This window comes from Nomascus leucogenys, chromosome 16 (genome assembly GCF_006542625.1).
Source record: "Nomascus leucogenys isolate Asia chromosome 16, Asia_NLE_v1, whole genome shotgun sequence".
Taxonomy (NCBI): Eukaryota; Metazoa; Chordata; class Mammalia; order Primates; family Hylobatidae; genus Nomascus; species Nomascus leucogenys.
This window is the reverse complement of record NC_044396.1, coordinates 51,011,385-51,083,473: the sequence shown is the minus strand read 5'-3', so window position 1 is coordinate 51,083,473 and position 72,089 is coordinate 51,011,385. Positions and strand designations below refer to the sequence as shown.

At 43.0% G+C, this 72,089-nt stretch overlaps 1 protein-coding gene and 1 pseudogene across 2 annotated transcripts; one reads left to right on the top strand and one right to left on the bottom strand.

Annotated features, from left to right (window-relative positions):
- Window positions 1-24,117: 24,117 nt before the first annotated feature.
- On the bottom strand, window positions 24,118-31,822 carry OSR2 (odd-skipped related transciption factor 2). 2 transcript variants are annotated; one of them, XM_003256043.2, is made up of 4 exons: window positions 31,402-31,822; window positions 26,618-27,386; window positions 25,458-25,557; window positions 24,118-24,611 (listed from the first exon to the last, which is right to left on the bottom strand). In XM_003256043.2, the coding sequence occupies exons 2-4, from the start codon at window positions 27,271-27,273 to the stop codon at window positions 24,537-24,539; spliced, it is 831 nt and encodes a 276-aa protein (XP_003256091.1). In that variant the 5' UTR covers window positions 27,274-27,386; window positions 31,402-31,822; the 3' UTR covers window positions 24,118-24,536. The 2 variants fall into 2 exon arrangements, with proteins under 2 accessions (XP_003256091.1, XP_003256090.1); XM_003256042.3 differs by having other exon boundaries at window positions 24,118-24,693; window positions 31,402-31,799.
- A 4,374-nt stretch (window positions 31,823-36,196) lies between these two features.
- On the top strand, window positions 36,197-71,611 carry LOC105739710 (annotated as a pseudogene).
- The last annotated feature ends 478 nt before the right edge of the window (window positions 71,612-72,089 follow it).

The window sequence follows — 72,089 nt, the reverse complement described above, 5'->3', positions numbered from 1 at the left end:
GTAAGCTGTCTATTTCAGACTGGTGTTTCACTAACCAGTAAGTCATCTTTATCTGTTTTCTATTTCAAGTCACCTGGCCAAAATATATTGCATTTCAAAGTTTAAGGAAATAAACTTTTAAAAGTTGCTTTGATTTAGTTGAACAAACCAAAAAAGACATTCTAGGATTATGACTTTAAATTTCAAGTTGCATAGGATTTTTCCAAAGAAAGCAGAGCTATTTTAGCTATAAATCTATCACAGTATTGGTTTTTAAAGACACACATTTTGTACTTTTATATATTAAATCTTAGACTAGAAACATCATCTCTCCCCACACAACTCTCACTTCAAAACTATATCACAATTTGTTTCTGCATTCTCTAGCTCCAAATCCATTCATTTGGTTCAGGGACACCAAGTCTCCTATGCAATTTGAAATCAAGGTATTACTTGTTGCTGGTTACTCCAGTTGCACAGCAAAGTCACAATTCAATTATGGTTAATTGAATTAAATGTAAGAATGAAAGCCGGACACCGTGGCTCACCCCTGTAATCCCAGCACTTTGGGAGGCTGAAGTGGGAGGATCACTGGAACCCAGGAATTCTAGACCAGCCTGGCAACATAGTGAGATCCTGTCTCTACAAAAAAAATTTTTTAATTAGCCAGGCATGGCAACACGCGCCTGTGGTGCTAGCTACTCAGGAGGCTGAGGTGGGAAGACCACCTAATCCCAGGAGATCAAGGTCACAGTGAGCAGTGATTATGCCACTGCACTCCAGCCTGGGTAACAGAGCAAGACCCTGTATCAAAAAAAAAAAAAAGATACGAATCAAATGTCCCAACAAACTTACTACTGAATATTATTCCAAAGAGCCCATATGTAGTGCCCATTCTGCAGGGGTACAGAATAAATTTCAGTCAACAAATATATATATATATATCCCTGGTACACTTCTGTGAGTAGGATATACATAAAATGACTGGTGTGAAAAGTAAGAATTTTCCACTAAGACCAAATCATTACCAACTTTGGAAGCAGAATAAATGAAGCTGGAAAAAAAAAAAAAAACCCTTTTGCCTCAAATGATTTTCTAGTGGTTAAATAAAACTGATGACTTAATTTTTTAAAATCTTGCCATTAAACTGCTAATTTCTTTATAGAGTTAAAAAATAAATGTAATAATCAAATGTTAATCAGTCCTTGAAAAACATATGCAACAGTCTTGTTATAGCATACATTTCTGCTCTTTATAGTCTGGAGAAGTACTTGTAATTTGGTGAATGAATTGTTAGTCATAAAAGGTTATGCCGAAAATCCCTATAACTTTTGCTGTATATAAGGTTAATGTTAACAGTTGCAGTAAATATAATGCCAAATGCTGAATTTTATATCATGAAGCAAAAAATTGGTTTTCTCCTACTGAAAATGATTATGAACAATATTTAGTGTATAAGTTATTTTTCTAGGGCAAATTTATGTTTACTTATACATTATAAAATATATAAGCAAGTTATATGAATTCACATTGGATAGTAAATGGAGACAGTTTCGGTTTTATTCACTCAATGCCTTGTACCGTGTTAGACAAAGCATCTCTGCCCCCAAGAAGCTTACAGTCTAGAAGACAAGATAAAACATGTACACAAATAACTGTTACACAATTAGAATATAATAAATGCTCTAAGTATACTATATTATAGTAAATACACTGAAATTCCAATTACATATTGGAAGTACAGGTACTTTACCTTGTTCCTGTTACTGATATGTGATCTTCTCTCAGAAATAAGCAGAAATAGTCCTCTTATATAAATCTTTATTTCAACAAAAGAATTAGAAGCAAACTTTACGAATGTGTCTGTCTTATAAGACAGTGTTTATAAAACCTTAGGATCTTTAAAAAATGGCAATCATAGGCGAGCCCTTCACAGATAGTCAAGGATTAGAATGTCTGCCTTACACCCTTCCTTTAAGTGCCTATGTCAGCATATCTAAAATTTTAAATTTTACACACACACACACACACACACACACACACAGACACACACACACTTTTAACAGGGGAGGCAGGCGGTGGAGGAGACCCTAACGCCCCTAAGGTCTGAATCGGGTCACTCAACTAAGAGTAGCGTCCAAAGGAAGGATGCGGAAACACCTCCCCTACGAGCTTTTCCTTTTCTTTTAATTCGTCCGCGCAGCGCCTCTTGCCGGTCCCGAAGGCGCAGGGAAGGGCGGACTCCCGGGACCCTCTCCTCCTCCCGCAGGGCCCCTGGGTTGCTCGCGGAAGGCGGGAAAATGCGAGTGGCCTTCGCGACCGACCTCGGACTCGGCGACCTGGCCCCCACCCGGAGAGGGAGCGGGGGCCCGAAACTCCCCTTCGCCCCCTCAGTTATCCCGTGTGGCACCGGCTCCGTCTCGGGTGCGGATCCGGGATCCAGCGGCCTTGCAGTGGCCTCAACTGCGCCCACCGACGTCAGGCCCATCGCCCAGGGCCGCTCCTACCCAATCCACACCGAACGCCTCACCGAGGACGCTCCGCGGTCCAAGCACTTGTGCCGGCCGAACCCAGCCCCGCGCCCCTGGCCTTGCCGCGCGCGCCGCGCCTTCCCTCGATGTCCCAACCGTGGGCCTGTGGGGAGGGCCGAGCTGGATGCTCCCCAGCTGCTTCCGTGCGGACTGCCGCGAGAAGTCCCTATTTCTGCTCGGGTCTCATTGCCTCTACTTTTCCGCAACCTCCCTGGGGACACTGGCGGTCACACTGCAGTATAGTCTCCCAGTGCGCTTATCCATGAGCAAACACACAGACGTGGCTCAACGGAGCGTTCACCGACTGGAGAAGCAGCTCCCGGGCCCTTTCTCCCAGGGCCAGTCCGCAGAGTTGGAGAGGGCTTCTCTGCGACCTGGTGCCTGCGCCATCTGTAGCCGCAGAAGCTTCCTTTCCCCGCGGCGTCGGCGGCCGGGGTTACGGGCCCCGGCACCGGCGGTCCTGGGGACGCGCGTGCCTCGCTGAGAGAGGGGGAGGCCGCGGGCGCCAGGCTCCGGCCGTGCGTCCGCTGGGCCTTCGGCCCTCGGGGAGCGGGAAGCACACGCCCAGGGTCTCGGGGCTGCCAGGGTAGGGGTGGGCACGGCGTCGCGGGCGAAGCTGTGAGGGCTGAGGGCTTGTGGGACTTATCTAAGGGAAGTCGGCCACGTGGAGAGGCTTCATGGGCACGAACTAGGCCTAGGCCTCTCACCCCTTCTCCATCACCTCCTACTTCAGCCCTTCCCCCACCCGCGTCTTCCCAGCTTAGTCCTACTCCCGCCGAACAGCACCGGGCCCAGTTCTCCGCCTTCCAGCCCTCCCTCTTTCCCTCCCTTCCCCGCCCCACATCTCCTCGCCCTCCGCTTCCTTCTCTCTTAACCGCTCCCCTCTCACGTCTCTAACCCTCCCCTTTCGCGCTTTCTCCACTTAATCTCACTCCCCCTCGCTTGCTTGCCCCCAGGCGCCCTGCTCAGGTTTGAGCGCTCACTTTTGTTTGTTTGTTTGTTTGTTTTTGAGACAAGGTCTGTTGTTCGCCCAGGCTGGAGTGCAGTGGCGAGATCTCGGCTCACTACAACCTTCGCCTCCCAGGCTCAGGCGATCCTACCACCTCAGCCTCCCGAGTAGCTGGGACACCAGGCGCGCGCCACCACGCCCAGCTAATTTTTGTATTTTTAGTAGAGACAGCGTTTCACCATGTTGGCCAGGCTAGTCTCAAACTCTGGACCTCAAGTGATCCGCCCGCCTCGGCCTCCCAAAGTGCTGGGATTACAGGCGTGAACCACCGCGCCCGGCTCCTCACTCTTTTAACCTAATTGTTTCTTAGTTTATGTGGAAATGAGTTGCCTCCGCCCCGCCCCCCCACATAAGGCTAACTTCATCTTTTTTACTCACAGTGCAAAACAGTTTCTACTACACAAAAGATGCTGCACAGGTATAGAATAAACTCTCGAAAGGAAATCGATCTCCACACGAAGATGTTTTCCTCCGCTGGTCAAGCCGAAGGTCCTCGTTGGCCGTCGGTGAAACAGGAGAGATTTCTACATTGGTTCTCAGACAAGCCTGTTCTTTCACCCGGAGATTCAGAGACTGGGCCGCGGTGCCTCTTACAGGCTGCACGGGGGTTTGTGAGCACCTGGGGGCAGCGGTCGAGGCTCGCAAAATGCCCCGGCGCGAGCAGGGCGCGCAAGCAGCGGGCACGGCCTGTCTGGCTGCCCGCCCAGGCCGCGGCTGCGGGACGCAGGCAAACACCCAGGCCGCCGGCCACGTGCCCAGAGCCCCAAATCTGTGGCCCCTAAGCTATGAGCCGGCGCCGGAAAGTGAGGCCAGCGCGGCTCTCCGCAGGCTACTCCTAACCAGTTCCTGGAAGGCACTGAAGGGCGCGCCTCCAGGTTGCTCAGGCCATCTGCTGTCTACCGCAGGCGCGGCCTTGGCTTTCCCTCCAAACCCTAGAGGAGCAGTGGTTCCTTGCAGCCCGAGGCTCCTGGTGTCCGAGAGCCTGAGGTCCTTTAGCAACCTTTCTTACCCTTCCAGGGGCAAAATATAGAGAGCTCAATCTGAGCCCTGAGAATCGACAATGTGGCCTCTTCTCTTCTTAGTGTGATAATCTCATATGTTTTTTTTTTAAATTATATATAATATATATTAGATATAATAAATACACGTTTGCCAATTACCTGGGCTTGCATAGACAGAATGTATTAGCTGTGGGCACAAGTATAGAGAGTCTCCCAAGGAAAAGATTGCGAAGACGAACTTGGAGGATTTCGGGCCAAAATACTCTTGCTTTCAGCTGCTTAAGTGGTTTTGGGGAAGTCAGTAACTTCTTTCCCTTCATCTCATTATTTACTAACTAAAGTTATTGGGTAAAGTCTATGATTCCTAAGGTATTTTCCAACTCAGAGTCTCTCCCCAACAAAAAAGCTTTTTAAAAAATTCGATTAACGTTTGAATTGGTTGGTTTTGCTTTTCCTTCTTTTTAACCCATTTTCTCTCTATTACTTTCGGAAAGAGGTAGGAAACAGCTTCAAAAGGTGAAAACATCCAGAAAGGTCTGAAAAAATGGAAAAACAGAAAGTGAAGAGATCGACTGAAGTCATAAAAATGTATCCAGTTTCTCCAGTGAAAATAAAACCAAACAGAGCCCTTTAGAGCTCAGCCTCTGATTCAGGTTTTCACAGGAATATTGAATCTCAAGATTGTAGAGGGCAGGATGTGTATTCCATTGATAGGTCCCAATCAGACTGTCTTATTATCTCCCTAGCCTAGCAAATGAAATACTCAGGGTCTTAATTGTTGCATAGAGTGTGTCTAAAACCTGTTGTGTCTTCATGTTCCTAGGGTGCGTGGTGGAACCTGGCCATAAGTAAAGTGGAAAAGAAAGGACTGTAGGAGGAATGAGGCTTAAGGAATCTCCAGTAATGTGCCACCTTAACTCAAAGTACTACCTTACCTTAGTTTTTTTTTTTTTTTTTTTTTTTTTGAGACAGTCTCTCTCTGTCGCCCAGGCTGGAGTGCAATAGTGCGATCTCAGCTCACTGCAACCTCTGCTTCCCGGATTCAAACGATTCTTCTGCCTCAGCCTCCCAAGGAGCTGGGATTACAGGTGTCCACCACCATGCCCAGCTAATTTTTTTGTATTTTTAGTAGAGACAGGGTTTTACCATGTTGGCCAGGCTGGTCTTGAACTTTTGACCTCAAGTGATCTGCTTGCCTCGGCCTCCCAAAGTGCTGGGGTTACAGGCATGAGCCACCATGCCCAGCCAGCTTCTTAGGTTCACACACAACATAGCCAAGGGTTAAATACTCTCTTCCTGAATTCACTCCTTCATTAACCAGCAGTCTGCACTGGTTATGAGCTAGGCACTAGGGATTAGGTGCTGGGGATACAATGTGGAATAAACTTTGGGGTCCAGTTTACAAACTAGTGACAGAGATGTGCAGTATGAAAAGTGCTGTTATATAGCAATGCACAGGTGTCATGGGAGCATTAAACAGAAACACCAGGGTCAACATTAAGGAAAACTGTCCAGAGGAATGCCCTTGAGCTGAGCTTTAAGGAAAGAGTTGAGGGGGATTTTGGAGTTAAGGGGATGGGTAGGCACCCAAGGACATGCCTGAAGGCCCAAGGCTAGAAATAGCTTCCTTTAGAGAAGTTCAAGTAATCCTTCAAAGCAGAAACAAATGGTGCAAATGAAAAAATACAGAATTAGTGGGAAATACAGCTAAAGAGGCAGGAAGCAGCTATATCCTGAAGGGCTTAGTGTGCTGAATTTGAACTTTATCCTGAAAGCTATGGGAAGCTCTTGAAAGAATTTTAAGTGAAAAATGCGTAATATGGATTTGCTTTTTAGAAAGATCATTTTGACAGTAATATTGAGGACAGATAGGAGGGTTGGGTAAATTGTAGGTAAATGAGTTAGGAGACTGTTGCAGTAATGCCTGATAGACATGATGAGTTTGAATTTAGGCAGTGATAGTGGCTGTGGAAATGAAATTGAGGGAGGATACGGAGAGAGGGAGAGATTGATACAAATGATAAGAAGGGAGACTTAAGATAACCTGATGACTAATTGAGTGTAAGGGATGACTGAGAATGAGTAGATGAAGATTCCCAGGCCTTGGCTTAGGTATCTAGAGATTCAGTGATGCCACTTGCTGAGAGACAGGCCAAGAGTGAAACAGAAAGATGTGTCGTTTGGGACTTACTGAGTTCATATGTCTGTGAGACATCCAATAGAGATGTCAGCAGTGATCTGGCCTGGAGGTTCAGATTTAGAAGTCACTAGCATAAAAACAGTAGTTGAAGCCCTGGGTTTGGATGAAGTCATTCAAGGAGAGTGTTCATTTGAAGAACAAACTTAGGGAACACCAGTTTAACAGGTTATCAGAGGAAAAGGAACCCTTGAAGGATATTAAGAAGGAATGGCCAGAAAGGCAGAAGGAAAACATAAGGATAAGCACTATTTGGGGGATACCTATTATCTTCTAGTTAATGGCCCAGAATCTTTATATACATTGTGTCATGGAATCCTTATAGCAACCCTAGAAGGCAGATGTTTTCAAATAAAAAACTTAAGGTATGAGAAGTTATGTAACTTGACTAGAGTATGTTTAGCCTCTGGAGTCAGAGGAAACCTCAGTTCAAATTCCACCTCCCAATAGCTATAGGATGTATCCAAATACTTAATTTCTCTGAGTCTCAGTTTCCTCATCTGCAAAATGGGACTAATAAAACCTATGTTTGAGAATTCTTGTGAAGATTAGATGAGATAGCATAGTGAAATGCTGGGCACAGAGTACATAACTGATGGTTATTTTCCTTAGTAATAGCCATAACCACATATCTCTATGTTAACTCGAGTTCTACCATCTATTCTTTAGCCCTTTGGTGCAAACATGGACTCCAAATTCTCATGGTGCTTAATGCACAACTAAGACCTAAGCGAGACCAAAGTATAATAATCAGACTTTATTAAAGGTTTGGGCATAGCCAGATGAGAATGAACATAGAGAAACATAAAGCTAGATAATCTGAAAGTTTATCCCTTCATTTTTAGGATCCCCTGCAAGGGTACTGCCTTCTTAACTAGCCCTAGCCCCTGGGAGAAGCCATCTTTCCCATATCACCAGAGAGCATCCTCAGATAATCCATTTACCTGAAAGTCCAGCAAGAACATGATTCCAGAGGAAGTCAGGAGTTTTTGCTGAAGACCAAAACCCATCTTTCAAGATACTATTACCTGTCAGAGGACCTGCCCCTCCCAGACAAGTGATACAGAGAATGTGCACTTTCTTTAGAAAGGTCATACCTCTAAGGGTATGACCTTTTTATATGGCCTCAACAGTAGAGCCTTAGAACACAAAGTAAGTCTAACATTCAAATAAAGGTTATACACTTTTCATTATTCCTAGAAAAGATAAGACTTCTCATCTGAATTTTTCTTAATCCTTCACGACCCTTAGGTCTTCTTTTACTGAAAAAGACACACGCAAAGACTATAGTCCAAGTACAACAACAAGATATTATAGCAAAAGGAACCTCTCAGACTGAAGGTAGGAGAAAGATTTTGTCGGTATAATTGAGAAAAAACCACAGTATTTATGTTATCAAAATTAAAAGGTATAAGTAGATATGGAAATGAATAAATAATTGGTTAGCGTTCACTCATGTGTTTTTAATCCTCTAATATGATTAGGTATTTCAAAGTATAGAGACTTTTGATCATGGCTTTAGTACAATTCATGATGGCAGTTCTTTAATTTTTTTTCTTCACACTTGTTTCAAGGAATGTAGAGACATATTCTGCCCTAGGGCTTTAGTCTGTTCACCTCTAAGGTGAGGATCCTGTGCAGATTTTTTGAGAGTTAGGCACACAGCTTCAGCAAGCTAGAGACTCCAAGTCATGGCCTATTTTGCCCATTATAAAAGCTGTCCTCATTAACCATTATTTTAGTCACCTGTAAAACATGGACAAGATAAAATGTGTTGTTCGATTTTATTTAATTGACCCATAGCATCCATTTTTCATGGGAATTATCCTCTTTAGGTTAAGAATTTTAATGGCGGGCTGGATGCGGTGGCTCATGCCTGTAATCCCAGCACTTTGGGAGGCCGAGGCGGGTGAATCACAAGGTCAAAAGATCAAGACCACCCTGGCCAACATGGTGAAACCCCGTCTCTACTAAAAATACAAAAATTAGCTGGGCGTGGTGGTGCACGCCTGTAGTCCCAGCTACTCGGGAGGCTGAGGCAGGATAATCGTTTGAACCTAGGAGGCGGAGGTTGCAGTGAGCTGAGGTCACACCAGTGTACTCCAGCCTGGTGACAGAGCGAGACTCTGTCTCAAAAAAAAAAAAAAAAATTTTAAGGCATCCTTCAGGATGGCAATAGGTCTTCCCCCAGGTATCCTCCGAACAACAAGAAAGGATGGTTATAGTCAGGGTAGTATGGGAAATGCTGGGTTATACTGTGTTAATCAGGTTTCTTTATTGCCAGACTTCTCAGAGACATTAGTTGTTAGCATACATTGTTAAGTTTCAGATGTATTTGACTACGAAATTCCTTTTTCTCAGAGTGTCTAAAAATAATTTTGTGTCATGGATTATGCTTTAAAAAAAACCTGCTATTTGCCATTACTATGATCATTACCAGGAGAGCATACTTCATTTGGAGAAACTCACCTGAATGTTCTCTCACCATTGAAACCACATTTACCTTCTCCAGTGAGTCTTCTTTATCCCCTCTCTTCCACTCTCACTGACAGGGGAACCTTCTACATACATCCATAGAATCCTATGGACTTGATGTTTTTCTTTATTTGCCTCTTATAATAAATCAGTACAATGCCTAACACACTGAGATACTCAAATATTTGTTGAATGGCTATCAAATGAATGATAAGTATTGGAAATATATATATATATATATTTAATCAAAGAATTTCCTAGTTACAGATATGTCCTAGGGTTCTTCATAGGACACCAGGTTGTAGAAAAATTTAAAAAAAAAAAGGACACCCTCTCTGTTGACACACCCACTAGGCAAACACCTATTCCACGTCCTTCTGTCCAGGCAAACTTAATCATTACCAAGAGCTCCTGTGAGTCAAACCATAGCTATATAATTCCACTGGATTGTTTCCATAAGGTTTTACCTCAAGAGAGAAAACATGACTAGAGGAAAGGAATCCTTAATTACAACTTTAAAATATGATCAAAAGCAACATTGAAGAAAAGTGTTTCCAGGGAAGAGCCGAGGATGACACCCAGTTTATAATAATTCATTTTCCCAAACCTCAGAGCATGTGATCAAAGTTGATATACATTATCTCAGTCTTGCTACCAGGGTGACTCTTTTTTTTAACTTTTTTTGAAGTTATTATTTGGATGAATAAATAGATGAGGATGTGCCAAGCCAGAGACAGTCACTACGAGTCCTGCGGCATGATCTGTAATCATTCTTTTTTTTTTTTTTTTTTTTAATAAAGAAGCTGTGGCCTTTGGCAGCTTGAGATATTATCATGCAACTCAGGCCCTTTCGAATCAAGATGGAAACATAACATGTTAGAACTTGCAAGAGAAGGACAATGGAACCTCCTAATTACAGTTGGAGGAAGTTGCAGTCAGATTAGGGTTATTAGGCAAATCAATGTAATACAAGTACCCTTAACAACCTGTATGCTCAATACTGGGATCATTCAGTTAATCTGGGCCAGGGATCTAAGAGATTTATACCCAATAAGGCTTCAGATCAAACCAGTTAATCTTCCTTCCTACCACACCATCAGAGAAGGAAATAAAACCATGAAACTTCTAGTTCCTTCTCTCTCCTCCCATAAGGTGTGCTAATGTTGATTTACTGGTAATTGTTGGCAGATGTCCCAGAAAGACTGAAAATTTGCTAAATTCCTTGGCATATTTAGATGAGAGAGACGAAAACTTCCTACTCTAGAATCTGCATAAAGAAGGAATATGCAATGTATTTTTCCTGGTGGTGTGGTGACATCACTCCCTAAAAATTCTAAACATTTTAGAAAGTCCAGCTCAAACATCTTTTCATCTCTTTATAAAAGAGGAATTCTCTCCTTCCCCCAAGTTTAGAGCTTAGAGAAAGTACAGGTCAGGATTGGGACCAATCATTGGAAGGTGCAATGAGGTGGATTTTTGATTGAACATAAGACTTTTCTAGCGTTCAGAGTTATCTAATAATGGTACCTACGACTTCACAAAATAGTAAGTGTTCCTACCTTTAATAATACTGTATAAGGGATGAACAAAGACATTTCTAAATTTCCTTCCAATTCAAAGACATTGCTATTCTTAATAAAGATTACAAATTTAAAAATATGCTAGCTGTTCTGACTAGCAAACCTGTGACCCATCAGCTCTGTACCTCACCTTCTTTGATAAGTAATGGTTTCTTCTTCATTGGTTCTGAAGACCTGAGAGGAAGGAGGAGATGAAAGGTAGAAAAAAACAAAACAAAACACCTTTTCAGCAATGTAAACATCTTGAACTAGATATTCACCATTTTATATTTTTAACAGAACATGTAAAAGTTGTTCTCTGTTTACAAAAGGAAGAATTATATTGGAATGAATATTCCTTGGTCACCCAAATTGTGAGATTCCTATAATAAGTAGAAAGCTGACGGGAATCATAATTTTACTCCACAAAAGCAATTTTCTTTCTTTTTTTGGACGAAGTTTTGCTCTGTTGCCCAGGCTGGAGTGCAATGGCGCCATCTTGGCTCACTGCAAGCTCCGCCTCCTGGGTTCACGCCATTCTCCTGCCTGAGCCTCCCGAGTAGCTGGGACTACAGGCAGGTACCACCACACCTAGCTAATTTTTTGTGTTTTTAGTAGAGACAGCGTTTCACCGTGTTAGCCAGGGTGGTCTCGATCTCCTGACCTCGTGATCCACCGGCCTCGGCCTCCCAAAGTGATGGGATTACAGGCGTGAGCCACCGTGCCTGGCCACAAAACCAATTTTCAACTGTTCTTTAATAATTGTACTCTAAGAAGGGCCTAAAAATGAATTTTTAATCTGATGTTTTTCCAATCATGTTACTTGTGTAACAACATATATTATTTATAATATCAAAGAATAAGAATTTTTTAAAACTTTAAATTGACTCCTGACTATTTTAGGCATAGGCTAAATTCTTTTAGCCTTTAAACCCTATACTAATATATACAACTTGACTCTATCAATTGTACTTTAACTTTTTTTGTTTTTTTAACATTTATTTGACACCTATTCTATTATATGCCACCATCGTGCTAGAAGCTTTTACATAATTTGTATTTGGATAGATAGCTTTTACATAATTTTTATCTGGATCAGTGAGTTAGCAGAGGAGATTAAATTATTAGTTTATAGGAAGACTTCAGAGAATTTATAAAGTTAAGCAGTGCATGTAATAGTATCTATAATGATTATAACTATCTAGATTTCATGTTGCAGTTTATATCTTTCTAACACTTATGTAAATTCCTGTAGTTTATTCTTTTTTTCTGTTTCATTGCTTTCTGTTCTTTTGTAATAGCTTACTAGCTTTATTAAGATATAATGCATATACCATAACCTTTACTAATTTCTAACCTTTTTTTTTTTTGTTTATTTGAGATGGAGTGCCCAGGCTGGAGTGCAGTGGTGCCATCTTGGCTCACTGCAACCTCCATCTCCCAGGTTTATGCAGTTCTCCTGCCTCAGCCTCCAGAGTAGCTGGGATTACAGGCACCCAACACCACACCGGCTAATTTTTGTATTTTTTTAGTAGACACGGGGTTTCACCATGTTGGCCAGGCTGGTCTCAAACTCCTGACCTCAAATGATTCGCCTGCATTGGCCTCCCAAAGTGTTGGGATTACAGGCGTGAGCTGCGGCACCCGGCTCTAACCTTATTTAAATCATAAGAGATAAACTTGATGCTAAAGAACAAAAAGAGGCCTTAACTGTAAAACAAAAATTGACAACTCCAACAGTCCGTTTTCCCCTAATATTTACATTTAAGTATGTTTTTAAGAACAGATGAAAATATTTTGAGGCAAAAAGAGAAAGACAACGTTTGAGGAGAAAATAAAGGCATCTGAAAAATAGTATAGGAAAAGTTGATGACATGCAGTATGTATATGAAGAAGGTGGAGAGTGTGGAGCCTGGATACTGAGTTTGGTTTGCTAAATATCAAAAGGGTACATCAGGGCTTTTGAGAGAGGAGGGGAAAAATTAAGAGACCAGCAAAGTTAATTTGGAAACAAGCCAGGTTCACATATAATAAGCTAAAGAACTGTCTGAGAGAATCAGTAATTCAAGAAGGTGGCTAAGGAAAGTTTGCTGGAAAAGGAGCAAAGATAAAGTAGACATGCCTGAAGTTTAGCTAAAGGGAAAGAAATAACCTGTATATACTCCTATGATACAAAACAAAAACAAGCGGCAGATAGCCTATTAGTCAAAGATTCATGTTGTATTTCTGCATTCTGTCTTTTGATTCCAGGCTAAGTGTGTGATTCACAAGGAAAACCACATTGAAAAAATGTTAGTTCAATGTATACTAAATAATCTACTTTTAAAACCAAATGTAATTATAGGAGGATCCAGTTAAAACAACACTTTTAAAAAATCATATGCAGAGAAGAAATAACATGTTATATTTTAATTTAAAATATGACATCTTAAATTTTACCAAGTATCCCAAGTCTAAATGGAACTAGAGTTAGTGTAATGATGATCAGATTATTTGGTATTCATTTAAAATATTACAAAACTTAAAAATATCCAGTGGCTTTTTCACAGCAGAATTTATTTCACTTATTGTTCTTTATAAAATGAAACTGCTATTTTTACTCAGTGGATTTGAGTCATAATATAAATTAATTCATGCCACTTTACTATAATTAGAGTATAATTAATTAACCAAATAGAAAACTTCTATTATTGCATGTAATAAAAAAATTTTCAAGCTGCTTTGTTTTTTTACTACTTTGTACTACCAACACAAGATACCTTCACTTCTCACTACTCTTTTTATGTTGTTTATTTTAGATAGCTAGTCAGGTTATTTTTATTACACCTGGTTAGATCAGATTTTGTGTTTAGGTAAATTAGTGATAATTGAGATTTCACAGATTACCAAAAATTCTGGTCATTTGTTAATGTTTAAAAATTAGTGTATCTTATTTGCATTTCAAAAGTCATATACATTTATATATATTGTGTGTTTTTAATAAAAAGAGAAATATAAAACTCTGCTTATTCAGATACTTTGAAAATTTTAAGATTCTTAAATAAGTAAGAAAATAAACCATTTCTTAACCTTTTTCGAATCATAGATGTCTATGAAAATCTGACGAAAGCTAGTTTCCTCTCCCTAGGGGAAAAAAAACACACATTTGTATACACAAGTGAAATTTTGCTTACAATTTCACAAAGTTTATGGACTCTCTGAAGTCTGCCTATGGACCCACTAAAGGTCCATGAACTCTAGGTTAAGAACTTCTGCAATAAACCCACACTTTGTTTTGGCAAAATGAAAAACTAAACTATTACGAAGTATGACTGTTTAAGCTTTCATTCTTTAGGGGCATGTATCTGAAAGGAATAATTTCTTTTTTAATCTCCCATTCCCTAAAAAAATTTGGCTCTGTTATCCCTCCTGTTTAGCCTTAAAATGAGGACCAATTTCCTTTGGGTCAAACCCCAAACTCTTAGTGTCTTGACTTTCTAAATGCTTGACAACTATAGACACTTTAATGAAATCCAAATGGGTGAAATTCAACACTTCATTCTGATGCTCTTTACAGATGTTCTTAATAAGAACACTGAAGAAGTCCTTAGAAACCTAGCTTCACACATCAGCCAAAGGAAGAAAGAATTCATTGGAAAATGAAGATAATAAGTAATTCTGGATAATAAGTATCTGTATCCTGTACCAGTCAATATTGTGCACTTACAACATAAACCTGTAATCAGCTTTGTAGGGAAGTATGTGACACACAGGGTACAGTCTGCTGATGGACTCCTGGGTAGCAATAGTATTACATCATAGTACCTTCTGATGTTGGATATTTAAATTCTGCTCAGAATAATTTTTCCCCATAAGAGCTTCATTTCTACAAGCGACCATTTCTTTTTTAATAAACTCAGGAAGAAGAAGAAGCTGAAACAATCACCTTCAGCTATCATAATATTAAAATAATTATTTAAATAGAAATGAAGATAATTACTTTAAAATAAACTTTATGAATGCTAGAGTTTTGTCAGTAGAATGAATGTCATAACACCATCTAGGTAGGCTAGGTTACCATAATCATTTTGTTCTTCTACTCCCTTTATTTTCCAACAGTCGATAAAAGCTCACCTGGTATCTGTCTTCAAAGCTCTGAATAGAACAGTTATGGTTTGGAAAATGATTTCCCTGAATGTTCTTTGAGGCCATCTGGAGAGAAGAGTTTGCACACTTAGATGGACATAAAAGTTTACATTAAACATGTTTACCAATGAATTCACAACTTTGAAGGTGAAAAATACTTGATTCATCTGACAAGGTATTAGTGGTAACGGCCCTTTTCTTACAATTTTCAAGAGTGTTAGCTTTACAGGAATGTGTGGAAGTGAGGGACATTAACCTAAAAGGGAAGATCAGAAAGAAAGGTACTCCAGATTTTGCATTAGATTAAGTCAGAGTTCTGAATTCTGATCCAGAACCTGTCACTCTTGTTTCCTACAGAGCCTTAGGCAATTTACTTCACCCCACTGCTACCCCCCCATTCATCTCTTTCTTCACCCATGAAACAAAGATAATGCTGACCTACCTAATATGAGAAGGTTGTGTTAATTTAATGTCATGTTCAAAATATTCAACAATTTTAAAGTTATTTAGTTAAGTTTTAGTATTTGACAAATTTGTACCTATGCCAAACAGATGGCTACAAACAAGTGAGACACTATCAATGTGCTTGTGCCTAACACCATCAATAATTAGAATACCATTAGGTTAGAGGGAGACCAGAGGAAAATAGAAGTATATAGAAAGACAGAGAGGAAGGCAAAGTTCCGGAACTGGCTTGTAACTTGGGAAAATCACTTGACTTTTTTGCACCTCAATTTCTTCATCCTCAAATGAAATAAAATCCTCTGTATGGTCCATGTTAATATTCTGTTTATTTTTAAATTTGGTCTCTTTCTGGTAGAATGTAAGCTCTAAGAGTGTAGAGACCTTGTGTCTCTGATGCACCAGAGTAATCCTAACATGATCAGAGTAATCCTAACATCACAGAATAGTTACTCATTAAAAATCCAATTATTAGACATTTCCTAAAGTCCCTTTCAGCTCTAATATCTGATCCTTTTTTGAAAACAGTTTATTATGAAAATTTCCAAGTATATAGGAAAGTAGAGAGACTAATATGACAAACACCCCTCTATTTATTGCTCGGCTTTTCCAAGTCTTAATTTCTATATTTGCTTCGGATATAATGAAGAAATAAAATATCATAAATACAACTGAAATCTCCCCTCAATATGTCCTGGTCTCTAATTTCTTTCCTCTTTCTCTCCAAAGGTACCCACTGTGCAGACTCTGGTGCCTATTATTTCCAAGAACATCTTATACTTTCACTATAGTTTTATGAACTACATGTCTCCAAACTTTACATGAATGATAGGTACTTATCATTCTGCAAATTATTTTTTTCCCATACAACATTATGTGCTTGAGATTAATCCATGCTGATATGTTTACTGCTAAACGGGTCATTTTAACTACTATATGGTGTTCTATTATGTGAATATTGATGATTTATTTACCCATTCTCGTGCTAGGGGACATAGATTTTTTTGAGTTTTTCTCTATTACGAACAATATTTCAGAGAATATTCCTGCCCATGTATCTTTCTGCAGATGTCTCTGAGTTTCTCTAGTGGAATCACTGAGTTAAAGGGATATGTATCTTTAATTTCACTGGTCTAGGCCAAATATCTGATTCACTTGCCCATATTCTTACTGAGATGGTTGGTCAAGTTATGTATTTATTTTTTCATTTTATTTTTTTATTTTGCCCTGGGCAGGAAATGAAGTGTTTATCAAGTTGATGAGAGCATCATCTTTCTATTTCTAACCTTTTCTAGATTTAAACAGAAATAGGGCAGAATTCTTTTAGAAGTCAAGAAGACTAACATAAAATAAGGAGCTTTCAGATGGATCTTGATCAGAACCACATAAAAATATGGCCATGTCCTGTCATCGCATTATGAAATTTACAACACAGCACTGTCAATATGTGATGTTGCAAAAACACAGTGCCACGTGGTAAACATTGCCGAGGTCTGTGAATAAATCCCTCTGAGAGCTTATGACTCTTTATGACCCAGTTCACAAATGAAATAACTTTTAGAGTAGAGAAACACTGACTTTTTAGATCAAGATAATGGGAAATGTTAAATTCTGACCCATAACACCAACTGAACTACTGTTTTAATGCTGTCCTTAAATAGGCAACATGTCTATTAGTTTAATTTGGTGTTCCAAATGCTGGATCTTATGCAATTCCTTTAGCCTTGTATTTAAGATGATCTATTTGGAAAGATAGGTTATGGGAAAACTTTCTTAGTCTCAGTCCCTGCAATTAAACAGTTTATGTTTCCTCATTCAATAAATATTAAAATATAATAAAGAATATGAAAGTATTTATATTATCTACTTAACATAGTTTTTTTTCCCTATATTCATTTTCTTATTTAGATAAAAGATGTAGGGCATGAACAATGCAGTTTCACTGGGAGGTTTACCTTGGTAAAAAGACAGGAGCTGTTACATTCTATCTTGTCAATGATCCATGGATAATGGGTCAGCAGGGGATTTAAGAACTGTATCTTTCAGTTCTTGCCAGAGAGATACATCAATGTGCACTGATGTGAGCTATAATATGACACACCTTGCAGAACCCTCAAAACCCTTCAGGCACTCTAAGCTGCCTTTATGAAGATAGAGGACTAAAGGTTGTCAGTTAAGGATGGTATTTTGTAAATAATTTCGGTAACAGAATGATTTCCCTATTTCTCCATATTAAATTCTAATGCATAAGAATTAATCCTCAGGTTTAAAAGTCCTTAGTTTTGTTTTGATTATTTCCATTACATTAGCAGCAGATCTGTTTTTACTGATAGGGTAAAACAGACCCAATATATGCGTTGGTTTATACATACATTACTTTATATGTACATTGTTTATTGTTAAGTGGGGGTGGAGGGAAGCAAGTTGAAAAATAGTGTTACAGTAGATCCTATTTGTGTGTGATTGTCCAGATTAGTCGGGGTGGGAACAGATAATAAGAAACTTACCTTATACACTTACATACTGTTTGAATATTTTAAAATAAGTATGATTGTTTTTATCATCTAAAAAATAAGTAAATTTACTTTTCAATGTAAAAATATTACTTTCAATTAACAGTCTTCTCTGTGGTCTTTAAAATTTTAAGAAAATTTTAAGAAATTAACAGTCTTCTGTAGGGTCTTTAAAATTTTGAGAAGTTTTAAGAAAACAAATGATATGTGTTTCAAGTAGAAATCACATTTATTTTTATTGAGTTAATAAAAATTTTTATGGGACAGAAGTGATCTGATTTCTTGATATTTTCTAACTTTTGTGAAATCATCAATACTTTTCTAGGAATGCTCTTTTCTCAAAACCATATATCTTACGAGCTAGAGAGGACCTTATAAATTGTGTAGTGCAAATTATCATTGGACAGATGAGAAACTGGGTCTCAGAGAAGTTAACTGTCTTGTCCATAAACAGTTTCAGAGCTTAAAAAAATTAAATCTATCTCTGACCTTCACGTTTATGATTCTTTCTGTCAAAAAATGGCCTTCTCCAGCTCTAATTTTAGTGCGATGATAACATAAATAATCTAAAAGCAATGTAGTTTAGCTCTGATCCTAAAACCCGCACACATCCACACCTCAATACATAAAGCATTACTGCAGCAAATGAATGCTCTTTATACAAAAGCTGAAGAAAGAAGTCATTTGGTGACAATATTTTCATTAGTAAATTGAAAGAAAATTATTTTTACTCTATGATTTTCCCATTTCAACCAATTATTATAGTCTCTTTCATCTGCTGCTTCTTTAAATTAGGGAGCAGATCAAGAGAACAAAGAAGAATCAATAAATAAAATATCAAAGCCAAACATGTCTATTAATGAAAAAATTGAAATTTGGGACAGCAACAATAGAAAATAAAAGTACATGGGAAAGACCATGGAAGGGCAGTAAGCATCAAAGCAGAGGAAAATTTGACAACTTCAAGGACAATGAGTAAATAAGTAAAGAAAAGGGGGTTGAGATTTGTTTTATGTTTATTATGGTAGGCACATAGTAAATGGCTGATGGATAAGATAAAGGGAATGATGGTGTCAAAGGCTAACGCAGAAGTTCTCTCTCTAATACACATAAGAACTACCTGAAGTGTTTGTTTAAAATAGAGTACTTATTCTTAATCACCAGAAATTCCAATTCACCCACTGGATTAGGGAAGACACAGAAATAAGTACCTTGGGTAATTCTAATGCTCACACATGAGGAACCCTGGGCTAGAATTGTCGAAGCTCTAAAAAGAGTGAAAATATGTCACCAGGATAAAGAAACCTAGAGAAGAGAAAAGATAGGAAAAGGAGCTCTGAATGGAAATCACTAAAGAAAGATAAACTAGAACGTAAAGATACAACTAAATTAGAAGAATGGTTTAGAAGTGGCATGGAGGGTTATATGAGTGTGTGTGAAAGGAGACAAGCAAAGATTGGTCAGAGGTAGTAAATCAAGATGAAAAATTACAAAGATGAGCAAATTAAGGCTTTATTTTAGATTTTAAAAATAAAGATTATTACCCTTTTCCTTCATAAAAGTAACATGTGCTCATTGTGGAAGAGTTTAAAAATTTAAAAAGGAGAAGAAAAATGTACCCTTAGTTTGCCACTCATGAAGCTGCTGTTAACATTTTGGTATATTTTCTGCTAGTCTTTGTTTCTACTTAGTTTTTGAAAGGTTTTGTTTGTTTTATATAGTTGAGATAATAGTGTCTCTGTCTTTTTATATAGTTGAGATAATACTGTCTAATACCAACATCTCCTAACACAAGGTATTTAATGGAAACTTCATTTTAAACGTCTGCCTAATATTAACAATAGCCAGTTCTCCTTTCTTGCCTGCTAACAGAACTCAGGTTTGTTCAGGTGGTCAGGGGCTTCAGGCTTAAAGGCTAACTCCATTTCCACTCATAAAAGGTGATTTTTTTATTTAGCTTAAGCCAATCATGGTACAATTCTATTCCCCTTATCAGTGATTGGCTGAGGAAGGGGCAAGTGACATACTTCTGACCAATAAGATATAAGGGCAAATCTACAGGTTACATTTGTGAAAGAGATTCTTAGTTCCTTAAAAGTGATACAAGGAAGAGATAATCCCTTTTTCTGCCTATGGAATGTGTGTAAGGAGGGAGCAGTGGAGCTAGTGCTTGGTGCTGTTGCAGCCATTTTGTGGCCATAAAGGAAGTCCAGTATACACACTAAAGATGGAAGAACAGAAAAGTAGGAAGAATTGATCCTAGTTGATCGTGACACTCCAATTAATTACACATCCCTGGACCCTACTTTGAGACTTCTTGTTATGTGAGAAAATATTTCCTATTATTTAAGCCCCTTTGAGGTGGGTTTTCTGTTCTGTGTGGTAGAAAACATCCTAACGGATATAGCATGATAATTTATTTACCAATTTTCCTCTTGTGGGCTATAAGGTTACTTACAATTTTTCGCTATCAGTTTTTGCCTGGGATAGTTTCAAGAAAAAAAAGTTACATAGCATAGATAATAAGGTGGCTTGTGTTGGGTGAAAAAAACCAACAAGCAATAAAAAAAAAGAAACAGGAATGAACTTGAAATATCTCAGGTCATCAAAGCTGAATCATTCTGAATCTCCACACCCTTTATTGCTCATTGCTGTCAGCAGAAGTGGCTATCAGTGACAAGTCACATTATAGAAGAAAAAATTGAGAAATATAGTCTCCACATAACACACTAATAAAGGCAAACACAAATAAACCCCTAAAATACAAAAGTCATTCCTGTTTGCAAAGTGTTATATGGTTTCATCAATTGTTTACATCTTTCCTTATTATAAGAATATTAAAATTACTTTGGTAATAAGAAAGACAACCCATTATGCTAATACTTTTCTTGTATTAAAATTTGCTGTTGATTCTACACAGTGTTTAGCGCAAATGCATCTATTTTGTCATGTTGACGATCTTCAAGAACTAATGTTTCCCAAGTGCCTTCCAAGGGTAGGCTGCCCCTCCAGAATCAAAGTTTGGGTAAAAGTATCTGACTGAACATTATTTAAGTGAAGAGGACCAATTGCCTGGGCTAACATCAGCAGATGAACAGAAGAAATTCCCAGTAACCACCTCTGGTTTTATCACTAGTGGTAGTTGGGCCTATTTATAATTTGAGATTTTAGATTTGTTGACTTTTTAAATATTTTGTTGTTCTACAGACAGATTTTAAAAATGCTTCCTCATATAAAAAAGGATGTGCCTGTGCAAAATAGCGATTGTCATTGCTACAATTATAAAGCACTAGTACCACAATGACCTACATTTCAAGGTTAGCATCGGTAAGAGGACCTAACACACATTCATAATTTTATATTCACAGTTGATTACAATATAATTCGTTTTTAGAAATTATTTTTAAAACCTTACTGCATAGACTACAAAATGAGATTACAGTCACAGCTCAAGAGTAAATAGCTAACTTGTGCATGAAGTTCTTCAGCACTGTGATTATGACTCGTGATATTTCCAACTCCTGGCTGGTCTCTTGCCAGGAGCATTGATTCATGAGTTGACTGTGGTAGAGGGTGTAAGGAAAACACAGACTAATCTAAAACTCTAATAATGACTCTTCTCTGAACCAAAAAAACCAGCAGATCAATTTCCTAAGATATAAGATATTTTCCCTATGATGTCTCATAAATTTGTTCATTTCCTTTACACTTGGACAGTCTAAAGAAGAAAACAAAACCCAGAATTTGGAGAGGAACTCACTGTTTAAAAGTTCACCTGGCTGGGCGTGGTGGCTCACCCCTGTAATCTCAGCACTTTGGGAGGCCAAGGCAGGCAGATCACTTGAGGTCAGGCATTTGAGACCAGCCTGGCCAACATGGTGAAACCACGTCTCTACGAAAAATATAAAAATTAGCCAGGCATGGTGGCAGGTGCCTGTAATCCCAGCTACTTGGGAGGCTGAGGCAAGAGAATCATTTAGAACCCGGGGGTGGAGTTTGCAGTGAGCCAAGATTGTGCCACTGCACTCCAGCCTGGGCAATGAGTGAGACTTTATCTTAAAAATAAAAATAAAAATAAAAGTTCACCCAAGATCACGAAGAGTATGTAGAAAAAGTCTACCCTGACAGAAGCTAGATCCTTTCTGAGCCTAGATGAATGCTGGATTTAAGTGTCTAGATTGAGGGGAGCTGTTAAATTAGCCCTATCATAGGCTTTTAAATTATCTAAGTAGCCAAGATTCCAATTATGTGTCACTAGATACAGAAAGGCAGAAACTGGTCATGAAAATCAGTGGAACTTAGCACATGGCTTGGCACATGAAAGCATAAAATAAGCATTTATTAAATTAATGAGTAAATAATTATAAATAACCTTAACTTTTAAATAGTATGTGTATCAGATGGGGAACTGCTTTCTCCACTTTCTCCTCTCTTCTTCCTCTTTCCCTTCTGATTCCCATTTCTTCAACTAAAATAAATGGAGAGGAACAGTTTTCTGGTTATACCTATCTATGTATTCCTGTAATAGGGACTTCAAGGATATGCCTGTAGCTTGATAGCGAACAAGGGTCATTCTTTGATAATTGGACTGAACCCTGTGCGATGGAAATGTAACACTTGTAGTCAGTAGGGGTGGGTGGGGCTGTGAGATTGACTATGTAGAAAAAGCCTGCAGGATTAGGGGGGCTCTAGGGACAGTCAATGTTAACTCTGCCCTAAAGTATTCAAATATTCCATACCAACACAGGCAGGATCTTGAGAGAGGAGGGGCAGGGAGGTCACTGAGTTAATTCTGTACAAACAAAAGAAAGCAAAGAGCTGTTTCATTCCTCTAAATAACACAAGCACATGCACTCCATACTCCATCCCTACCCCTACTCCTCAGGAAGACTTTGGGCTCATCTCATGCTGGGGAATGCATTTGTGTGAGCATTAGGCACACAGGCTGGTGAGTGGACACTTTGTTGGAGAGAATTAATCTCTGGTGAGAGATAAACATGACTTCTAGCCAGCTCCCCTGAAAACAGAGGAAGCAATTAGTCAGGAACACTTTTTGAAACCTCTTAGTAAGTTGAATTGAACAAGGTACTGTTGAGAAATTTTGAGTCTAGTCCTCAAGTCTCTATCTACTTTTCTGGAAGATTTTAAGGTACAAACATAGGACATGTTGCTTGGAATCAACCTGAAAGTGAAACATGCCATCCCCACACAAATATACAAATTTTTAAAAAATCTGATAATGCCTTGTTTAACCTGTTGTTCCATATTAAACAGTTTGTGACAGCCTACTGGGCCACAGGTTCCTCTGTCGTTCCCTCTTTAAGTTAAATCACTTTCCTTCCAGTCTCTGCATAGTACTACTCTTTATTTCCTTCCAAAGCCCTCCACTCAAATCCTACACTATACTTCAGGGTTGTCACTATACTAGAGTCATGTTCCCCAGGAACCATTTAGGAAAGGTTGAAATGTCTCAGAAGATGATTACATGTTTGCCATGAGCTCTATACATGGAGTAACCTGCACTTCTGGCATTTTCCCAGGGACAAAGACCAACCAGTGGTGGAAACCTCACTGGTAACCTAACTCAGTTTGCAGAGAAATCCTAACCTTCTAGAAGAAAGGATCCCCATCCTTGGAAAAAAATATTTTGTGAACATAGCTAAGTGGTTGCTCCTTTCTCCTCTTCTCTCCCGTCTTCTTGAAGGTTGTATCTTCCTGTACTCTTCTGTAGGATTTTAGACTTCTCTCCTGAAGGCAGGATAAAGTCTCTGTCTACAGTGATAAATCATAGTGTTCAAAGTCTAATGGTAAGAGAAGTTGCCCATCATAAATTGTGACAATAGGCCAAGGACTTTTCAAAAATGAAGTGGCAAGAAGCTCCCACCTCTTCTATGCTTCCTGCTTCTTCCCATCCTGTGCTTTCAAGTGGGACAGCCATGGAAGTTGCATGTTGTATTAAGATATTGCATTTATCTGAAGGAATAATACACAAGTCATTGAAATAAACAAAAGGGGATAAAACCTCAGGGGCATCAATGTTTTAATATATTTGAAAAACAAAGCAGCAGCCCAGCTGTCTAATTCCAAAAAGCCACCGTATAGAAAGGGAAGGGCTGAAGTTGCAGAATGAGAATTCTGAGAAATCTTATTTTTTAAACCTAGGGATAAAGAATGCCCTTCAGTATTGAATTTTATAGAGGCAGCCCACTCTTCCAGAATCTAGAGGAAAAACAGCATTTAAATAGCAAGACACCTTTGCAGGAGTGTTGAAACAAACAAGAAAAAGTTTTATTTTGAAAATACAGTCTTTAAAGATAAAATTTGGCTTCCATTTTCCATATCTAGGTGCATCCAACAAGATCCAAAAACAAACAAAACAACAAAACAAAGACCCACAACATTATGTACAGAGCTCTAAAATGAGCTGTGAATATCTACAAGAAACTAGCATATACTCTTTGTGAAGGGATGTAGTGTGTGGCTTTCTACAGTTCTCAGTCCCCCAGAAGAAGAGTTAACTCCCTGGAGCTGCAGTGCGGCTGCAGCAAGGGAAGAGCTGGGGTCAGTGAAGGGCTAGGGATGCGACCCCCCGGGTAGGAGACGTGGAGAGGTGTCTGGGGAGGGAAGCAGCGGCGGCAGGGGACAGATCCTGGGCTTCTCTAGAAGTCCTGCCGCGGGGTGTGAGTCAGGCTGTGCCGCCGCAGATCACAGTTTCGCCTGAACACTTTGCCGCACTGCTCGCAGCTGTAGGGCTTGATGTCTGTATGGGTGAGAAGGTGAGTTTTCAGATTACTTCTCTGATTAAAGGTTCTTCCACATGTGGGACATTTGTGTGGAGATTCCTGTTCAGATGTGAAGCAAGCAAAGGATTAATCCTTCACACCACCACTGCACCCTTTTCAATAGTTTCTGTCTTATCGTTATCACAAGCGTTAACATAACACTCTCATGACAACAAAAGAGGAGACTTGCAGGAACAAATCTGTGCTCCTAATCCTCCAATCATGAAAATACACGTGCAGGCATACACAGAGGCCCGATTACACTGATAACTTCGGAGGCAGACCCGCGGCCACCTCGGTGGGCTTTGTGATTTCCAGCTCTTCACATTTCATCACCATGTCATAGGCAGGAAAAGGGGGAAGGAAAAACTCTAATCCTCTCTTAAGGAACAACATTCTCCTGGGTAATAAGGCTCCTCTTTGCTGGAAAACTAAACTATTCCTCGATGTCCTGAAAGCTACAAATTATGAGGCCCCTGGGAAAGAGAACGTATGGGATTTCACTATGCCTCCATTATCAAAATTACCTTTATTTCCTCCTAAACACGAAAGCTTTAAATGCAGGACAGATTGGATGAAAAAAATTCTAAAATTAGGATTTATGATAATCAAAGTGGCCTGTTTTTTGAGAAAAATATAAAAAAGCTTTATGTTAAATAAGATTAATTTTACGTATTAAAGAAATCAAGTGTTGCTTTTCCCCACCTAGAGAACTAATCTAAATAGAGCCTTTTAAGAGAAAGAGTCTGCCATTGAACACCTTTTTCAAAGCAGTAATGATAACACGAACCAGCCACTGTTTTTAAACAAGAAAACAAACTTACCTGCATGTGTAAAGTTTTGTGAACTGCCAGAGTTCTAGACTGACAAAATCCTTTCCCACACTCCTGACATTTGAAGGGTTTTTCTTTGGAATGGATATATCTGAAAATCAATATAAGGTTTCATTGAAATAACTTTGCTCCATGGTGAAGAGTTACTTTTAGCAATTACTTAAAAGGAAGTCGTGGAAGAACAAAAGAAACAAGATTTTCATTTACGTTTTTAGATTTTTTTTTCCTGTGTAATTCTGTTTATGGTTAATCTCAACTGATTCTCTTCAAAATATTCACCAGCCCGCAGGCTTTATCTACACTTGATCGCCCTCTCTGGCGTATTCTGGAGCTCGAAACCCTGCTGAACGGGCCTTTCTTGGCCTCCATGGTTTTCTCTGGGATTTAAATTGGCCAAATCAGGATGTAAGGCAAGGCCGTTTAGAGGTGCTAATTTTAGTGAATCCCTTAACAGCCTTGGAGGTGTTACAGAAGTCGGTTGGGTACAGAAGTCTCATCTCTGGGGAACAGCAGGTAGAGTCCAGAAAAGATACCCCTAAAAAGGTCTCCCCAACTCCTGAGAAGTTTTTACCCAATGATAACACTTACATTATTGCATGTCCTCAATTGCCTTGTATTAATGCAGAGTTTAAGATCGCGGAAGGGAGGTGGGAGCTGTTTGTAAATTCGGTGACCTCAAGACCTCCTCCCCTTCTCAACCGACAAATACAGCTTAAAAGAAAGGTCCCCATGGCAGGCTCTGGGGCGCACCTGGGTGGAGGGTGGGGGGTGAGGGGAGGGACGAAACCCAACAGAAGTAGCCCGACTGCAGCCAGGACCGGCACCCTAGGGTCCCTGGGTTCTTCCTGCACCACTTCCTGCACAGCACTAGGAGGAGATAGGATAACCATCCCAGGACTAAGGCCAACGGATTGTTCCTGTGCAAGACTGAGGAAAGGCCCTCCCTCATTCCAAACAAGAACATAGCAAGAGCCGCTGGGGGAAAGAAAGGGTAGATGTTGGGAATTCGCTGAACCGGGCTGGGGAGCGTGACTGAGGGTGTATTTTAGATCACAGGGCATTATAATGACACTTGGAATGTCTATCAGGACTCGGTGTGTCCAGGACAAATTCGCTTTCCCTCTCCCAGCTATCCTCTTTGCCCGCCTCACCTGTGATCCCGCAGGTGATCTTGCCTCCGGAAGGCCTTGTGGCAGATGTCACACGTGTACGGCCTCTCGTCCGTGTGGGTCCTCTCATGGATGAGCAAATTGTAGGATTTGGTAAAGTGTCTGCCGCAAAACTTGCAGATAAACTCTTTTTTCGTTTTGGACGGCAACCTTCCTCGAGAGGGCTTTCTGTCCGGAGTCAATTTACTGAGGCCCGAGATGGGGCTACCCAGCCCTGGGCTCAGTTTGGTCAGGTCTCCCATCTTAGGCGGATCCTCTTGCGTGGCAGCCACCGCCAAATTGGCAAAGTCAAAACGGGGCCGGTCCTTGTGCAGGGCTGGGAGGACGTGGGCAATGGCCCCCTGCTTGGGGTGGAATAGGTGGGTGGTAAAAGGCAGGGCCGGGAACGGGAAGCGCGCGTCCACGAGGCCCTGCGCCGCCGCCATCTCCGTGATGGTGGAGCGGGTGATCTCGTGCACATTGGGATACCCCAGCGTCCAGTGGTTCATGTGCATGGTCTGTACTGCGCTGAGACCGTACAGGCCCTGCAGGTGGTCCACCGTGGCCGGGAAGGTGTTCACGGCCTGCAGGAAGGAGTAATTGGTGAGCTGCAGCGACGGATGGAGCGGGATGGGTGCTGGCAGAGCCTTGCTCCCCATTTTCCGGGATGCTGGGGGGCTGAGGGGACCACCCCTTTCTTCCAGGAATCAGAGGCGGGAGGGCGTGGGGCTCCGGCAAAAATCCAGTGAGAAAACAGCACGTAGAGAAAGCCCTAAAAATGGCAGCGAAGAAAGGGAGAGACCGTGACTATAATCCAAGGCTGCTCCTTCTGCCCTTTGGCACCCACGCAGGTTACCACACCTAAGTCTCCCTCCCCACCCGACTCCAAGACTCCCCGAAAGAAGCCGTGAGGGGCCGCGTGGCACCTGTTCAAGTCCGCGTGCAGATCAGCCCTGGGCCAGAACAAGAAGTGCTCCGCTGGCGAGCGGGCGCCCAAAGGAAGGAAGGTCGGATTCAGACTCTAGGCAGATACGGAGCAGAAGACTCCTCGGTCCCGGGAAAACGAAAGGCGGACAGCGGGGCAGCACCTAGCCCAGCTCAGCCCAGCCCACCCTCCCCAAGCCTGTCAGGCGAAGCTCAGTCAACCGCAACGCCAATGCTGGCAGGCCGGGGCGAGCCTCTGTCGCCGCTGCGCCTCGGAGCTCCCAGGAACGGTGGGTTAACGGATGGGTCCTGAGATCCCATGCGCTGCGCTGCCGCCGCGCCCTGAGGCCGCCTTTCCCGCGCTTACCCGGACTGCAAGCCGGCGTGCCAGAGCGAAGCCGGCGCGCTTCATCCTCCTGGGCCAGAGGGCCCTGGGAGGGGCTCACCTCGCTCCGCACTGACCTCGGAGGTTTTCTTTTTCCTTCCTCTGCCCTCAGCCCCCATTTATCAGCGGTGACGGGCCGCAGGAAAGAAAAGTGACACCTCAGGGGCTGGATTCGGCCTAGAATCGCCCCCTCCTCCTATCCAGGGCCTCTCCTCCCAACCCCCGACTAAGATCCCTTCCAGATGGTTCAGGCTCCCAGGGGGTGGGGTGGGGGCGGAGAACGTCCCTGAGGCCGGAGGAACCCCTTTTCCCAGACTGAGCGCCAAGCTCTTGGGAGGCCTGAGCTGCTTCCCGGCCTGGCACCGAGGAGCGACCCCTACATCCCTCCACCCGGGATGCCCCAGGAGACTAGAGAGGAGAGAGAAGAGAGGGGAGAGGAGAGAGGAGAGTGCTCCGGGGAGGGAAAGGAAAGGAGCTGCAGGGGAGCTGCAGTAGGCCAAGCACAGGGTGGCCCTGTTGGCTTGCAGGAACCTTGTCCGTTGGCCTGGAGGTGAGTGCGGCTGCGGTCCCGCCACCAGGACGCCCGGCCTGGGCCTAAGCAGGGCGCTTCCCCTCTCTCCGTGCTCCCAATGGCAACACGGGTCTGATTTCAGACCCAGGTTCCCGGGATTACCTCACCTACATTCAGGGCGGGCCCACCTTCTCCCACTACCAGCCCCTTTTTAGAAAGGAGTTCTGCCAGTTCGGGGGACCAGGGCCTTCCCTCTGAGGGCAGACCCCCAGGTGTAGGAGTCGGAGCTAAGCACGTTTCCCAGTCTGCGCCACCAACCGCCGCGCCTGGCATTTGAACCCAGCGGGAAGGCAGGAGAGACTCCAGCCTTCCCTTCCCACCCAACCCCTTCCTGCGCCTGAGTTGTCCTCTCCAGCGCGTTATGAAGTATTGCCTGTGGTTCCATCTGTGAGCAGACTTAGGGGGCTACGCTAATGACAGAGCGCTCTGGCAAGGCAGGATCTGGCTGTCTCTGCAGGGCCCACACCTTCCTCTGTTTGTAAGGGCTCGGGACAGAGATTTATTAACGAATCGCTTCTGCTTGGTGGTATGCGGTCTGGGAGTTCAGGCTAGGAGTTAACGAGAGGTGGGTAACAGTCAGAGGGTCTCAGTCAGACCATTCAACCGCAACTGCAAACTCCCATTAGTAATCAACTTTCCCACCACAAATCACGATTCATTTTTGCTCGGTGGCAAGTCTCTTAGGGAGGCAGGAAAAAAGGATTCTACTAACATTCCTGGTAATCTATCTGCTTTTTCCCTTTCAATTAAAAATAATAAATTATACCTTTATTTCCTTCTCTTTGCGTAATGAGGATTTTCCAGAGATTCAAAATATTATTTTTCCCTTCGTGTTGAAAAGCAACCTCTTTCCCATAGAGAGGAAACCGAAATTATTATTTGGGTGTATTCCCAGGCTAGATTTCTTAGAAATAAGTACAGGAGGCAAAGCACAACTCCCACCACAGAGTGTATGTGTCAGGGAGCGGGGAGCGGGCTTGGGGGGGAGTGGTGTCAGCTAAAGTACTGTTGTGACTTGTGATTTCTATGCCACAGGCACAGCGAACTCTGCCATAAAGGTTACACTGCCGCAAAGTTGAGTGCCATCTTTTTTCCCTTTTCTCTGAATGGTTTATAACACAGAAATTAACGACTAGTATAATTCAGGTTCATGTTAGCAAAAAAAAAAAAAAGTGCTATTTCATAGTACCTGTTTGTTTTAATTTGTAGGGCAGATAGTTTCTTCATAGCGGAAGAGCAAACCATTGGTCCTTTTGAAACCCTTTTACAAACAGAACAACCTTAAATATCCACCAATGGCTCTTGCCACAAATAATTAGGATGGTTAAATTTTCACACTTCCATTGAGTTGCTGGAAATGTATGTCAAAAGAAGTATTTTAAGTGAATGCAGAGATCCTAAAGTACTTTCGTTTTGTCTAGAGCTGAGCCTTGTAGTTCCCACACTCCCTTTCAGGAAATAACAGCGATCATCATCTGCTGTCATTTCTCCACCCTCCCATTTCAGACCACTGGTTACTTTTAATTTTGCAAGGAAAGAAACTTAAACCAATGAAAAGTCATAAATGTTGGTGGAGCTGAGGCTACTTTTCTTTCATCAGTCTTCTTCACAGGAATTTCCAGGCATGTGGAGAAATTTTGTAAAATTTAGTTGACTGGCTGTCACCAAGGGAGATGTGTACACACTTAGTTCGGTGAAGCTTTCAAAACATTGGAGAAAAAAGTTAAGAAGTAACTTGATAAGGAGTTTCACTCTTTGGTAGTAATGGTAATATTACATTGAATTATCTGAAAATAATATACAGTCAGGGTTCATCTGCTAAAACCTGTGCACTTGCATATGAGATAAATGACTGATGGTTGGATAGATAGGCTCACTGAATTTCAGCCCAAACCACAGAAGAATTTTATATAAATTAGAGAGCTATAGACTAAGTAGATCAAAGAAGATCATTAAAAAGAAAAAAAATTGTTAAAGGACAGATTGTTAGGGCCAGACTGTATCAGGTGAATAGAGAAACGGCTGCGAAGTTCCTGCCCCTTCAGAGCGCCTCTGCCTTCCCAAGGAGTTAATTAAATTAAGATGCCTTCCGCATAATCTAGGTTCTGTTTCTCTGTGCTCCCCTTGCTCCCCCTGCGTGAGTAATTTTCTTGTTCTGCCCAGGGCTGCAGTTTGTTTAGCAGAGAAAGTGGCTGTCTGCGCCCTTTCGCTTCGGGAAACGCCAGCCCCCTTTTGTTCTCGGCTAACAGGTAGGAAGACAGATCTGGGGCTCCCTCCACAAACACCTTTTTCTCGCTCCTTCTTCGTACAATTGCAACTCCTTACTTGCCATTTCTCAGGAATCCGAGCGTTTAAGCCCCCGGGGAGTTTGCTTTTGGCCCCCGCCTCAGTCAGGACTAGAAGGTGGGAGGAAAATTTTAAAGCCAGCACAAGGTTGACAAATTACCGAGGACTGAACTATTTCCCTCTTGAAATGTGCCTTCAGCGTCGCTGGCTGGGCAGGCACCGGCTGTCCGGGCCCGTCCACGCTGCGCTGCCGCGGCTGCCCCGGGAAAAGTCGACCCAGGCTTGCTAGGGCAGGGGCAGAAACACCATGGGATTGTGGGGTTTGATCTCAGTGTACGTAGACCAGCTTTTATAAGAAGTCTTGCTGACCGCTTAGATTAAATATCCCAAAACAAAACTAAGAAACAGTATGTAGAAATGTGTGTGGCTGGGTGTTAGCTGAGAGTCGTGTGCCAGGGACCCAAGGAAGTGAGAAATACAGTGCCCTGGGATTGCATCCCCATGATCTATTTTCACGTCTGAACTTGGGGCACACCAGACCGAGAATCTGAAAGCCTCTTGCACCCCCAAACCCTTCCTTCCAAAGGGCAGCTACAGCCCCTTCCCAGAGCGAACACTCACCTCCCGCAGAAAGGTCAGCCTGGGCAGCCGCGCTCAGACCCGGTCCAGGCAGCGAGGCGCACAGCTTGGAAAGGTCATGGAGTCCACGCCTGGCAAACTTTTTTTTCCGCGCGGGGTCGCAGGAGTCGTGGACATGATCTGGAGGACCGCGAGCAGCTAAAGCGAGAGCAGATCCACGTCTTCGTCAGAGTCTGTGGACGCGGACCGTGTAAAGACCCGGCGTGCTTGGGGCCGGCGTTCAGCGCTCGCCCAGAACCTCGCTCTTCTGCGAACCTCTCGCTGCCGACTCCGGGTGAGGTCGGAGCCCACAGCCTTGCAGGGCCATCACCCTCCAGCAGCAAGCACGCCGAGCTCCGTCCCCGCCCGCGTCCCTCCCCAGGCTGCCCCAGGCCGGGAGTCGTGGGCTTTAGTAGCGGCCCCGCCTCCCCTTCGGGCGGGCGTCCCGCCGCCGCGCGGGGCCCTCAGCGCCCTGGCTCCGCCTCCGCGCCCGGCGTCTGCTAATGGTCCACTCTGTTTACTTGTGTTTGGATAGCAACTGAGTCTTAAAGGCACAGGTTTGCTCGAGGTTTCCCTGTTATAGAGACGCAGCCGTAGGTGACTCAGTTCAAAACTCACACACAAACACAATGCCCACCCCCTTTCTTCTCGTTGCCACTTTTCCTTATACCATTAGAAACTCAACAACTGCTTCTCTGCTTCTCAAAGACTCCACAGAGAATCCCAAAGGGCATTTAATAGTTTTATTTGGTGCGCTCGCCGGCTTAATTTGCACATCTTAACACGTTCAATACAACTACCTTCGCCGTAGAGTAAAATAATTCAGTTCTAGACTGCATTCTCCAGCATAAATCACTCTTTCCCCAATTTTAAACAGCTTTGTACATACTTTTGGTCAATTATGACTACATGTGTAGTCTGCTTTCGCCTGTTTTCTAAACGAAGTTTGTTTAGAGAGGTGGCAATTGACTAATTTAGTAATTATTGCAAAGACGCGCGGAATGCCCCAGGAGAAATTTCTTCCAATATTTAAGCTTTAATTGGCAAATGTTCATTTCATATGCAGTAAACCAACTTGGTTAAAAGAGTGGGCATCTGCAACCCATTGGCAAACAATAAAGAATCCATCTGGAATTGGTGAAGAACAATCATTTGTAAAATTTAGGAAAATGCGATTCTAGTTTTTCAAAACATTTACATCTTCATTCCCAGCAAAAATTGAGTTCATTGTTCAGTCTCCAGGAAAGTTAATAGAATTCAAAGTGCAGTGATGCATTTTTCAGGTCCTTCTAAAAGTTTGGTCTTGTGTGAGTGTAACTGCAAAAAGCACTTCAACCTCTCTGGAATAGGGGTGACCGAGTGACAGGAAGGGAATGATACACACCCATTTTAAGCAACTTCTTTTCAGATGTGATTTGCGTGATCAACACTAAGCAAAAACGCCCTTCGTCCCAGACGAGTTGCCAGAGGGGATCTGCGTTACCCCACGGCAAGCCCGCACTTTGAGGACGTAGATCTTCAACCAAGAGGCTGTACAATTCAAAGGTGTTCCGTCGAAAGATGGTTTTGGATGAGACTCCCCAAAGGACAATTCAAAAAATAATCGTGCGGGGAAGTAGACAAATATAAGCAGAGGATAAAAACTGTCAAAAGGTTAAGCAGTAATTGGGGAGTCAGGCAGAAGCTCCCAGATATTATTTTATTAAGATAAAATTCTATTTTATTTATGCCGAGGTGAAGAGAATTTTTCATTCCTTTGGTAAAACATAACAGGGGTCGCAGATTTTTTTTCTGTCTTTCCAATTTTAAGTTCGCAAAGATTAAAAAGTGAGCTTGAAACGGAGATTCGAGTGTTTAATATCCTGCTGTATTTAACTGCTTCAAAGTAGATTTGACACACAGAATGGAGGCAGCAGAATGCCTAAGCATTCAGATTTTTTTTTTTTTTTAACGTTTTCCCTGGTGGGTCCCATAGGGGTGCTTTCATTTTAGAGATCAGTCCTGAGCCTCAGCTGCGGGATGCCTGTGGTCCTCTCTCTCCAACTGCCTCATTCCTACTGCAGCTTTTCCCAATTTGGCAGATTTGGAGGGAGCTTTCTCTTCTTTCAGACTCCCCAAGTCTCCCACTCACGGGGTGGTGACCTGAAGAGCGTTCCTACGCTTCACATTTCCTTTTCATCAAAGGGGAGGCAACTCCCCAGCAGCGGGCTTCACACCTTTCCCGCCCTTAAGTATGTGTACGTTGGGTGCAGAACCGTTTGGTTTTCCCGAGGGGTAGGCAGAATTTCCAACCACCCACGAGCTGCTCCCTCTTTCCGCAAACCTCCTAACCCCGGGGTTTTCCCATAAATGTGTTTACTTCGTCCACGCCAGCCTGCGAAGTTCCAAAATGGAGTGTGGGCCACGCCGGCGTTCTGGGCACGACTACGATCGCTTGAAAAGGTAGGGAAGAGTCAGCGAGCTCCAGCTTTGGGGGATGCCGCGTGGCCCGGCCTCGCCTAGGCCTCCTGCTGGCCCTGCCGCCTCGATGGGCAGGTGCGCGCCGGACGCGGGGAGCGGCCAGGAGGCTGAGCGCAGCGCAGCACCGTCCGCGGGCCCTCCTGGGCCACCTCTGCGCCCACCGGGGGCTGACCCTTGTGTTTCTCCAGGCTCAGACCCAGCCAGCCCCTCGTCCCGGCCGGCGTCTAGGGCGCAGGCATTGCGGGGCCCACCCAAGAGGAGGTCACCGGCCAGGCTCCCCGCCTGCCCCCAGCAGCCCTCGGCGCAGAAAGGCCACGCGGCCCACGGGCGAGTTGTGGGTTTCGGGTGTGCGGAGAGGGAAGTCCCGGAGTCTGCAGTGGCCCGGCTGTGCCCCGGGAGCTGTCTCCGCGGAGCCGTTCCATTCCCGCCGCGGCCCCGGGGACCTGAGCTGCTGGCTCGCTCTGAAATTTCCGCTGACCCGGTCATCTGCTGTCCTCGCGGCTCTGAGCTTTCGACACCAAGGACGCTCTCAGGGAAATGGCTAACTGACGAGGGGCGCGCGAGCAGCGGCTGCCTGAACCCCAACCGCTGCAAGTTTACGCCCCGGGAGGCCGGGATGAAGGCCAGGGAGAGGAAACGCGGAGGAGGAGGTGGAGGAGGGGGCGCGCAGCGCAGGCCCCTGCCCCCCGGCCCACCCAGGAGGCTCTGCCAGCTAAGCAGCGAGCAGGTGTCAGACACAGACTTCCCTGGAGTTGACTCTCAGCCTCTCCCACTCGGACCGCGCGCCTCTCCCACTCGGACTCGGATCCTAGAAACTTTTAATCTTTAAAGAATACAATATGGAAACCTTATCTTTTTCCAGGGATCCCAGCCACTGCCTCCGGGGACTCGCCTCCCTTCTCCTCAGCCTTCCACTGCCTCTGCGGGGCGGGGACCTTTTGCATTTGAACTTCCCGCACTGTTAGCCGTTTTTCGCCAGAGCCTGGAGGAGTAGGGAGCTTGGCTCTGCTCAGGGTGTGTGCACCCTGGCCCTGGAGTAGCAAGGACGCCTGGGGAACCCAGAGGAGGATTGCGTGTACTAGGCCGAGTCGAGGGTGCGGAGAAAGGGCAAAAGGCTAAGAATTTTATCTTTTAAAACAGCGAGTCAGCGCCCGCGCTCTCAGCAGGGCTGAGTTGGCAAAGCGCAGCCGCGGGCTGCAGTCCGCAGCCGGCGGGAAGGGCCGCAGCGCCCCCTGGAGGCACCGGCCGCGCACTGCGTGGCGCGGGCTGAGGGGGCGGCCACACTGGCGGCAGGCTCCGCGGCTTGAGGGCTTGGCCACCAGCTGCCCTGCCGGCCCAGCGGCTCCCTGTACCTGGGCCCGAGCCCCTTTGCTGCAGAGAAAGAGTCGCGTGTGCGCTAGGGCTCCTGTGGAGAGGGCCTGGGCCTATTATCAGGGCCAATAAGCTTCTCCACACCCACCGTCGGGTCCTTTGTGGGAGCCCCACATGGTGCCCCCCACCCCAGAGCCTTTTCTCCTGGTGGGTTTCTGAGACGGATTTTTCGGACCCACGACGCCACTCTGGGCTGCCTTGACTTCCCCAGAGGAGGAGAAAGACACCGGTTCTGACCCCAGCGCAGGGAGTTCGCAGGCGGTCCCGTGCCGGGCGGCGCAGATTCCAAGGCCGGGGACCTTGTCCGGGCGGGAGATGCAGCGGGGTTTCCCAGGGGACCGCGTGCAGACAGGTTGCCCCACTCCCACGGATGGCGCGGGGGCCTTCCCGCGTCTGCGGGAGCTGAGGGTCGCTCCTCACTCCAGGAACCCCGCCACCCGGAATCGGGCCGGGCCAGCCAGCCGCAGGCACCCTTCCGGCCACCAGCCTGCGAGGCACTGAGTCACAGGGAAGGGGAGCTCAGTAGGAAGGCCGAGCACGGGGTCGCAGGGCAAGTTGCATGGCCGTCGCCGGGGTGGTCTAGCCTGGGGACAGAAACTTCCTTGAGCCCAGGTCCAGCCCGGGTTTGGATTTCCCAGGTGAGGCCCTCGGCTGCCGCAGCGGCGGAGCCCAGAGCCAGGGCAAGGCCACCCAGGCCACCGTCAGCCCCTCGCTAGTCGCAAGATGCCTCCGCGACCCTGGAGCGTGAGGATGGTCCCGGGGCAGGAGCGGGCGGAGGAGCGGACCGGCTCCTACACAAGCTGGGTACGGCTCGGGTTCCGGGGTCTCCAGGCCCGCGCCGCACGCCGAGGGGGTAGGAGCGGGCTCCCAGGGCGCGCGGGCACAGAGCGTGCTTTCGTCTTCCGGTGACTCCAGGGAAGGGGATCTCCTACAGTTTGCCTCGTCGGAGAGAGCCAGGCCAACGCCCATGATCCGGCGTCCAAGGCTGCTTCGAATTCATGGTGCTTTTCGAACCAAGCGCGTCAGTGTCCGTGACAAGGAAGACCAGGTTTACTGACTACATCGCAGTGAAGGACAGGCCCCAGACACATCCGGGGAGAGGGGGGTTCTCCGCACGGGGCCCCTCTGGGAAGGCCCCAACCGCCCAGGGCGGGACTGGCCCGGCTGTCGTGCTCAACCTGTGTGGACGATGGATGACAGAAAAGAACATCCTCGGAAAAGACTAGGGCACGGTCTGCAAACCTATATTTTCGTTAGGCTTTCATGTTGTGTGTGTTTTTCAACGCACTTGCCAACGCTTAAACATTGGGAAAATTCAAACGGAAATCTTGATTTCCGATGACCTCCGTTCCTACGCGGCAGTGAGTTGGCTGGAGCTGAGCAGCGCTACCCTCCCGTCTCCGGACTTGTTTTTAAAACGCCGGCTGAAGATTGCCTTGGACATTCCATTTCCCATTGCAGATTTCGCTTCCCTGGGACGCTGGGATAGGTCCGAGTTACGCTCTAGAGCAGCGGTTCTTAAAGTGTGGTCCAACAGCATTCGCATCATCTGGAACTTGTTAGAAATGCAAACTCTCTGGCCTCACCTACTAAGTCAGAAACTGGGAGTGGGGCCTGGCAATCTGTGTTTGAGCAAGCCCTCCAGGTGATTCTGATGCGTGGTAAAGTTTGAGAACCACTAACCTAGATCAGATTGACATTGGGGTCCATCGCGGGTGGGCGCGATTTATCTTTCCCGCGCGTGCTCTCTCTCCTGCTCCGTCCCTACCTCTTCCTTCTTCCTTCACTCGAGAGAATGCACGCATAAACGCATCTGCTTTAGGCAGCTTATTCACTCATTCACTCGCTCACTTATTTCTCATTCATCAGACTTTCGAAAGGCACCTTCAAGTACTTGGAAACGTGCTTAGGATACCTAGGGGAACAAGGCTCTACCCCTCCCCGCAAGGAGTCGGCGTAAGATGGTGGGGAGAGCAATGGAGGGAAAGTGCGGGTGCCTTCTTTCACGGCCAGTTGTTGTTAATTACTATTATCTAATACTAGATCTGATTGATTTCAGGAAATGTCGCACCTCATTTTACAGTTTCTAACTATTTTTAACACTTGCCTGCCTTCCTTGTCCGTGCCGATGTCATTCTTTTATTTTCATCACATTTTAGGGATTCTGTGTGTCTACTGCACACACTTCCACACACATCTTGACACATATTGCCCACATCTTGCCAACCCTCCCTGCAATAGGTCAGAGTGCATGACACTAGGGGTGAGGGAGTGAGACAATCCGAGGGACCACGGGTGGGCCAGGGCTCAGAGTCGCTGTACCCCTGGATTACCCTGAGGCTGGGCAGGAAGGTCTGAGGACAGCTGGAACTGACTCACATGTTCCCCTCACCCACTTGGTGCACACTGGCTCCCACCCTGCTTCCTGCTGCCTCAATCTGCCTAGCTCTCCACCTTCAAGTGCATCCAGCATTGGCGTCCTGATTTGTCACCTTAAGATGGAATCAAGTCCCTTTGCTTTTCTTGAGGGAGTATAAAATTGTCTCCCTTCTCCCCCAACTAAAAATCTGAATGACACTGGCACTGTCTAGTCTTCTTATGCCAAGTCAACTTCCCCTATGATTGTTCACTTTGCACTTTCTCTCTAGGACCTTCACTTGAACTTCTCTCCTCAGCCAAAGAGCTGCCTCCACTGGACCATTTGCTTCCCTTCAGGATTTTCTAGTTTTGGGCAGTGAACAATAGAAGGCACTTTGCCTCCCAAAAATCCCGTCTAACTAGAAGCCTCTTGTCATCATCTATTTTCAAGTTTTTTAGTTTTTTTTTTTTTTTTTGAAGCTTTAATTTTAGTGAGTCAGTGCAGGGAAGCCACTGAAAATGCATATAAACAAAAATGAATTTTCCTACTGACCATAGTCATAAATTGTACAAAAGTATTCATGATCTCCACTTTGACAAAGAGTTGCTATTTTCAAGTGACCTTTTCTTATGGGGATTCTCAAAATATAAGATGTTACAGTGGTCAGGAATGTGGTAATCTCTTTACTACCAGTGATTCTATTTCTTAACAGAATTTTGCTTCCCAGTGCAGATGGTTTGATATAGTAACATTCGAAGCAGCCAGCCCTTAGGAAATGCCAAGGCCAATATTTGAATGCAGATACAAGTTTTAGCAAAGGAAAATGTAGTATATCCTTGTAGCTGTTTGCCTGTGAATATTCCCCTGGAGGGTTAATACAGTATTCTTGAATCTAATCCAAGTCAAGCCAACTCTAAAAATCCTGTGAAGTACCAACTCATAAGGCACATACAATTCCTTTTCAACAGTTTTCTTGAGTGTCTACTATGTACCAGGTAAGAGGCAATTGTGATATTTTTTGAAACATTGAACTTTCATCCTGACTTGGGGGTAGAAGTGACGACAAGGAAGGTGGAATTTTAAGGTTGGATCCCCTTGGTTTTGTTAAATTGTTAAAGTATTTGTATTTAATGGCAATCTTTAAAACATTTATTGATTCTCTCTTACATTTTTAGTCATTTTTATAAGTCAAGGAGAGAAAATCAATGTTTAAGCCAGCCCATTTATTAGAAAGTGAATGCCAGCACAGGCTTAACTTCTGGCTTTCCAACTGGAAGACAACATTTTATAATGATGTTATTTCACATCATGCCAGGTGATAATTCCACTGTAGATTCCTTGTGATTGGTGACCATAGCTCACTCAAGCTGATTCTCACTTCCTGACTGTAAGGAGCCACAGAGAAAAAACAAATCATTCTTCTTCTGGCACACTTGCTGGAGGATGAGTAAGGGAAGTGGCAGAAAGCTAGATTGGCCCCATCCTCATAGTTTTTTGGGAGAATTTGGAGCAGGACCAGCTCAGATCAAAGTTTCAAAGAATACTGGTCTTACAAGAAGTGATGAGCTCTGTTATCTTTGCCTCTGAGCCCAAAACACAGAAAACTTCAATGAATCGCTTCACTGTGTCTGCTCACACTGCATGTCTTAGCCACATACTTCACTTTTCAGTCACCAAACCCCTCTTCCATTGTCCTTTCCCACATACCATCCCTGGCCCATGCTTTGCAAGTGGGCTTGCCTCCAGGAATCAAACTGGGTGGATGCTCTGATGTCAGAACACCAGGCAGCAGTGTTTCTAATGTGTTAGACCATGGTTGTCTTTTTCTTTTCCTGGAAAAGTACACTAAGTGCAAGTTGTCTCCCAGGCCATGAGGCATACATCCAAATGCCCTACATGGTGGGCCCGCCCAGGCCCAGGAGAGTGTGGAGAACAAGTGTGTCATATGGGTGTGTTCGCTAGTCCTGCTCCCCCTCTGTCTCATCCTTGACCACATTCTCTTGACAAGCCTTATGGCCTGGGAGTGACCTGGAATATATTAAGGGCATTGGTTTGTAGAACCCTTGCAGAGCAAGGGAGCAATAGCAGAGTGGTATTTTAGGGTTGGTAATTCATTTAATATGCATTTATTGAGGATGTTTGGTATGGTAGGCCTTGTGGTAGGTACTGGGAATGCAATAATGAATTTGGAGCTATGGTCTACTGGGAAGATGTACAAGTAAATAGGCAATTATGATATCGTATGCATCAGAAAACCTGGATCTAAGATCCCTAGTTAATTGCTCTATTATGTTTGGCAAGTCATGTTGCTTGTTGAACCCTCTGTGTCTGAATCTGCAAATTAAGGATATTCTGAGGGTTAAATAACATGGATGGAGGCCAGGCATGGTGGCTCACGCGTGTAATCCCAGCACTTTGGGAGGCTGAGGTGGGTGGATCACGAGGTCAGGAGATCGAGACCATCCTGGCTAACACAGTGAAAACCTTTCTCTACTAAAAGTGCAAAATCAAAATTAGCTGGGCGTGGTGGCAGGCACCTGTAGTCCCAGCTACTCGGGAGGCTGAGGTGGGAGAATGGCGTGAACCCGGGAGGTGGAGCTTGCAGTGAGTTGATATCGCGCCACTGCACTCCAGCCTGGGCGACAGAGTGAGACTCCACCTCAAAAAAAAATAAATAAATAAAATAAATAAATAAATAACATGGATCCATATTAATGCTCTTAGTGGTTATGACTTTTTCTTACCCATTAACATGAACTGACCTTACAAAATTATTCCTCCTATCCATGTAAGAAGTTGCAGAGGAGACCAAGGGGAAGAAATTTGACTCAATACCTATTATCTGGTTATCAAGAGTATACAATTTAAGCTGTTGCAACAAATGTTAGAGAAAAAGTTACTCTTCTGCTTTGACAGTAAGACTTTTACCAAGAGAAAATGTCTACATTTTCATTTTTTACTGAAAAGTAGGAATACAGTACCGTGCATTATATTTTATTATAATCTTGTTTTAATTGCAATTAGAGAATACATGGAGTGAATCTATAATGAATAGGTTGTTTTAAGCTTCTAAGTTATTATTTTGGATGCTATTCTCTAATGAAATAATGATGCAATTAATTTGGGGATGCTATTGATGTATGAGGCATTGAGGAAGGAGATTGTATTAAAATAAAATTGAGCTGTGTGTATCAGAAAATCCAAACTAACATGGGTTTAAACAACAGAGAAGTTGACTTCTCCCACATAAATATAGACAAGCCAGCATCAATATGGTGGATAGCTTCTTCATTATCAGGTACTTGGGCTCATTCTATCATGTGGTTTCACCAACTTCAAGCCATGACTGTTACTTTATGGTCCAAGATAGCTGCATTTTGACCCATAGCAAGAAGGAAGGCATGAAGGAAGGTAAGCCCCTGCACCCCCCACCTCTAAGGAGACTCCACAAGAAAGCAGAACCTAGTCACCGGGCATATCTAGCTGCAAGGGAGGCTAGGAAATGTAGTCTTTACCCTGGGTAGTCATGTGCCCAGCTTAAATTCAGACTTCTATTACTGAAGAAAAGGAGAATGGATATAGGGAGACAACCAACAGTTTCAGCCATAGGATGTCTGGGCCTTGTGCTTTGTTCTTTATATATGTCATGTCATCTTTTTTTTTTTTTTTTTTTTTTGAGATGGAGTCTTGCTCTGTTGCCCAGGCTGGAGTGCAGTGGCACAATCTCAGCTCATTGCAACCTCCACCTCCTGGGTTCAAGCTTATTCTCCTGCCTCAGCCTCCTGAGTAGCTGGGATTACAGGAGCATGCCACCACACCTGGCTGATTTTTGTATTTTTAGTAGAGATGGGGTTTCACCATGTTGGCCAGGCTGGTCTTGAACTCCTGACCTCAGGTGATCCATCCACCTTGGCCTCCCAAAGTGCTGGGATTACAGGTATGAGCCACCATGCCCGGCCTATATATGTCATCTTATATGTGTTGGCACCATAATCACTGTCATTGGTTCTAGATAGTTTTCACTGACACCTTTGCTGCTTTTATGGTTTTAAGCACTATATGCATTGGCAGGATTCTACTTTGGAACCCCTGAGCATATTGCCACTACTTGCCCCTTTTTGTTCACTCTTAGTTGTGGCTGCTGATATGCAGCTTTCTTCTTAGAGTGGGGAGGTGTGAACAAAGAAGGTGGGTCGGACTTGGAAAAAAGAGGTTTCAGGAACTTGGCTGGGGATTGTTGGGGAAGGCCACTTGTACCACATGGCAGCATTCCCTTTGTCAGATATGTACTAGGTGTCAGGTGGGCCTAGTGACTGGGTCTTCTGCAGCAGCACTTCATTTTTTCCTTGGAAGATGGAATAGGAAATAAGACAAAACAGTATATACTAGTGGAAAAGTCCCTGTATTGAAGCCCTGGATTCTTCCTGGCTCTGTTGCTATATAAAGCAGACTTGGTCGGCAACTGCTAAAGGCAGGAATGGCCTTTTTATTAATATAACCTCATAGTCAGAGGCTGCAGAAAAAAATGTGCAGCTTGGGTTCCCCAGAGGGGCAGAGTCAAAACTGCAAGCAGACCCCACACACAGCAGGGAAGGCCCTGCTCAGCCAGAGCCCAAGGACAATCTCTAAAGATAAGTGTGGAGAGAATTAATTACCATTTAAAATTGTCCTGGCCTGACCTCTCTGCCTGGTGGGTTAACTTTGCTTCTGAGCCTTGTCCTGCGTTAATATTTACAGGCTCTATTCTCTCTTTCAAGCCTAGAAGTATATTTAGTAACATGATCTTCCAGGTATGGAGGGAGGGTGGCAGGAAGGGCCTAGAGCTCCCCAGTCTCACCTGGAGTCACTCTTCAGGATGCTGCTTGGCTTGGGGCAAGTTTGAGTATGGAGGTTACATGCAGGGTGTTGATGCCAATATATGGGGAGAGGGATTATTTCCCTGAAAAAACATCTGGAGTGACACTGAAGACATACTTATATACAATTTACATGAGCCCCGAGGGCTTCCCATGCCTGAGAGAATTGGGTAGATAGTTCCTATTACACATTTATTTCCTTAAAGGAGATATTTTATATTCTACCCTGTAATTCAATTCTTTTGACTCCCCACTCTGCTAAAAAGAAAAAGAACATATAGTCCAAACAACTTTTAAAATCCATTTTCCCCCTCCAAATAGTAAATGTGCACAATTTGTGCAGATTTACACACATGTGTAAGCTATGCCTTGTTTATGCCAGTGCTTACAATATTTTAAAAATAAAGGATAATGTTTTTCAGTCTGTATACAATAGTATTTTCTTTTATCAACTCCCCACATACAAATGTATTTCCCGTTTTTAGGGTGTTATTACATGTCTAAATAGTAATGTACACAACTGATATATAGGAAGGTCATGTATGTTTTACAACAAACATACCAAAGGTTGTAAAATACTCATGCTGACTCTTTAGAATACAATACCTAATAACCTGCAGAGTTACAAAAGGCCATGTAACTTGGTCTGACCCCATTGCATGTGTTGGAGTTAGAGGATTTAGGATCATGGAATCTAGTTTAGAGATGATATAACCCAGGTCTCTCATTTTACCTATGTGGCCACAGAGGCTCAGGAGGAAAGTAATTTCCTCAAACTAGCTGACTTTTCCACAGCACAGACCTGGGGCTCCTGATTTCAGGCAAAAGGTTCTTTCTCTTATGACCAGGTAACAGTCTAGATTGAAGCTGGAATTTGGCTCTGGGAAAAAGTGGTGACTTGATTCCAGCAGAGTAATTGGCCATATCAATAGCCTCTGAGTATCAGAATTCCATTCAACCCCAGCTGTCCTCCCAGGGCCTAACTTTTCGAAGTATGGCTGGAGGACCAGGAGCATTGGCCTCACCTGGGAGCTGTTTAGTAATGCAGCAGACCTCCTGAATGAGAATCTGAATTTTAACAAGATAGTTCCCTTGGTGATTTGCCTATAGACTAAATTTGGAAAGAACTACTCCAGGCCACTGTGCCTCTATTGCTAGATAATTTCCTTAAAGCCCTTTTAAATCACTTTCCTCTGATTCATTAAACACCTACAATGGCTTCCTATTGCTTATCTCTTCCTATCCAAATGTTTTTGAAAGTCGTGTGTTTATCTACTAAACCTGGGGAGTACTGTTTCCCTGGTTATATACTTGACTTGCTCTAGAGCTAGATCTGGGAATCCAGCTATTGATATTTAAAGACCTCCTCCAATGACTAGCCTTCATGGATCCTTAAATTGGCTGTTTGAGAACTATTGATCCAAAATGTTGCTTAGGAATAACTAAGAATAGATAAATCTTAGAAAACAGTAAGCACTACTCCCAACTACCTTGTTTTTCTTAGATGCCAAATCATAAAAACTGTTTTCCTACTCATAGTATCTTCTCTTATTTTTTTTCCCCTTTCATTGGCTTCTCACTTGCTCCCAATCTGAGATGATAAACTCTGCATGATTCCCAAATTCTCTCTTCCATTTTCCACTGTTAATTTTTGTTACCATCAGGAGTGAACTATCCTGGAGGCCTGTTTAGATCAATTGGGGATCCAGGCATTTGGTTGATCTGGCTTCGGTATCTGACTACCAGAATTTATTTGGATTATCTGGTTTGCTAACTGCAAGTCTCCACTTACCTCATCATTTCATTAAAGTCCATCCCAAAATTGTGCTTTGGTTAAAAGGAACAACATTCCTGGAGCAAGAGGGACCATTCCCTAGTCAAGGCGAAATCAATTAAGGAGCTCTATCTTTTAGAGTAAAAGAAAGTATACTTAACCACGGTTCCCAGCTCTTAAGTTGCACTGACATATCCAGGAAAGGAGATTGTTGTGTATTCCAGAGAGTCATCTAGTACAGCATGATTGTTTTTGTTCTGACAGGGCTCCTTTCTTACAAGGCAATGATTTAGGGCGGGGCCAGTCAGCAAAGTGTTTTGTACTTAACAAAAATGGCTGTTACCAAAAGCCAGTGCCTCTCCTGGCTGTTCACTGTTACCTCATTACAACCATGATGTTATCTGCTGAGTGTCTGGGTTTACCACTGACCACAGCAGAGGCTTGGACATTATTTGCTCAAATGATTTTCTTCTCCTCTTCCTTTTGTTATAAGTTAAGTGTGTGCATGAGGGATCAGGCTGGAGCAGGCCGGGTTGGCGTAGGAGTGGTTATTTCACGGAGCACAATGTGTACTTTTTCAGCATTCTACTTACTTCCATAAAGTAGACTTTATGAGCTGTATGCTTGCATTTTTGTTTTCTGACTTATTGTTCTCTATCCTACAATTGTTCTATTAATTTGATAGTATATGGTTTCAGCCAAACATTTGTTCCAAATTCTGCCAGATTAAGGGGAAGTTTCCAGACAAAACACTGCCCAGGGGCCTTCCTACACAAGCAGAACTACTTCAGCTCATCCCTTGGCCACTGCACTACCTCCTTGGAAGTCTTCAGGAGTGGAGTGGTGTCAGTGGTTGCACTTGAGCTCAGCCGATTTCAAGGATACCTCGTCTCTCTGTGGCAGGGAACATCCACAGGCAATTCTGGAACCAGCTCAGTGGCAGAATCATGGGTCAGACAGAAGCCATGGGTTAGGAACTTGATCTGAGTGTTGAGAAATGAAGTACAGAAGCTTGTAGGGTCAGCTCCATCCTTCTTGGGCTAAGCATTTTCCTTCAGGCGCTGTGCAGGCCTGTTCTCAGAATGACATTCACATTCCACTCAAGTAGTCTGCTTTTGTAATTCCCTGGGGATTTTCATGAGTATAGAGGTCACTGTCTCTGACAATTAAGCTTTGAAGTTAATTCCCAAGATAAATAGAGCAAATTGACACCAGTTTGGTTATAATTTTTCTTGCTTCAAATTCTAGAAGACAACAGTGAACCGGCTGCCAGACTCAGTTCCTGGAAATCCAAGAAACATGGGTATTTTATTTTTTACCCTTCCTAAATGAGGCAATTTAAGGCTGTTAGAAACAACAAAATCCATGTAAACGTCTTAATTCTACAATTTTGCTTGCATTTCTGAGAGGACAGAGAATCATTGTTTCCATTTTTTTTTAAGCTACGTAAGTAGTGGTTTCTTTTAAAACTGGAATGATAGAGGGTTGTAATCTTTTTAATTCAGACCTTGCAGCAGAAAAGCTGGATTTACTTGTGAACTGTATTATTCAGTAACACACTCTGCATGGAACAGGGAAAGTAAATAACTGAACACATACTTTATAATTACACACGGGAGGAATTCAAAGCTACAGTGAAGGGAATGGAGTTTGGGGGCCTGGGGCGGCAGCTGCAGTTTCTGGCTTCTCCCTCCCTACATGCTGAGGGCCTGAGAGAATAGGAACCTGGAGTTCCCAGTAGGCCTCCCATTCCCCCCACAACCGCCTTCCCCTCCTCCCTGGGGTAGTGAGGGAGTTGAGATGAAGGATTTGTCACTCTAGGCCTCAGCTTACAGGGGACATAATTAGGATTTACAGAACAAAATGTGAGCCCAGGATGGGACTCTAGAGATTTATTACACCACTTCCTACATGGTGTTCAGGACACCTCAAGATCTTAATAATTTTGAGGAAAAAAGATTCCATTGTCAAATAAGTTTGAGAAAGGTTATATATTGGAGAATCAAAGTGCATGCTAGCACAACAAAGACTCTGAGAAGGCCTACGGTAAAGACATCCATTTAATCCAGTCTTCCTCACCCCTATTTGATTTCTAAAGTTCCTTTCAGCTGCAAAGTTCTGAAGGTTCTTGCTGACCAAGCACTTTCTGCTTTTCAAATGAGTTTATGGGAAGACAGAGAAAATCATGATAATTAATTCAGATTTTAAAACTCAGATTATAACACACTAAAAAATAGGGATATAATTAATTTCATTGTCAAGGGAGACCAAGAGGCCGACACAATTTAATTGTACTAACCTGATCTTTATTCCTTTATTTATTTATTTATTTATGACAGGGTCTGGCTCTGTCACCCAAGATGAAGTACAGTAGTGTGATCTTGGCTCACTGCAACCTCCACCTCCTGGACTCAAGTGGTCCTCCCACCTTAGCCTCCCAAGTAGCTGGGACTACAGTGGTGCACCACCACACTCAGCTAATTTTTTCGCAGAGATGAGGTTTCGCCATGTTCCCCAGGCTAGTCTCAAACTCCTGAGCTCAAGCAATCCTCTGCCTTGGCCTCCCAAAGTGCTGGGATTACAGGCGTGAGCCAGCACATCTGGTCTCCCAACCTGATCTTTGAATCACAACACTGTTATTCATCAGCTGTGTGACTCTTGGCATTCATTTGCCTTAGTTTCTCTAGTTAGTTTTTTTGTTGTTGTTCATTTTTTGAGATGGAGTTTTGCTCTTGTTGCCCGGGCTGGAGTGCAATGGCGTGCTCAGTTCACTGCAACCTCTGCCTCTCCGGTTCAAGCAATTCTCTTGCCTCAGCCTCCCAAGTAGCTGGGATTACAGGCATCTGCCACCATGCCTGGCTAATTTTTGTATTCTTAGTAGAGACGGAGTTTCACCATGTTGGCCAGGCTGGTCTCAAACTCCTGACCTCAGGTGATCCACCCACCTTGGCCTCCCAAAGTACTGGGATTACAGGCATGAACCACCATGCCCTGCCTGTTTGTCAAGCTTTGACCTTTGAACTAAAAATCTTTTTCAGCTCAACCCTTGTCCATGTGTGGGAATATTGATTGGAGCTTCTCCCAGTAGTTCATACAGTTGTTAAAGCCCTCCTCATTTATTTTCACCACAGAATCTGTTATCAGGTTTAGAAATTGCTTCTGGTCCATAAAGCCAGTTTTGCAGGGGATTATTTCCAAGTAAAGAATTTGTGCTTCCTTTGGGGAGAATCAGCAACTTATTATAATTTTTTTAATTGGAAAGGTAATACTAGTATTGTAGAATCTTTGGAAAACCAAGAAGAGAAGAAAAGAATGGTGCTTGGTTAATGAGCACTTACTACGTGCCAGATACAGCTCTAAGACTTTCGCTTGTATTAACCTCAAGGCCAAGCCACACAAAGGCCCAGTGCTCTGCAGTGCAGGAACCTAGAAAGGACACTTCAAACTAGTCAAAGGTGGAATAACTATTGAATCTGTCTAGCTATTCCTGAGGGACGAACTAACCATCCAATTGCCAAATCCCCCAACCTTTTAAAGGAGATGCGTAGGTATATTTTAAAGCACAAGCTTTGCAATTGTCTTGTTTTTTCACAGTTTCTTGGGTGTGGCCTTTTTGTGTTCAACCAGCATTCTACAGGTTATTTGCAGTATGCTATAAATCCAGGTATTGATAAGGCAGAGTAAACATTTTCTCCTGGTGAGATGATAGCCTTGCATTGCTTTAGCTTTAGACTTCTCTCTCTCCAGGGGCCAGTGGACTGTGTCTGTGCAGAGACAGTTGGTTTATAGACCGTCAGCTGAAGCAGGGCACAATAGTAAGGTAAGGACAACTGGCACTGTGGAATGCCACAACAATGGCATGCGTGTTGTAGGATGCCAACCTGCTTTTAACACATTCTGACTCATTCCTCCTGTTCTCATCTTCTCTAGGCTCCCCACTGCATACTGAAGTACCCTACAGACAAGCCTGTATTAGTCAAGACTCTTGTTTGCAAGTGACAAAAACCCAACTCTAGCTAGTTTAAGCAATAAAGGGAGTTTAGTGGTCCATGTAACTGAAAAGTCCGTGAGTTGAATAGCTTCAGGCATGCCTAGATCCAGGCACTCAAACCATATCATGAGGATCTCTTTCCCTTCTTTTCATAATATATGGCCTCATTCTCCTCTACTGCAGACAGCTCCCACTCTGTGGCCTGGGAAGGTGGACACTTACAGTTCCAGCTTATGTTATGTTATCATTATAGTTTACAATCCTAGAGCAGGGAAGTATGTCTTTCCTTTCATGTTAATAGCACAAGCTCTGGGACAAGACTGCCTACTTACACAGTCTATCTCTACCACCTAGTTGTATGATCTTAGACAAGTTACTCTATCTTTGCTTCAGTTTCTTTATCTGTAAAGGGGTGATAATAATAGCATTACCTTATCAAATTATATGATAATTAAATGAGATAATGCATCTGAAGCATTTAAACTGCTCCCAGCACAGGGTAAGCACTCAATAAACGCTAGTAGTAGGAGAAGACCTTCCATAGAAGAGTTGGCTCAGCTTGTGCCATATGCCTATCTCTGGATTAATCACTGTAGGTTAGGGAATAAGGGAATCTGACTGGCCAGATCTGAGACATATTCCCACTCTTTTGCACTGGGAGGGCAATGCCCAAACCACACTGAATCACAGAAAAGTTATTCCCAAAGGAAGGACTGTTGGGCAGACAAATAACACTATAGGGCCAACACATGGTCCAACCCTGACCAAGACAGGTAGCCTCAGCTCTGCCCTCTAGTATGATTTGAAATAAAGTTGGATTGCCAGCATGATCTCACATTCAGAGATTGAGCCACAGGCCTAATGTAGCCCTGAAGTGGAAGTATCATCTCATCACCCTCATTCTGTCAGAACTGCGCCCATCTAGATGTCTTGATTCTAGCTTGATCTGCTTGGTTATCCTGCCTAGAACTCCTGGCTCTGCATAGGGCTAGGACACACTATAAACTTCATTTTGCCTGGCTGTGGCCTTTACACAGCCTAGTCTGTATTCGGGCCCCATGCCTCTGCAGTTCTGACTGTCATCCACACAACCACCCACCACTGCTGCCTGGAACTTCTCAGTACCTTGCCTTGCCTACTGGTTTGGGGCCAGCTGGTACCATAGCACACCTAAGCTTGCTGTGTCCTAACATACCACGCCATAGCTATCCTGGAGACAGTTTCCTCTACCCTGCCCTAACTTCCTCTTTTGTTGCCCCAAATCCCAATGTGCTTTGGCCCCATTTTAAGAAGATCTGGCTATGCCTGGTTCTTATTCAAAAACCTCTTCCCATTTCCCTGTCCATATTACTGCATTATAGATGTGTGTGTGCGTGTGCGTGTGTGTGTGTGTGTGTGTGTGGTGTGTGTGTGTGTGTGCATTTTGTGTATTGTTTTACTTTCTCTTGAAGATAGCATTATTTTCAATGTCTTAGCCCAGGGCACTAATATGGGGGCATCACAGGGTGTGATAAACTTGAGTGTCCATCAGTGGCATGTTGGGTAGAATGGAAAGTTCCATATTCCATATGTTTGCATTAATAGACAACTAGTTCCGTAGCTGACTAATAAATTACATTTCCAGGTCAATGAATAGGTTTTTATTTCACAATGAATGATTCCCCAAATACGAGAACTTCTAAAGAGCAGATAAAAGCAGCTGCAAATGTGATCTAGGAATAAATATCATGAAAGGAAACCCAAGCAGCCTGCAGAGTTCCAGCTGCTCTCCCCCAACCCTTATCAGCGTTCTAATGGTCAGGCGCAATTTGAAGTTAGAAGGCACATTTCCAACAGCTTTTGTCCTTATATGTGGTTCTTGAAATAGTGCAGATATTCTGGTTCCTATCAAAATAGTAGTCACTGTCTCCAAAATTATTCCCTTCCTTCTTATCCTCACTTCTCCCCCTGGCCCCTCTTTGGCATCTGCATCTTCCATCCTGATACTCAAGATGACAAATCCTGATTATGAGGAGGCTCTGATGCTACATACTTTAATATGAGCTGAGCAGAGCCAAGTTTAGACTGTGATTTATGTGATCATTCAACTCACTAGGGCAAACAAGGGTTTCTTAATCCCATACCTTTAATCCTTGCCTCCTCCAAACCACATTTCCATCTTATTGTTGCAGCTGCAGCGGGTTCCTTGAAACTAAACTGCAGTTTTCCAGGGATGGTAATTCCATCTTCCCGAGCTGATTCAAAGATTAAACAGAGTGCTTTAGAGATTGCATTCACAGCAAGCAGCAAAGGCAATCAAAAAGTGGTGTTTGGGCCAACAACAATACAACTTTCTGATGAAAAAAGGGGGCTGAAAAAATCTTTAAAATTAGAGGGGTTTGAATGAGTTTTTTTTCTTGACATTGAAGGCTATGGAGCTGCCTCCTATACTATAAAGTCCTAAGGATTTGGCATCTCTATTACCTCAAAACCTGCATCCCTCAGGTAAATGAGTGAGTGAGACATACAGTACAGAAAACAGTTTCTCTCCAGTTCTGCTGCCAATCTGCTCCATGATCGTGGGAGAGCTAAGGAACTTGTTGCAGAATAGTCATGTATCTCTCTTTAGATTTTCAGTAATTGTCTTTTCCTGCCTTGTGATGCAACAAGTCTGGATGCCTTATTTTGCAGTTTTTACTTGAAATGTGAGCAGTCACTATCAATAAGCCAGGCAGAAAAATCAGAATTGTTGAGCCAACAGAAGGATCAAAAATTTCTTATGGGTTTTCAGGAGAATAATGGCAGCCCTGCGCATAGAGAGAAGTAGCATTGAGTCTGATGAGTGACTTTGGGAGCAGATGAGCCCCAAAGCACCCATTCTGTCTGGTCAATCTGACCTTCTTGTGGCTACTTTTGAGAAAGTTTTGGACGTTAACATCATTCTCATTACCGGATGACATTTCAGAGGAAACCTAGCTTTGAATCATTGGTGTGTTTTTCTCCTTTGTCCCTCATCATTTCAAAATCAGAGGATTTTGTCCTCTTCCGTCTTGTTGGTACCATACTGTGCCTTACACCAGCAACAATTCTGAGGCATTTTATGGGCACAGTGTCCAGGCTCCATTCTCCTATGAGAAGAGAAAGAGAGGTTCATCCTCATTCCTCTGAACTCTCACCGCCTCTCATTGCACCTTCTGCTTTCCGCAGACCTAGCTTCTAATACTGAGTTTACCTCCTTTTAATTGTTTGGTGGTGAGCCAGTAAATTAAACTGTGCCTCAGGTTTGTTCCTCAGTTCTGGCTTTTTACAAGGACTGTTGCCTATGTGGTATGACTTAAGATTGTCATTCTCAAATATAAACCCACTTCCATGCCCAAAATTCAGTCTGTAGTGATCATTCCTTGGGCTAGTCCCTCTTTTGTTTTGATTTAAAGAATCCTGGGAAGAAATCCATTGGTTCCTTACGAGGTTGATGCAAGATGAGAATAGTGGTTTCAGGAGCCATCTGGGCCTTTGAAAGAGGGAAAGTATGCATAAAGAAGAAAAAGGAGCCCATAGAAATAAACTGTACTGACTTCACAACTCTACCCAGGGCTGTGTGCTTACACAACCTTGTCATTTCTTTTTCCTGTGTACATAAAGCCTTTATATAACCAGTTAGGGTAAGCAAAAACTCAATTTAGCAGAGAAACAGAAGCAGATAATGTTTATTTATTGACAAGGGAAGCAATCAGCCTTTGTTCACAAACTTATTAAACAGACAAGGTTGTCCCTGCTGTCTAAACTGCAGTGTGAAGAAACAAGAAGGCAGAGGCCTGCCAAGGATGGATAACAGCCTCCACAAAATTTTCAGGGGCAAAAACGGAATCTTTGTCTTCATGCTTCTCTGCTTTCTTCAAATGGACTCTCTGAACCTGCAAACCTCCATGAGCTCAAGAAGGCCCGACAACTCTTTCAGGGTACAATGGCTGGTTTTAGTGCTATGGTTTTTCTTTTCTTTTTAATATGAATCTAAACAAATTCCACAGGGGGAAAAAATAAAAAGAACTGACTGGCTCAACATAAAACCATTGATATGGTCCCAAATTCTCTCCCATCATTGTCAACACACACACACACACACACACACACACACATTTTTGCAAAACTGTAACCTGCATATACACAGAGTTTTATGTTCTGGTTTTTTACTTCACTTTATTCCATATACACATTTCCATGACTTGGGGGGTACCCCAGACTTCAGCACTTTTAATAGCTAAAGAGTATTCCATCTTATTTATATCTCTGGTTGAGTGACCATTCACCCTTGTACTGTGGGCTTCTGGGTTGTTCTAGCCTAGGGAGACTCCATCGTTCTGTGCTTAAGGAAATGCCCGTGGGGTTTCTCAGGCCATGGTCACAAGTAGTGCTAGTGTTTAGGTTTATTTGTTTGTTTTCATGATTTCTTCTGTCACAGTTTTCATTTTATGTTTGCATGAGGATGTTATTTCTGGATTTTGTTGCTTTAAAAAAATATCATATTCATCTTTGCCAACTATCAATACATTTGTTCTGAAATGCAATCAAGGCCTACTCTAAAAAGCAAACAATACAAGTGTTGCCACCTATTGATGGAAATTTTATTACTCTTGTTTCACTGGAGCTCTGATGAAGAACAGTGTGAAAGGAAAAAAGAAACTTTATTATAATTCCCACAGACTCAATCCCCAGACTTATTAACATAATATTTGCATTATTACTGTTCTTTTTGTTATTTCAGACCTTCTTCTAACATGGGTCATTGACTGTAAGCGAGTATACATTTTCCTTCATTACAATTTGCATTAGATATATTTAAAACCTTTCCATTTGATCAAGGCTCCACATTTCTTTTTAATTTAAAAGTTTCAAACATCAGACATTTTGAAACCCCATGGATGGTATATACCCTAGTGCTCCACATGAAACGATGTCAGCCAACAGCCAGAGTTTGACAATCCTCAGTGGAACCAATTTTAACTAATGTCAAAGAAGAAAAAATAGTTTCCATATTTCATAAAAAGGGTTTGCTAATAAACATAATAGAGGAAATAGAGGAAGTAACTTTTCTTAAAGCTTCAAGAATGAATATGTGCGCATTAAGAAAATAAGCAAACAGCATGCACTTTGATAAACCATAATTTATATAAATCAAAGGACAAGAGCCAAGAATTATAATAGTTTGCAACCAATGCCTTATAAATACTATAGTTTAAATATGCAAGCAAATAATAAATTCTAAGAACAGCCCTCACTCAGCGATCAGCAATGCCTTGTATATAATAGAAGGGCGATAAATAAACTTCTGAATCCCTTTTTGTTTCCTGTTTTGTTTGTTCATTCATTTAATAATATTTGAGCTCTTACTATGTACCAGGTTCTGAGCTAGGTGTGCAGGAATAACAAGCTGAATAAAACACCATCGCTATCCATGTATCTAATGTGGAAGTAAGAAAAGTCCCAGTTATGAAATATTCAAATGCAGGTAATAGAAAATAAAATGAGACTAATTGTGACTCAAACATTACTGATGTTCCTGTTATCTCACTTAACAAGAAGGCTGGAGGTAGGTGGTTGCAGAGATGATTCAGTGACTCTGTGAAGCCCAATAACCCAGAATATTTTTGTTTCTCCTCTACAATCCTTAGGTGTTGCATTTTCCTCTTCATGCTTGTCACTACTGGTTGCAAGATGACTGTCACAGTGTCTGGCTTTACAGTCCACATTCACAGCAAGAATAAGGAAGAAAGGGCAATGCCAGAAAGTGATTTTATTTGAGTTTTTTTCTTTTTTTAATCAGAAAACAAAATATCTCTCCCAGAAATATGCCATCAGTTTCCCTCTTACGCCTTATTGGCCAGAACTCGCTATCCCTAGCTGCAAGGGTGCTTTCCAACCTCTGTAGTGAGAAGGAGAAAGGAGACAGAAATGACTGTGGATAGGCCGGGCATGGTGGCTTATGCCTGTAATCCCAGCATTTTGGAAGGCCGAGGTGGGTGGGTCACTTGAGGCTAGGAGTTCGAGACCAGCCTGGCCAACATGGCAAAACTCCATCTCTACTAAAAAATACAAAAAATTAACCAGGCTTGGTGGTGCGCACCTGTAGTCCCAGCTGCTTGGGAGGCTGAGGCAGGAGAATCGCTTGAACCCAGGAGGTGGGGGTTGCAGTGAGCCGAAATCATGCCACTGCACTCCAACCTGGGTGATAGAGTGAGACTGTCTCAAAATACAAAAAAATAAAATAAGAAAAAGGAAAAAGAAAAGAAAGAAATGGCTGTGGATACCCAGCTAACAAAGTTTGCCACAAGGGACCCAGTGTAGTATGAAATGCCTCCAGGCCATTATAGGCTGTAACAACTTGAACATTAAAGATTCAACATATTTGCATGCAAAGGTGATCTGGCTGTGACATCTGTCAACTTATTGACCGCCAGGATTAATTCAGCTGATCTGGCTGGCTAGGCAGGCGTCCCCTTCCTCCCTCAGCACTCCATGTGCATCTCTCCCGAAGCTGTGCACTCAGTCAAAGTGGATGACCATCTCCGACAGGAGGACCGGCCTTTGGTGAAGGGTACAGAGTAGCTGAGCTCCCCTGCTCAGCTCCCCTGACAAGCTCCAGACAAGCTCTCAAGATTCAACATATTCATTCATGCAGTAGAGTTTTTTTTTTTTTTTGAAGGTTTTCTCTGGGCCAGACCCTGAAGATAGAGCAGTGAGTAAGATAGACATAACTCCTTCCCTCGAAGAACTTAAAGTCTAAAAGGGGAAATAGATAGTAGACAGATAATTACACTAAAATATTGTGAGCATATCATCACCAGATACTAATGACCTCCACCAGGATTTCACCCCAAATCCATTTGCACCAGGCTGATCTGCAGCTTAGAAACCCAGAAAAGATCTTATCAACTAAATAGATCTAGGGATTCTTTTAACTAGATACACCCACCCAACCACTCAACCAACCAACCAACTTATTTCAAGGGTGTATTTCAAACAGAGGTATTACAATTAGGCTTTTTTGTAGTTTCCCAGGTATGCCTGTAAGAAGCAGTTTTTGTGCTAATTTGCCTCCTCCCAGCTCTTTGCACTGTGTTAAGAACCTGGACCCTGACAAGGCAGGTCAAACACTGTCTTAGGGTGAGGTTGTAACCTTCTGCTGTTCTAACTTCAGCCTCTTGCCCTGCTTCTCCAGGGGCTGGAGGATGCTGCCAGCAGTGAGCATGGCTGTAGGCCAGCACAGGAGCGTGGGGGGCTTGCAAACTGCACATGGGTAACATTTGGACAAACTAGAGCTTCTGGAAAAATCAAAGAACAAAGCCCCAGCCCTGAGAAAAACCTACAATGGACTCCGCCAGGTCCAAACAACGGCTGCGCCACTTGTGGCAACATAAAAGACCAACATCCCGGCCATGAGTAATGTGCTCTTGGCAGCTGTTAAAAGGGGCCTAAAACCCCACTGGCTCCCAGACCCAGCCGGACGGGCCAGGTGCAGGCTGACAGGAGAGCTGTGTTGATTCTAAAGGCCAGAGATGTTATTTTGAGGTTTGACTGTTTATGTCTCATTACTGCTAATTTCCATGAGTTTGCAGGCCTCGTTCTGTCAACTCTATCCCCTGGTGGAGAAATCTATCTACACATGAAGACTATTCACTAACCTACCCCAACCCCCCATTTTTTTTTTTGTGATGAGAATCGTTTCTGGGAATACAACAATCTACATGTGGAAGTTTCTTAAGCAATTTCAGTTTGGGTTTGTGGGTCCCTCTCCTCTGAAGTTCTCTCACTTGGTATGAGCAGGGCTGGCCTGGGACACATTTAAACCACGTTGTAGCCTTCTAGTTCCCCTCCTCTCAGGAAGCTTGTAACTATTGATACAGTGGCCTGTGCAAACACATGAAAATATTAGCTTTCTTTTATGCAGTTAGAAAATGAAATGGAAAAAGATTGGATTCATAAGGCAAAAGAATATATAACACGTGGGATTAAATTTGACAAGAAATGTGCAGGGGACAAAAGGCTCCTTCCTTCTCCCCCCAATATTTTTGTGTATTCCCCATGCAGTCCTTTGACTGTGTGGGTCCTCATCCCACAGAGCCCCTTCCTGGTCCCCAGTCCTACCTTCCGCTGCTCCTGACTAAGACTTTTCTTAGCTTTTTTATTATGGAAAATTCTAAACATATACAAAGTAAATTCAATAGTATAATGAACACTCATGTACCCATCTCATTCTGCCATCTCTATATTATCTATACCTCCACTCTTCCATTGTGTTATTATTTTTCTTAAGAGTTGTTTAAGGTAAAATTTATGTTTTACATTGAAATATTCAGCTCTTGGGCTCTTAGCGGTCCAAGTTTGACAAATGAATACATCACCCATGTAACTTCCTCCCTATCACAACATAGAATTTCCCCCTGATTCCTTCATGCACCTTCCCAGTCAATCCCCCCCAGGCAACCATTGTTCTGATTTTTTTTTTTAAACCTCAGATTTATTGTTATTTTTTGGCCTGTTTTAGAACTGACAGCGGTTTTTCTGATTTGTGTCCTATCTCTGAACTCTACTCTTAGTTTCCTAACACGAGAGCTGGCTTATCTACTAAGACAACACACTCATTTGTGGGTAGGTGCTAATGGATAGATGTATTACCTCTCTCAAGTCAGACCTTGGCATTTCACAGAGGTCTTTGGAGATAGAGACATTAGCCTCAAAGGGTCCCTCTTCTAAAGTGAGATCTTGTGGCAGGCTGTGGTAAGGGAGGCATATGAGGGGGCCCCTCAACTCTTATCCCCTGGGGCATGTTGGATATGGTACAGTATGTATGGGAGAATATAGGGTTCATAAACTGTTACACAGGCAGATCTTGCTTGCGAAATCTTGGCTTATGAACACTCTCTACTTCCTTGCCTTATTACAAGGTGTCATTCTCACTGTTTTGAGCCCATCTCCCTTAGCCAGCTCCCCTAACCCTTTCTTCTGCTTGGCCATGACATTGCTATTGCCTCTTACTCTCAGGCCAGTCCTGATGTGGCTCACAGAGGTGCCAGGACCCCTCCTCATGTTCTGATTGTCAAATTCTCTGCTATGGCATGAATTTGGACATTGGAGAGTAACACCTTACACAAAGGTTTAGATTTTCTTTTTTATAGTTTTGTTTTTGTTATTGTTTGTCTTTTTGAGACAAGGTCTCACTCTGTCGCCCAGGCTACAGTGTAGTGGTGCAATCACGACTCACTGCAGTCTTGACCTCCTAGGCTCAAGCGATCCTCTCGCCTCGGCCTTCTGAGCTGAGAACACAGGTTCATGCCACCACCACAACTAATTTTTTATGTTTTGTAGAGTCGGGGTCTTGTTATGTTGCTCAGGCTGGTCTCAAACTCCTAGGCTCAAGCAGTCCTCCTGCCTAAGCCTCACAAAGTGCTGGGATTACAGGGATAAGACACCACACCCAACCTTCTTTTCTACAGCTAATAAATACTAAGTTGTATTCTCTGAGCTACCTTTTCAGGTAGTTCTGGATCTCAGCAGAGAGGAAAGAATATTTGTTAAGCATCTATTATGCTCCAGGCTCTTAATCAGTCTCTAGGATAAGTTAGCAGCAAGATATATCCCAAATACCTGACTTTTGCAAGTCATCAGCAGGGCTTTGACCCTCCAGCTAAACTAGGGCTTCACAGAGGGAGACTTGATAACATCATTATTATTATAGCTACAATATGTTGGGCACCCACTATCGAGCAAGCACTTCATACACGTTATCTCTTCTAGTGCTTTTGAAGGCAGACATTTTAGTCTTCACAGAAAAAGGGGGAGGGAATAAACATTGATTGATTTGCAATTCACATCTCAGCCTATGAAGTAGGCATTATTATTATCCCCTCTTAAAGACTGAATGAGATAATACATGTAAGGTCTTTAGAACAATGTCTGCCCTATAGAAAGCACTACATAAACACTTACCTTTATTGTTATTAGGTAATTCACTTGCTCAAAGTTGCATTGCTAGAAAGGAGTAGAGAATGGGTCTTGAGCTGTTGGTTTTTTCCCTCCCACACTCCCCAGAGATGGCTTCGAAGTCTTGGGACCCAGAAGACATAGCACTAACCTTGAGCTCAGTTCTTGGTGTTTGGCAGGGTGTTGGTGGAATCTGCAATTTACAGTGAAATAGGAGAGGTTTCTTCCAAGATGGATGATGTCTTAGCTTGTTTGGGTTGCTATAACAGAATACCATAGACTGGATAGCTTATGAACAACAGAAATTTATTTTCTCATGGTTCTAGAGGCTGGGCTATTCGAGATGAAGGAGCTGCCAGATCCAGTGTCTGATGAGGGCCTCTTCCTGGTCCTTGCATGTCCTCAAATGACAAATAGTGCAAATGAGCTCTCTGAGGTTTCTTTTAAAAGTGTGCTAATCCCATTCCTAAGGGGTCCACCCTCATGATCAAAGGCTAACCTCCAAATACAATCATCAAACTGGGGGCTAGGATTTAAAGATATGAAATTTTGGGGGTCACAAACGTTCAATCCATTACAGATGAGAAGCCCACCTCTGGATTCTGCTCCCTGGAATGCAACCTGCATTACTGTCCTCTTTAAAAAGGTTATGCTGGTACATCTGCCATTTGCTCAGAGCCCTGGTCAATTAGATGACTGTTAGATCACATATTTATCTAAGACATTATGTCTGTAGGAAATCAATGAATATCAATATTTATTAAGTGCCTATTGTGTGTCAAGGCAATTAAACAGGAACATGTGCATTTCAGCAGATTTCCAGAATAATCCTTACCATGACCTAGATGCACTGGTTTCCATCTGCTTTCTGACTTCATCCTCTGTCCCTCTCCCTTGCTCATTGTGCTCCAAGAACACAGGCTGTCTTTCTAGTCCATTGACACATCAATCTCATGCCCAACTCAGAACCTGCATGAAGAAGTGCAGATGCTCTTCTCAGAATAGAATGCTCCTCCTCCACATCTGTTCATGACTGGCTCTTTCCCATTGCTCAGGACTCAGCTCCCAAATCCCCATCAAAAAGGACTGACTAACCTAGAACCACTCCCATCTCCACCCTGTTTTTTGTTTTGTTTTGTTTTGTTTTTTAACTACTTTGCTCTGTTTATTTCCTACTTAGAACTATTCCCAAACTAAAAATATCTTACAATTACTTAGGAAGCTGCACGAGGGGGAGACATCTTAGTCTGATGATTTAATGCTGTATTCCCAGAGCCTAGAACAGTGATCTCAGTATTTGTTGAATGCATGATGAATAACAATAATAATAATAACTTAGGTAATGTATTGCTGCCACTCATGGTCATGTGGTCCTCTCAATAACCAGTGGAGACAGGGAGGGCAATTATATTTATAGTGCAGGAAGAGAAACTAAGTCTCAGTTGTGAAGACTGTAGACACAGTGCTTATTCCGTTTTCCTTCTTAAGCTTTTTGGCATCCTTCACTGCATGTCCAGCACTACGCTAGAAGCTGAAGTGGTTTTTTGTTTATTTGTTTGTTTGTTTGCTTGCTTGTTTTGAAGTGGAGTCTTGCTGTGTCACCCAGGCTAGAGTGCGGTGGTGTGATCTCAGCTCACTGCAACTTCCGCGTCCTGGGTTCAAGCAATTCTCCTGTTTCAGCCTCCCAAGTAGCTGGGATTACAGGTGCCTGCCACCATGTCTGGCTAATTTTTGTATTTTTAATAGAGACGGGGTTTCACCATGTTGGCCAGGCTGGTCTCGAACTCCTGACCTCAAGTGATCCACTCTCCTCGGTTTCCCAAATTTCTGGGATTACAGGCGTGAGCCACCACGACTAGCCAGTTTTTGTATTTTTTTAAACAGGGGGTTTTAACACTCCCTTTCTTTTGAGGACACTTGCTCTCCTTAGCTTTTGCAGGGTTATGCCACAGGAGGAAAAAAAAATGCATTTGAGACAGTGAATAAAGGCTTCTTGTAGCATCTCCAGCAGAAGTTGGTGAATCTGCTACTGCTTTGTAGGTCTTTGAAACAGGAGGAATTTTCTTCTGCCTTTCATAGTTTCTGGAAAAGCTATCCTAAAATAGACAGGTAAAATGATATTGGTCACTAGTAAAGAAAATATGAGTTAACCATGTTGGCATAAAAAGGAAGGGAGAAACTTCTTTTGGATAAGAACTTGATGTGTGTGGAGGGGCGGAGGATGGATATTTTCTCTGAGTGGTGGGTGCCCTGTGTGACAGAGTGATGAACACGTCTTATCTGGGGAAAATTTTTGTAAGACTCCATTTTAAAAATCACATGCACACACACACACACACACACACACACACACACACACACACACACATCAATCAATCAGCATTATTATTTGCATTTCAAAAAGATTTCTTAAATGATAAAACAATTATGTTAATATCCAAATAAAAACTTTTGAGTATATTAAGTACTATACCAGGCACTTTTACAGTTTCCTATTCAATCTTCAAAACCATAATATTAGGGTTCTTTAGAGGACAGAACTATATATATATAGGAAAGTTTATTAAGTATTAACTCACGTGATCACAAGGTCCCACAATAGGCCATCTGCAGGCTGAGGAGCAAGGAGAGCCAGCCCAAGTCCCAAAACTGAAGAACTTGGAGTCCGATGTTCGAGGGCAGGAAGCATCCAGCATGAGAGAAAGATAGAGTCCGGGAGGTTAGGCCAGTCTCTCTTTTTATATTCTAGCCGTGCTGGCAGCTGATTAGATTGTGTCCACCCAGATTAAGGGTGGGTCTGCCATTCCCAGCCCACTGACTCAAATGTTTATCTCCTTTGGCAACACTCTCACAGACACGCCCAGGATCAATACTTTGTATCTTTCAATCCAATCAAGTTATCACTTAGTATTAATCATCACTACCACCCTTTCCTTTGAGGTGGGTGTCTAATCTACAGTTTTAGAGAAGAAACCAAAGCTCAGAGACAGTGCTTAAGGATCTTGCCCAAAGCTGCACAGTAAGTAGCAGAAATGAATTTGGACCTAAATCCAGTGTTCTTTTTACATTTACATTTTTAAAACGTAGTCCTGGATACTTGTCCTACAACACATAAAATTTGATTCTGTTTAGTGAAAGATGTATTTGTCTTCAATTTTTCAGGAATTTTTCCTTCAATCAACCACTGTTTATTGTCCTTGTGTCATATCCATCTTTCAGGCACATATTCAGCGTATCAGCACGTTTAGCTCTTACATGCCCCCAAGCATGTGGGGCTGGCTCCACCATCCTGTTTTGAGGACCCATGTTTAGAAATCCATTCTGCTTAAAGACAGACGAAGACAGTTGAGGGGACGGAAAACAATCCAGTACAATTAACATGTCAATAGCTGCAACATGAAACCCAGTGTTGAGCAATTTGGGCCTGTGTGAACAAACAACTGAAATAATATCAAGCCCCTTATTTTAAGAGCGAAGTGTGTGTGTGTAGGCATGTGCTTACACACAAGTGTAGCTTACAGGTTTTTCATTTTTTTTTTTTTAAGACAAGGTCTTGCTGTGTTGCCCAAGCTGGAAGGCAATGGCACAATCACAACTCACAGCAGCCTCAACCTCCTAGGCTCAAGTGAGCAATCCTCCCACCTTAGCCTCTAATTTTTGTATTTTTTGTAGAGACGAGGTATTGCCATGTTGCCTAGGCTGGTTTCAAACTCCTCAAGGGATCTGCCTGCCTCACCTCCCACAGTGTTGTGGTTACAGGTGTAAGCCACCACGCCTGGCTGTTTTTTTTTAATATATTTTTTATCTTTATAGATTTAGGCAGTACAAGTGCAGATTTGTTACATGGACATATTGCATAGTGATAAAGTCGGGTTTTTTTTTTTTTTTGAATTGGCTTTAACTGAATAATCAATCACTGCAATAAATTTCACCTTAATTTATTGGATTACCATAAGAATGTTTGGATAGAAACAAACTAAAGTACCATAGGATCTTAAGGCAGTTCCCACCTGATAAATCCAGCCTCTGTGTTTTTGAGATGAGAAAATAGAGGCCAAAAGAGGCTTAAGGGTCTCAAGGTCTCTCAGTAAAGAGAGATCCCAGGTATCTCAGCCTGTGGCTGCCAGAGGCAATTGCCTTGGAGAACTCTGTTCTCACTCCTGGACTTCTGGTTGCTCCTAAGCAGAAATATTCATTTGTGCCTGGTGTAGAAGATTATTTTCCTCAGGTTCAGTCACATTGCAGTGTGGAAAGGGATTTAGTTTAATACCTGAGTGGGCAAATGTGCTGCAACAAGTTTGTATACTGAAATACCTATGTGAAAATCTTCTTACCTGGCATCTCCTTGGCGGCATTCAGGCGCATGTGGACACCTTGTCCCAAGGAGTCTGGATGAAGGCCAGGAGTCTTGCACAGCAAGTGTGTGTGTTGAACCAACATTTCTGGTTATGACTCTCCAGGGACTCTTCTTTGAAGATTATGCAACTCCAGCTAAGAGGATGGGCTTTCCTTACCAGCTTTGCACAATGAGTTAACTTTTAAAAAACAAACAACAGCTCCTCTACCCTCTTTTAGAGAAGTTTTTATTTCTCTGTTTCTGGCTAAGTAGTGTTTAGAGAAGGGAGAGAGAATTCTGTTAGACATGACAATGTTTTTCTAATTTTTGTTTTAATTTGCAAGTCATTTTTAATTTGTGGAATTTGAAAGAAGCATAAATCAAGTGAAAATATTATTGCACATTTTAAAAAAAAGAAAGCTCTTATTTGTTTTTCAAAATACAACAGGTTCCTCTGCTTAATGATTTTTTTTTTGGCCATTTATGTGAACCCCTAATTTTTAAAATCAATTTAGTTTCAAAAATAGCCAAAACGGGCTGTGTGTGGTGGCTCACGCCTGTAATCCCAGCTATTCAGGAGGCTGTGGCACAAGAATTGCTTGAACCCAGGAGGTGGAGGCTGCATGAGGTGAGATCATGCCACTGCACTCCAGCCTAGGGGACAGAGTGAGACTCTGTCCCAAACAAACAAACAAACCACAACAAGTGAGACTTTGTCACAAAAAAAAAACAAAAAAAAACCCCACAACCAGTCAAAACTATTTCTTAGGATCATATGGCCCTAGTTACCTGGCTGAAGTTTTTACCATTTATTATTGTTTCAGGTGGGTTAGGATTATTCATTTCCCTTGGTCTTATAGTTCTGTATGGAAGACTTCTTTTCTTAAAGTAACATCCCTGGTCTCTCTTTACCCCCGCTACCTCTGGTGTTTGGGCATAAGGACTGGGCATGCGTGACTCAGCCTCTTGGACTCCACTTCCCTGTTAGCTTGGCTGCCTGCAGAGAGTATGTTTTTTAGTCTGTTCTCTGCATAGTGTTGTTAATGGGGCATGTTCCATCACTGTGAAGAGAGCCTGTGGCTTTCCAACTCTTCCTGTGACCAAGCAGACAAGTTTAATTTGGGGCAAAATGTAAGCCACTGATTTAAAACCATGTTCTCCAATCCAGCTTTACCAGCGATCAAGATAAAGTTTTTTTCTTTCATTTGTTGTTGTTGTTGTTGTTGTTGAGATGCAGTCTCACTCTGTCACCCAGGCTGGAGTGCAGTGGCACGATCTCGGCTCACTGCCACCTCCTCCTCCAGGGATCAAGCAATTCTCCTGCCTCAGCCTCTGAGTAGCTGGGATTACAGGTGTGTGCCACCACATCGGGCTAATTTTTGTATTTTTAGTAGAGACAAGGTTTTGCCATGTTGATCAGGCTCGTCTTGAACTCCTGACCTCATGTGATCTGCCTGCCTCTGCCTCCCAAAGTTCTGGAATTACAGGTATGAGCCACGGTGCCCGGCCCAAGATAAAGTTTTGATCATCAACTGTCTGACTCTTGTGTCTATCTCTCACTTGGTCTTAAACTCAGGTGAGGAAAAGGGGCTTAGTTCTGTAAAACCTCAACACATATAATGTTGTATAGACAAATTCTTAATGTTTTTCTATAACCTAATTATTTGCACTGGAAGTAATCTATTTTGGTCAATATTTCAAGGGTAGAAAGCACTACTATGGAAACTGTAACAAATTTGAATCATTTAGGAATAAGCTTTGTTTATTTTTTATTTTATTAGTTTTCATTTTTTAAAAAATTCCCATTATGTACAATTAGAAAAATAGAAAAAAAGTAGGATAAATTATTATAAGGCCCCCCTTCAAAATATACTAAAACCACTGTTTTGGTGTATTTCCATTAAGAATATTTTCTGTGGTGTACATGGTGGCTCATGCCTGTAATCCCAGCACTTTGGGAGGCCAAGGCAGGTAGATCACTTGAGGCCAGGAGTTCGAGACCAGCCTGGCCAACACGGTGAAATCCCGTCTCTACTAAAAATACAGAAATTAGCCAGGCATGGTGGCGTGTGCCTGTGATACCAGCTACTTGGGAGGCTGAGGCACAAGAATCACTTGAATCTGGGGGCAGAGGTTGCAGTGAGCCAATATCATGCCACTGCACTACAGCCTGGGTAACAGAGCAAGACCCTCTCTCCAAAATAAATAAATAAATAAATAAATAAATAAAAACAATATTTATATGAGTAACACATCCTTGTGGCTGCATTAGTAATTTTGTAAGGGAGGCTGCTGATATATTATTGATCACGGCAAAAACAGAATCTTGACTTAACAGTTAGTTGTGGTCTACCTAATTTATCTATACATAAAGAGCTTTTTAAATTTAGAACTTGAGGAAGACAATAATTTGTTGAGAATGACCAATCTGCTCATTGTGAAAAGAACTAGAGTTTGCTTACAAGATTACATGCAACAAACTACAAAAAATGAACAGTGACATCTGACTCCAGACCCTAGTTCTTCCTCATAAAGAACTAGTGGTAACCTTTTTCCAGCATGTGTTTCTTCCAGCAGTCCACAAAACTGCTTGTGGCCTGCTGCCTTGCTATGTATGGACCTCACCAGAAGCCATGTGATGTGTCAGCTCTGTTTCCCTTGCTAAGTGCAATGGCTGACCACTAAGCTCGCTGGAGTGGGCTATTCACCTATGCTCTCCTTGGGGTTGTAATCTCTCTGCCCAGTCAGTTTTCTCTTGAGCACTGTAACCGTGGGAGGGACGTGTTTAACACCTTTCAGTGGAAAGACTCATTTCCTCTGGAGTCTAAGTTGAAGAAGGATATTCTCACAGGCAGGTCGTAGACTGTGTTAAACACTTCCTTTTTGATGTCATTTAACACCGCAATCTCCTACAACCCAGCAGTAATGCACAGGGACTAATGTCATCCAGTAACGCGCGCTACATGGGCTTTATTTTAAAACGCAGTTGTAAATTATGTAATGTACCACATATATCCAATAAAAGACAGGATTTTCGTAAAAATATTCCTCAGAAAAGAGTCACCATATGTTCAAGTCCTTACAAAGCTGATCATACTATAGAGGGTTTCTTCTCAATATTTTGTTTTGAATAACAACTTATTGTTTAGGGAAGACATGTTAGTTTGAAAAAAACTTCAGCCAATGTTAGTTCTTCACGTTTATTGAGGTCATCTGCTGGAATATTTAAAAGTTACTAAAAAACTTAATATGGAGTCAATAATTAATCCTGAGGTTATTACTACACAACTTTAAGTGCTGGTTACATTTATAAAGTAAGTTTTAAAAAATTACTTTAAAAAGTATAAGTGGTTATATTAATACATACTTATGTGGCAAATGAGAAAAATTATATATCCTACAAGTCAATAAAAAAGACAAATGATCCACTTAAAAATGGGCAAAGGATCTGAATAGACATTTCTCCAAGAAAGCTATACAAGAGACCAATAAACACATGAAGAGATGCTTAGCATTATAAGTCACAGAAGGACAAATCAAAACTACAGTAAGATACTACTTCATACCCACTAGGTTGGCTGGAAACAAAAAGTCAGATAACCACGAATGTTGGTGAGGATGTGGAGAAATCAGAATTCTCATACACTACTAGTGGGAATGTAAAATGGTGCAGCTGCTTTGAAAAAAAGTCTGGCAGTTCCTCAAATGATTAAACATAGTATTACCATATTCTACTCCAGGTATATGCCCAAGCAAAATGAAAACCTATGTCCACATAGAAATAGGTACATGAACGTTTATAGCAACTTTATTCATAATAGCCAAAAGCTGGAAACAACCCAAATGTTTATCAACTGATGAATGGATAAACAAGACGTTGTATATTTATACAGTGGAATATTATTTGGCTATAGAAAGAAATGAAGTACTGATATACGCTACAACATGGATAACCCTTGAATATATCATGCCAAGTGAAAGAAGCCAGTCACAAAGGACCACATAATATATGATTCAATTCGTATAAAAGTCCAGAACAGGGAACTCTATAGATCAGAAATTAGATCACAGGTTACTTGGGCCTGGGGGAGGGGATGGGTAGATAAGGAGGTGGTAGTTAAAGGTTACGGAGATTTCTTTTTGAAGTGATGAAAATGTTTTAAAGCTGACTGTGGTGATGGTTACATATATCTGTGAATATACTAAAAAACATTGGATTGTACACTTTACATTTGTGAGTTGTGTGGTATGTGAATTCTATCTCAAAAATTCAACATCTGTTGATAAAATATGATTATCCACTGAAGAAAAGGTCAAATATCCTAATAGTTTATAACTGGTTGGTTGTAGCTTATAATAAAAATTCCAGGGCCAGGAGCCTATATAAAATAAAAAGTAGTATATCACAAATAAGATAAAACAAAACTAAGTTTTTCTTTTTGTTATTGTTTGAGACAGAGTCTCACTCTGTTGCCCAGGCTAGAGTGCAGTGGTGTGATCTCAGCTCACTGAAGCATCCATTTCCTGGGTTCAAGCAATTCTCCTGCCTCAGCCACCTGACCTGAATAGCTGGGATTACAGGCACGCACCACCATGCCTGGCTAATTTTTGTATTTTTAGTAGAGACAGGGTTTCACCATGTTGGCCAGGCTGGTCTTGAACTCCTGACCTCAAGTGATCTGCCCACTTCGGCCTCCCAAAGTGCTGGGATAACAGACATGAGCCACCTCTCCCAGCCTTGTTTTTTTTTTTTTTTTTTGAGACGAAGTCTCTCTCTTGTCCCCCAGGCTGGAGTGCAATGGCATTATCTCGGCTCACTGCAACTTCCACCTCTCGGGTTCAAGGGGTTCTCCTGCCTCAACCTCCTGAGTAGCTGGGATTACAGGTGCCTGCCACCACCGCTGGCTAATTTTTGTGTTTTTAGTAGAGACAGGGTTTCACCATGTTGGCCAGTCTGGTCTTGAACTGACCTCAGGTGATCCGCCCGCCTCAGCCTCCCAAAGTGCTGGGACTACAGGCGTGAACCACCACGCCCGGCCATTTTTGTTTTGAGACAAGGTCTTGGTCTGTTGCCCAGGATGGAGTGCAATGGTGTAATGATAGCTCACTGGAGCCTCAAACTCCCGGGCTCAATTGATCCTCCCACTTTGGCCTCCCGAAGTGTTGAGATTACAGGCATGAGCCATCACGCCCACCCAAAAAGAAAACTAAGTAATACCTAGACATTAGGTCACTCTTGATGGATGTTAGGAAACCAACTCATTATTCTGAAAACTAATAAAGAGAAGGAATCACACATTTATCTTGCCTTTCCTGAAGACTGCACCTTAGGATAATCAAAAGTTGATAAGAGAACATTTTTCCTTAGAGAAGTATTCTAGCTAATAAATGAAGAAGAAATGATAGAATCAGAGTATCACCATTTTGCACCTTTTCTGAAATAGTGAATCTAGGTAGTGATGATTAATGGCTATAATAACACCAAAAGAAAAACAACCAACCAATTAGCCTCTTGATGAAAGTGCTAAGAAATATTCTTGCCAATAAATAGAATGTGAATGTGATAAAGTCTCTAGAGCCACCTACTATTTCCCAGGAGATAAAGGGGAGTAGAGGAACATGTTACGAGACACCACAGGAATGCAGTCAGCAAAATTCCAGATGTGGGAAACTCTAAAGGGCCGATCAACACATGAATTACATGCAAGGAAAAAAGAGCCAGAGGAAGGAGGACACCCACAGATTAAAAGATAAAAAACATATCAACTAAACACAAGGTATGGATGGACCTAGTCTGGATCCTGATTTAAACAAGTTTATGACACAAATGGGGAAATCTGAACACTTGCTACATGTTTAATGATGTGAAGACATTATTAATTTTTAGGTACTATAATGCTATTGCAGTTATATTTCTCAAAAAGAGCTTTCTCTTAGGGATACATATTGAAATATTTTTGGGTTGAAATGATAAGATGTCTGGGATTTGCTTAAAAACAATTCAGGAAGGATGGCATGGAGGATTATGAACAAAACATTGGCCATGAGTTGATAGTTGTTGAGGTTATTTTTTTGTTTGTTTGTTTGTTTGTTTGTTTTGAGATGGAGTCTCGCCCTGTCACCCAGGCTGGAGTGCAGTGGCGCAATCTTGGCTCACTGTAACTTCTGCCTCCCAGGTTCAAGAGATTCTCCTGCCTCAGCCTCCTGAGTAGCTGGGACTACAGGTGGTGCCACCATGCCTGGCTAATTTTTTTTGTATTTTTAGTAAAGACAGGGTTTCACCGTGTTATCTAGAATGGTCTCGATCTCCTGAACTTGTGACCCGCCAGCCTTAGCCTCCCAAAGTGCTGTGATTACAGCCATAAGCCACTGCGCCTGACCTTTTTTGAGATTTCTATATACTTCAATTTGTGTTTGAAATTTTCTGTAATAAATTTTGTTTTTTGGTTGCTTTTGAGACAGGATCTTGCTCTGTCACCCAGGCTGGAGTGCAGCGGCACAATCATGGCTCACTGTAGCCTCCAAATCCTGGGCTCAAGCAATTATCTCACCTCAGCCTCTGGAATAGCTGGGACTACAGATGCATACCACCATGCCTGGCTAATTTTTTTTTTTTGGTAGAGATGGGGTTATCCCTGTGTTGCTCAGGCTGGTCTTGAACTCCTGATCTCAACGGATCCTCCCTCCTTAGTCTCCCAAAATGCTGGGATTACAGGCGTGAGCCACCACACCCAGCCTGTAATAAATTTTTTGTTTTCAAGAAAAAAGTACTATGTGGCAAATAGTTTGGATAGAAGTGAAGATGAAGTGGTCAGGAAAATTGGTAGAGAACATCTCTTTAGAGATGATGGAAGACACTGACATGAAACATGCCTTTAAAAAGTTTGAATAAAATGTTTTCATGAAATGTGTGAGTGGGAAAAGGCAATTTTTAAAAATAACATTTTTTAATACTTGTAATTTTGTATATGCATTTTAAACTACATTACCAAGTTAAATATTGTAAGAAGATAGTTAAACATTTCATCTTTGCATCAGTGGCCAAAACGACTTGGCTGTCTGATGAGTGCAGCCCCAGGCTCCAAGTTCCTGACTGCCCTCCTCTGTTGCGGTGGCACTCCTGGAAGGCAGTGGATCTGGAAGCACTGGCGGTCGTGCCGCAGACCACGAGAACTACTACTGAGCAAGTGTGTCCTATCTGACCACGGGGCAGGAGCACAACCACGCTGTGGTGAACAGGGCTGAGGCCTTCCATGCCGTGAAGGCAGCCAACACTTCCAAGTTCTGCCCTCACAGATTTGTTGTAGACCAGCTCAACCATCACAATGTCACCAAGAAACGGCCCTAATTCTGAGCTATAACTCTAGATTTTATAGATCATGGTGCTGCCCTGTTTTTACCTATCCTTGGAACTGAAAAACTGTAGCTTCTATAGAAATGTGAGCCTTTGGACAGGGATCTTATTAAGACTGTTAAATCAATTTTAGCCTAAAGCTGCCTCCTTACATATTTTAATTTTGGCCTAGGTTTCTCCGTGCATCATGAACTATAACAAGTGGAGGTGTAAACAGACTGTAACCCACACGTGTGCCAATCTCTGAGTTTTGACCAATCATATGTAGCCAACTCTTCAAACGGTGTTCAAATAAGGCAAACGCTGAGCTGTAACCAATCTGGCTGTTTCTGTACCTCACTTCCATTTTCTGCACATCGCTTTCCTTTTTCTGTCCATAAATCTCCTTCCACCATGTGGCTGCGCTGGATTCTCTGAGCCTACTCTGGCTCCGGATTTGTGAATCATTCGTTGCTCAATTAAACTCTTTTAAAATTTTTTTTTTTTTTTTGAGACGGAGTCTCGCTCTGTCGCCCAGGCTGGAGTGCAGTGGCGCAATCTCGGCTCACTGCAAGCTATTCGGCTGAAGTTTTTCTTTTATCAAGACAAACGATTTTGCAGGGTTCTCTCTGACGCAGGAACTACCTCCGCCGCGGCCACCCGGAGGTGCTTGTCCGGGTGGTGAAGCTGTTCATCGGAAACCTGCCCCAGGAGGCCACAGAGCAGGAGATCCGCTCTCTTTTCAAGCAGTAGGGAAGGTGCTGAAATGTGACATCATTAAGAACTACGGCTTTGTACACGTAGAACAGAAGACGGCGGCTGACGATACCATACACAACCTGCATCATTACAAGCTTCATGGGGTGAACATCAACGTGGAAGCCAGCAAGAATAAGAGCAAAGCGTCAACCAAGTTACACGTGGGTAACATCAGTCCCACTTGTACCAACCAAGAGCTTCGAGCCCAGTTTGAGAAGTATGGTCCAGTCATTGAATGTGACATCGTGAAAGATTATGTCTTCATACACTTCATACACGTGGAGTGGTCAGAGGATGCAGTGAGACCATCAGGGGCCTTGACAACACAGAGTTCCAAGGCAAGATAATGCATGTGCAGTTGTCCACAAGCCCGGCTTCGGACTGCCCCTGGAATGGGAGACCAGTGTGGCTGCTATCAGTGTAAGAAAGAAGGTCACTGGTCCAAAGAGTGCCCGGTAGATCGTACGGGTCGTGTGGCAGACTTTACTGAGCAGTATAATGAACAGTATGGAGCAGTTCACACGCCTTACACCATGGGCTATGGGGAATCTAGGTATTACAGCGATGCATATGCAGCACTCGACTACTATAAGCGATACTGGGTCTGTCTGCTCTTATGAGGCAGTAGCAGCAGCAGCAGCAGCTTCTGCATATAACTAGGCAGAGCAGACCATGTCCCATCTGCCTCAAGTCCAAAGTACAACTGTGACCAGCCACCTCAACTCTACTTCTGCTAATCCCTACGACAGACACCTATTGCCAAGTTCTCGCACTGCTGCCACTTCAGCTGCTATGGCTGCTGCTCCAGCCTACTGTGGAACGGACAGAAGCCTACCGGGTCATGCTGCAGCCATGCTCCCCACAGTTGGAGAGGGCTACGGTCATGGGCCAGAGAGTGAGTTATCTCAGGCTTCAGCAGCTACACGGAATTCTCTATATGACATGGCCCGGTATGAACAGGAGCAGTATGTGGACCGAGCCTGGTACTCAGCCTTTTAAAAACTGGAGGTAGAATAATTGCGGACTGAACCCTCGGGCTGCGGGCATATATGAGAATTTGCTCCATGCAGTCCCCTTTGCCAGGATGTTTCCATTGCTTCACGTTTCAGTAAACAAAAGGAGTTTGTGACCAACTATGTTTTCTTTCTTAATTTAATTCTTCTAAGTTGACTTTTCTTTCCTCCTGATACTAGTCTCTGTAGCCTTTTTTACTCTGTTCCTTATATTCTCAGCCTCTGAACAGCCCTAGGTAAGGATTATGCTGTCATCCCCCTTTTCCTGTGAAGTGGAACCCCTCTTATCTTGCTTTCCCCAGGAGTTGAATACTTCTCCCTGCCTACCTGCAGCATCTCCTTTCTCTTTAAAATGACGATGTAGTGGCAAGCAGCCTTTTACTCTTCTCTGTTAGTTCTGGACTCTAACATTGAAGTTAATCTTCTGAAATTGCTAGGACCATTGGGGGTTTTGTTGTTGTTTGTTTTTTTTATAGCTGACC

What these genes read in the sequence shown, in the direction of transcription:
- OSR2 (XM_003256042.3), bottom strand. Translation starts at nt 27,273, where the DNA reads ATGGGGAGCAAGGCTCTGCCAGCACCCATCCCGCTCCATCCGTCGCTG. An exon ending in GATCACCTGCGGGATCACAG is followed by an intron (nt 25,558 to 26,617) that starts GTGAGGCGGGCA and finishes ATTGATTTTCAG; the next exon opens with ATATATCCATTCCAAAGAAA. An exon ending in ACAAAACTTTACACATGCAG is followed by an intron (nt 24,694 to 25,457) that starts GTAAGTTTGTTT and finishes ACATCTGAACAG; the next exon opens with GAATCTCCACACAAATGTCC.